Consider the following 72,089-nt stretch of genomic DNA (forward strand, 5'->3'; position numbering starts at 1 on the left):
TAAAACAAACATATTTATTTAAAAAAAAAAGAAAACTGGCAAATCAGAAGCTTAGTGTCTGCACCAGAAAAGAACAAAATTAATAATGGCCCTTCCAAAATAAATTCAAGACCATCCAGCCCCTTCCCCCTTCTGAAGGGACTTTCCAAACTAGTGGTCAAAATGACCAGACTAAGCCTGCAGCTGCCAAAACAAGATTAGCAGTTCCCAGAAAAATTCCCCTACCCCGCTCCACTTTGAATTCTGAGAAAAACCACAAACTGCCCTGACCTTGTCGCAGAATTCCCCGTGATGTTAATAGCTGTGACGTTAATAGCTGACCCATAAGTTCAAAATGTACTGCTGCTTTGCTGACCAATCATAATAACCCACCATAAGGGCAGGCAGAGTGAGTCACTAGACCAAAGGTAGTCACCCTATGCCAACTAACCAATGCCTGAAAGGGTTACTTGCTACACCAATGAGAATAAGCCAGCTAGCCCTGTTGCCTAAATCTGCCCCTTACAAAGTATAAAATGTGTGTTCTTTCTTTGTTCAGGGTCTCTCCTCTTCCTGCATGCTGATGGGGGTCCCATAAGATCAATAAAAAAACTCTTGCGGTTTGCAGTGATGGCGGTCTCTGTGGTCTTTGTGAGTGGAGGTCTTTTGGCAGACTCCAACAACCTTGTGATCACAACACTAATATTTAAAGTAAGATTAATGTTGGATGGATGTAAAAGCTCAGGGCCTGAAATAGTGGGAAGACATATCTTGTCCTGAAGACAAAGTGGGATTATATCATCCATGTTCCTCTCTCCGAAATTTTAAAATCCTACTTGGATGGATTTGTAGTGAGGTTTTGTTTTTGTTTGTTTGTTTCTTTTTTTAGAATATGAATTTCTGCTGAGCAGTGGTGGCACACACCTTTAATTCCAGCACTTGGAGGCAGAGACAGGTGAATCTCTGTGAGTTCTAGACCAGCGTAGTTTATTTACAGAATGAGTTCCAGGACAGCAAGGGTTACATATAGAAACCCTGTCTCAAAAACAAAACAAAAACCACAGCAAAATAAAAATAATGTGAATTTTCTATAAAGAAAATGCAAACTCATTGGTCTCTAAGAGGCTAAAAGGCGTCAGCAGATATTTAGAAAGTCTATGTGCTCACAAGTCAGAGGCAGGCATATCTCTGAGTTCTAGGTCAAATTGGTCTACAGAGTGAGTTCCAGGATAGCCATGACTACACAGGGAAATACTGTCTCAAAAAATAAAAACAAAAACAAAAACAAAACGACAACAGTAACCAAGCTATTTCCAAGGCTATTGGTTTCTCTCCAAAAATGGACAGCAGGGTTCCATCGCTGAAGGCAACACCTAGAAAACTCAGTGGACATGGAGAAGTCAAGCCGGTGGATTCCTGTGTGTATGAGCACATGTGTCTATATGTGGTTCTCGTACTTTTTCTTTGGGTCCCTGTAAGTGGTTTTGTCCTATTCAAGTTTGTTTGGGGGCTGGAGAGATGGATCAGTGGTTAAGAGCACTGACTGTTCTCCGGAAGGTCCTGAGTTCAAATCCCAGCAACCACATGATGGCTCACAACAATCTGTAATGAGATCCAATGCCCTCTTCTGGTATGTCTAAATACAGCTACAGTGTACTTAGATATTTATTATTATAAATAAATCTTTTTTAAAAAAATAGTCTTCAAAAATTTTGTTTTTGCTTTGTCTTATTGTATTTTATTTTTATAAAATTTATTTTTATAAAATTTCTTAAGTGCCTGTTTGTTTTCTAACCGGAGACAGAAAGAATGTGGAGCCGGTTGGGAGTGGATATGAAGAGCAACTGTGAGAAGGAGGAGGAGGAGGAGGAAGAGGAGGGGAAACTGTAATTAGGATATATATACATATATATCTCATATATATCATATATATATGAGAGCGAAAAGGAAAAAAATCAGCTTTTGATAAAACATTACCCAGTGGCAAAAGGGAAAACTTACACTTCCCCTTCCCAAGTTCTAGAACATGAACAAAAGCACACAGGTGAAGAAAAGATGAGAACTCTCACCCTCTGTTTTATGACAGTCCCTCCAGTCAGCTACAGAAACAGCTTTCATAAGAAAGGAAAGGACCTTCCAGAGTGAAGTCAACCTTACTGACATTTTTAGCTCCCTCTCTGTACCTAGGTGAAGTGAGAGCTTTTTCTTTTATGCTAGGTAAAGACAAGGTATTTAGTCCAGAGGCACTACTCTCCTTTTATTACAATGAGTCAAGGTTTTGACACAACTGCTACACAAATGTTTTTTGTTAGTTTCTGGCTAACTTGTGTCTTTGAAAAGCAAAGCCAATGAAGTATACCCACAATTCTATACCTTTAATTTCCCCTCTGTGCTATGCTAAGATTTTTTTCAGGGATATCTTTATGAGCCTATATACCAGGAAGGTGGGTTTAAAGGTGTGTATCCAAGGAAGTCTTACCAATGACCCAGATCTAACAAAGATGAATAATGTATTTTCATCCTCAGTGAAATGCTACAGCCCACTTGGAAGGCACTTTTATCTGCCCCAGTCTACCTGACTTACAACAGATGTAGTTGCAGCTGCTGCTGGCATTGCAGTCTTGCTATTGGATTAGAAAAAGCCCTTTTTCATCATAGGCTAGGAGACAGAGGGATGGAATCTGATTTGGCTTCTCTCTGTGAACATATTCAGGTAAAATGAGCATAGCTTTGTCTTATAGAATTAGATTTTATTCTCGTGGACATTGAGGATATTTTTCAGAGATGACTAGCATGTAGTTCATAGGACAAACACACAGATTTTAGAAGGATATTAACAAAAGCATTTTTATACACTGGTCTTTACTAACACTTGAGGTTTTCTGGTGGATACAACACTATGGAGTATACTAGGCAAGGATGGTCCTACGCTATGGTCTTAGAGCATTGATAAGGAGACAACTCACACAGGTCAGAGAGGATGAGGACCTCAGGGGCACTCTGGGAGCAAATAGCTTTGTGGGTGCTCAGAGCAGTGGAGACAGCTCTTAGAGAAGAGGGAGCTAAATAGAGAGAAGAGGGAGAATGGGAGACCACGTGGGCATTTGTGGAAGCATGTAGGCGAGACTAGACATGCTATAAAAGAGAAAAATGGCAATCAGAATGGAGCAGGATGATCAGTGGCTGAGTCTGTATTGGAATCTAATGCCAAGGGCTTCACAACTTCTTGCCAGGGCAGGTGAGACACAAATCCAGATGAACAGGGTCACATGAGAGGGGAAGCAGCTTTCTGGAGGGAGTGTCCACTCTGGGTACTCTTCTAACTTCTGTTGGGATAATATTTATATACACTGTGTGAAGGTGTGTCTCCGTCCTTCATCACCTGCCTAAGGCATTCTCTGATTGGCTTTATTAAAGAGCTAAGGGCTAGGACAGGGCAGGAGAAAAAGGCAGGACATTTGGGGAGAGATAGAAACTCTGGGAAAGAGTCAGGCTGGTGGGATTCAACAGCAAAGCACAGATGAGGTCAGATATATGGGGACAGAATTAGAGGTAACAGGCACCATGGCAAAGATGGATTAGTGTAAATTGGTTACTAAGTTATATGAGCTAGTTGGGAACAAACTTAAGCTGTGAGGGCCAAGCATTCATAAATAAATATAAGTCTCTCTGTGTGTCATTGTTCGGAAGCCAGGCTGTTGCAGTAAATCTCCACCCAAATATGCCCCAGCAATGAAAACACAACACAGTTAGTATGATTACATGTTGTGCACCTAGATCCGCTACCCTACCATCTTCCACAGCTTATGAGACTCCTTAGAACTTATGGTTTCTCCAGGCCATGTGCTTCTGCTCCACTTTTCTTCTTCTTCCTCCTCCTCTGCATCCTCTCCCTCTTGCATTTTCTCCCTCTCCTTCGGCTCCACCTTCCCTTTAATCTGCCCAGTTATCATCTCTCCTTTATTTTACAAATTAAGGTAGGAAGCAGGTTTACAGGAAATCACCTGAGTGCTGACTCATTCCTTGTTTGCAACCACTCACAGGAGAATGGAATTAACATCAAATATAACTAGACCCAGGGCTATGCACAACACCAGGCAGTCTAGACAGTCCAATGATAAATGTCCTCTGCTTTCTTTTCTACCCGTGTGACATTGCAGAAATTGATAGCTGTTGCTTTATTCTTGTGTATCTTCATAAACTGTGGGAAGGTAGTTGACATGATCTGTTTTATTGTACAGGGAACTCAGAAGACTCGGGGAAGGTGCATGCCCCTCCCTTCTCTGGGAACACTGTGGGCCTGCATGACTTTGTACTTGGACATAGTAGAAGAGGGAAGTTCTTCAGATCAAAACTTTCTCGAAGTCTACAGATGTCTACTTTAGAGGCTTCTATTGTGGACTCTTCCGGTGGGTGGGATGTGGATGGAGACTTAGCTTAGCCTATTCATTAAATCCAAACTTCTGAGGCTGGTTTGATATTGCTGCTTCCCAGTGTGTGTTATAAAGATGAGCTGAAAGCTTTCTAAATGGAATACGCTTGAGGCACAATTAAGTCTGCTCACCACTTTGTTGCAGGATGTCTCAGTGCCTTTTATAAGTCTCTGAGAAGGAACAGTAGATGTTTTTATCCATAAACCTCATTAATCTAAACTCACTTTTTGTGCATCATAAAAGACTCGAGTGTCCTTAAAAAGTATCTGCTTAAATCTCACAGTGGCCTAGGAGCCCCATGGCAGGATGACCTAAAAGATATGCTTGAATCTGGATTTACAAACCCAGGACCAGAATAAACCACACTTCTAACTCAAGGGCTAAGGGGCCATCACAAAACACCCTGTGTACCAGTTCTATGTCTGTCCTTGTGGGCTCTCTCTACCTTCTGATACCTCAGACACCCATTCATAACTTTCTACATATGACGCAAACACAGATATGGGGTATAACAGTTCCTCAGTGCAGGGTGTTTGAATAGGCCATAGCCACCAGCCTGGCTTCTGTGTGGAATAACGAATGAGCCCTTCACAATTTGTTTGCAGGCCACAGTAATTGTACACAGTGAAAAACATTTCAGGCAGATTTGGGCCTCAGATGAATAGTCTGGCTGCAGCACTGTGAGACTCTAAAGGCAGAAATTGGCCCTTTTATCCCATCAATAAAAATGATGAATCAAGGCTACTCTCCAGTTTCTCTTAACATGTCTAGCATCAAAATAGCTGTCTGCCAAAGCTGAAGCCCCATGGAAGGGCTGAAGTGGTGAGATAAAGGAGGGTCTTTTCAAGGGTCTGGATCTACGCTTTCCAAAGAATGAAAGGTCCAGGAAGTGAGAAGAGTCGCTGAGAGGAATATCTCCCAGATGAAACAGCAGGGCTGTTGAGAGAGGGGACTCGGTGCTAAGGCCAGCACACTAGGCAATTTCAGAATCACTTCTTAAGCCACGTGTCTAGCTTACAAAACTCACAGTCTATACATCTAACATCGTTGACTGAACCCCTCATTGAATGCATCCCCTGTTGGGGAAACTGAGACTCAGAGAGAGACAGACAGACAGACAGACAATGGAACTTACCCAAGGATGCATGCTGTATGAATAGTGTGCTGTGATTTGAATAAGAGTAGTTCCCATTGACACACATATCTGAATGCTTAGTCACCAGGAAGTGGCACTGCTTGAGAAGGATTATGGGGTGTGGCCTTGGAAGAAGTGGGTCACTGGGGGTAGGCTTTGAGGTTTCAAAAAGCCCATTCCAGACCTCTCTCTCTTCCTCTCTCTCCCGCCCTCCCTCCCTCTCTCTCTCTCTCCCTCCCTCCTTCTCTCTCCCTCCCTCCCTCTCTCTCCCTCTCTCTCTCTCTCTCTCTCTCTCTCTCTTTTCTTCCCTTCTCCCCTCCCTTCCCCCCTCCCCTCTTACCTGTGGATCAGGATGCAGCTCTCAGCTGTTGCCACAGTGCCATGTGTGCTGGCATGATAATGTGCTACTCTTTCCGGTCGAGTCAGCTGGACAAGCCGAAAGGCTTAAAAGTCACTCATGAGGCAAAAGAGTTTCAAGGAAGCTCTCCTCCTGGAGTCTAGCGTTCTCTACCCATACATTAATTTTTCATTCCTGCATTCCATTACCGCGTTAGTCTAGTGTATGGATCCACGTGCTCTCTTTCAGTATTTTCCTATTATAAGTGCTTTTTAAAATTGAACTCTGACATGGCTAAAGCCTTCCGCCAGTGTTCCAACAGTTCTAGAACGTCCTTGACCAAGATCAAGGGCTTGGAATTCAGTAAGATTGTAAAAGCTAAGTCACTCCCTTACACAGGAATTTACCATCACTAAGGAAGAAGGAAGTTTCAGACCAAAGGAGAAACCAGAATAGATACTTATAACTATAGCAGAGTTACACCCATACACACGTATTTACAATGGCCTAAGGGGAAGGTGGACTATACAAGAAACTAAAATAGGAACTATGGCAAGGGCACAAAGCCCTTGACCCTGGCTTCTAAGATTAGTGAATCTTAGGTGGAGCCCTTGTTGATCCCAGCTGTTATCAATGTATTCTATCCCAGGTGGTTCCCGTTAGACCTTTTGTGTTTGCATTCCTGTTTTATGTAAGATTCCGGCTTGTGAACAGATCTGGGGGCAAGAAGGAAGAGTGAGTTGGGATAGAGAAAGTGAAAAGAACAACCAATCGAGAAGTACCTGAGGTGACAGAAGAATAGATCAGAGCATCTAGGAGTTTCTGGTGTTCTACCCTCCATGCTGCAGAAGAGCCTTGTTCTTGAACATCACAGAGTGCAGAAAACTTTGCTATCTATATCTAATGTGGAGAAGCATGTAGAGAAATTTTTAATTCAGAGCATAGTTGTTCTGGCAAGAGATCCCATCCAAAGAACTTCTAGGTCTACATAATTCAGTTGGAATACAGACATGCCTTTAATCCCAGGGAACAGACACAAGCAGAACTCTGAGCTCAAGGCCAGCCTGGTATAGAGCAAGTTTCAGGTAAAGTAGAGCTTAGGTCTAGGCATGGTAGTATATGCCTTTAATCCCAGTACTCTAGAGACAGAGGCAAGATCTCTGAGTTCTAGTCAGTTCTTAGGAAGATCTGTTGAGTCCATGAGTTGAGAGTCAGTGCAGTGGAGATGAATTTATGGCAGTTCAATTCATGGAACTCAGAGACAGTTTTACCAGGAATGTTTTACAGAGACAGGTTAAAGAGAGAACAAGCCTTGTAAGGCCAAGAAAAGACAGGAAAAACCAGAGAATAGGAAGGATCCAGAAAATTTGAACAGATTGCTAGAATTGGTTTGAGGCTGAGCAGAACAATTCAGTCAGAAGCTGAGAGATGCCAGTTTGAATTAGTCAGCTAGGAGAGGAGTTTGAGCCAGAACAGCTGAGTTGAACTAGCCAGCCAGACTTCAGAAAGAACTAGAAAGGGTAAGCTTATTCAGCAGTAAGTCCCAGAGGCTGAAAAAATTCTAGGCATAGATCAGACTGTATAGAGGCGAGAATCTTCCAGGACTAGGTCTAGATTAGCAGAGAGAGGTAGTAAGACTCTGAGATGACAATTACATCTAGCGAGTAAAACTTACTTTTTCAGAAGCAGTGGTCCACTTTCTGTTATGTCTCCGTGGTCCAGAGAGGACACATCAGTTTACTCCTAGTTCTGAAGTTCATCTCCATCTGACCTTTCAGACCACCAAGGAAGTAGAACCCTGAGTTCTCTCTGATGATCAGGCCAGGGCTGACCATTAACACCCATCACTGACTGGCTTTGAGTTTATGAATCACATGTTCCAATTTCACCAAAGCTCTGCCCTTCTTCAGATTCTGACAGCTTTGTCTTGCCTTCTAGTTTTATCATCTCAGGGACCAAGGGTATGCTTGTGCTTGGGCATAGAACTATAGAAAAAAAATGTTCTCTCATTCTTTCTTCCTCTGAGAATGAGGAGGCTGCCATGTTTTCAATTATTGGTGTTTGTGAGCTTCCTCTCAAGCTTCTTAGAAAGACCACAGAGCAGCCTTCTTTTCTCTACTGGAAATTTTCTACCATTTTCTTTCTCTTCTTCACATGTTCACTTGGAAGTGGGGCATGTCATACAAACACTTAATCTCAGAACTCAGGAGGGAGAGGCAAGAGTATCTCTCTGGTTTGAAGGCCAGTCTAGTGTACATAGTGAAGTCCAAGACAGCCAGAATTACTACATAGAGAGATCCTGTCTTAAATAAAACAAATTTTCCTCTTGGTCTGTCTCTCTATAACTCACCTCCGCCAACCCTGGACATTCTGTGAGTTCTTTCAAATTAGAGTTTGATTTCTCCTGCCTCTCTACCCATCAGGCAGGGACATTTAGTCCTTACAAAGGACTTATGTGGGGAGTGTGTTATCCTATTTTCTATTGCTCTGACATATACCCAAGACAAACACCTTATACAGAGAAAAGGGTTAGTTGGCTCATTCTTTAGGAGGTTTTGGTCCATGCCTGTGTCTAAGCAAAGAGGGCAGGGATGGAAAGGGCCTTAAATTCCTCATAGATGGGACCTCTAGTGACCTGAAACCTGTCACTAAGCCCAACCTCCTCAAGTTTCCCTTACTTCTCAATAAAGCTATACACTGGAGGTGAAGTTGTTGAGACGTGCCTCTGAGGGCCAAAACACAGCAGAGAGATCCAGGTAGAGGCTGCACTGCTCTCTGGGGACCTGCACACCTTCATTGCCAGTAGTCTAATGTCAGCTGAAAGTCAACTGAGGGATGTCTTCCCTGCTTACAGAATTAGCTATTGAACAGGAGCCTCCTGCACACTGTCTCAGATATTCTTCTATTACTGTGATAAGACACCAGGACTGAGACAACTTATAAAAGAAAGCCTTTAATCTGGGCCTTACAGTTTCAAAGGATTAGAGTTCATGATAGCAGAGCAAAGAAACAGCTAAGAGCTTACATACCGATCTAAAAGTAGGAGGCAGAAAGAGACACTTTGAAACTTCAAAGCCTACCTCTAATGACACACCTTGTATCACTCCATACTTTCTAATCCTTTCCAAACAGTTCTTCTAACTGGGGAACAAATATCCAAATGCACACATCTATGGGGGTCATTCTCACTCAAATCACCACACAGCTATACCTTCCATCCTAAACCTTCTGGCTGGAAAAGCAGATCTTTTAAGGTCTCTGCAAACTGGAAGCCAAATGACTTTGTGTCCAGATGAGGTAGGAGGTATCTCTTGCTCCTTTCCTCGGGTCTGGTAACCATTTGTCTCCCACCCTTGTAGATTTCTAGTACCTTCTTCTTCCTTCCCTTGCAGAGAAAGACAAAGCCTGGGTTTAGGCTGGTACCTTGAGGGTTACAATTTCTTTCATTCTCCACACTTTACCACATAAAACTCTGTTTTACACACACACACACACACACACACACACACACACACACACACACACTCACACACTCACACCCACACATTGTAGGTTTTGGGCGCTGATGTTGATGCCTGTTAATTGAAATACTTCCCCTGGAATCTCTCAGGCAGACTGGAACTGAGCAAGATGTTCATGAATCTGGAGATACTATGGTCACAAACTATGAGTGGGAGGGGCTTAAGTACCTTTTAGCAACCAGGCTCAGGAAGTTTGTAGGAGAGGATTTAATTGTGTGGGTCCAAAGTAAGTGAACAGTGGTGTCCCACGCCCCACCATAGAAATAGAAAAGGTACCCTTATTACAGAGCATGACTTTTGACTTCCAGATGAGCCATGTCAGAGTCCCAGAATGCCAGTAAAAGAATGCTTTATTTTTCTGAGGTCCCTTTGTTATTTTGGTAGAGGTAGATGGTTGCTCTCCTTTGATGTGTTTTCTCACAACGTGTCTCACAGGCTCAGGCAGGTCTTAGGAATCCTCAGAGGGGCCTGTCTGTCATATCCATAGCAACTGTATCTGTCCTCAGTGGCCTCCCTGAAGGCAATCTTATTGACAGCTCCTGAAAGGCCTGTAAGCTGATTCTTAGAAGGTTGATGCCCTCCCAGCTCTTTTCTCTCTCTAAGCCACTGTCAGCAGCTCTCACATCCTGCCAGGGTATCACCAATCTCTTACTCCTGTCTGCCAGATGTGGGGAGCATGACAAACTTGCCCTACCCTAGTTACGCCCCCACTGGTAGTTGTCCAAACATGGCCTTAATGAGCTTTGCATGAGCCAGCCAAGAGAGTGACCAGTCTGGTCTCAGTTTTTTGGATAGAAATGCTATGTCTCTGTCACATGTCCCTCCTTCGGGAAAGAATCCATGTCACAACTTGGGCGAGCTACCATCCAGCACCTCCCCACTGAAGCTTGCTCAGTGACAAGACTGTCTTGGGAAAAAGAAACTTGTTTTGTCTCTTACACTGTGGGTTACCAGATGATAGATTTGGGGTACAGTTGGATTCTGAAAATTCTTAGCTAATCAATGTAGTAATCCCTTAACAGATTCCTGATGTGGGCATTATTGAGTGCCAATGAATGGTAGTAACTGAGGCCTTGTTGGAGGAAGCAAGAGCCTGGCACCTGAGCCCCAGACACACTGGGGTTCAAACCATAATAATGGCTGATTTAGCAGAGAGATAGATCTCTCCAGTATTTGGTGCTCTTGGCCCTCAGGATTCTAGACTTGGACTTTGATCTACTCAGTTGCTTCTCCAGCTCCTAAGCCCTCAAAGAATTCCTTTGGGGTTTCCTTGGCCTTTAGTTTGTAGAGCATAGATCCTGGCCATTTCCTTAGAATAAGTCTTTTGTCTGATTATCTATCTATCTATCAATCGATCAATCTATCTACCTATCTATGACCTACTGGTTCTCTTTCTCTACACATGCCTGACTAATTTCTGAATGCTTCATTGCTCATGATGTGCTCTATCTGAGGTTACTTATAGACCTCAGTGTGTATCTATTAGTTAGTTTTCTTATTGTTGTGACAAAATATAAGACAAGAAGCAACTCAAGGGAGAAAGGGTTTTTTGTTTTTTGTTTTTTTTTTTTGCCTCACAGTTGAAGAAAATACAGTTTATCATTGGTAGAGGGAAGTCATGGTGAAGACTATGGTAGCAGAAATGTATGGCTAGGAGTCTTTGTATTCCAGCAGCCTAGAATGAAGGAGGAGTCGGAGGAGGAGGAGTCGGAGGCGGAGACGGGGAGGCGGAGACAGGGAGGCGGAGTGAGAGAGAGGCAGAGAGAGGAAGACACACACATATACACTGAGGCAGAGACAGACAGACAGACCATGAAATATCAGTCTTGAGTCAGGAAGGCTCTGAACCCTAAGTCCTGACCCCTAGCAGTCCACGTACTGCAGAGCTCGCTCACCTTTTGAAAGTTCCATGGTCTCTAAAAAACTGTGCCATCAGGAGCCAGTGAGAACTTTCCCCACTCAGACACGCATGTCTCCACTTCAAAGGAACCTACAGGTATATTTGAGTTTCTGCCAGGAAAAAAAATTCAGAAGGACTGCACGATACAATCCCTTATTACATGGACCCTACCCTAGAGAGGCTGATTTCACTCACCCCAGATCTGCGTCAGCACCAGGGACTCTGCGCTCCTATGGCTTCTGATGCAAAGGCCGAAAGGAGCCTGGTGCTTCAGGCAGGGCTGCATTGGAACCTCAGCTGTAGAATCTTGGTAAAGTCACTGAACTTCTCTAAGCTCCCAGATTCCCCATTGTCAGGACACAGTCAAAAGAATGGCCCATGGTGAACAATGACTTGGGGAACTGTCAGAGCGGCTCCAGGAAAAATAAAAAGGTAGAGAGCCTTTTACCTCAGGTACACTTTGCCCCCTGGATTGTTTTTGAACATGATTTCATGCCTCCTGTGTTAAAAATTTACATTCAATTAATAAGTCACATTTATTCTTGTTAGATGTCAGACTATAGCTATAGAACCCAGTCTGGTTAGTGGACCCTGGATATGGCCTCTGCCTTGCTTTCATGCTTTCCCAGATATAATCTATACTACGTGCCAGGCAATCCTGTTAAAACTGGTCTGTCCTGAGAAAGTTCCAGGAAAGGGCTGCTCTGTTAATATTTAGTATGTGGTTAGTGGCATTTATCTATATGTTTTTGCTGATTATGTTTTTCTGAACTCAAACAGCCTTCCTTGGACCATTGCTTTCTCTGTCACAGTTGTGTAAAAAAGTACACTGAAGTAAGACTGTCTAGAGCGTCAGACTGTAGTTCACCCCATGCTTCCAAGTCTTCAGATCTCAGGTCCGGCAGACAAGATCTGCACAGGTTAGCTGAAAAGTCGACACCCTATCTGTAAAAGCATGGATGTAACATGGACCTCAGATTTTGCCATGAAAATTGCATGGGGCAGAGTGTGTGAAGTGCCTAGGTACTTTTCAAAGGAGATGTGTGTGCAGAGAGTTAAAGACTTCCTCTGACACCTCAACAGGTCGGTAACAGGAACCTGTGAACAACATTAGTCTTTAGGAGAGTTCCTATATTAGTCTTGCTCACCATAAAGTAGCCATATAAGAACACTAGAAGGGACCCAACTTTGGTTAAGAGTTTGTCCCGGTGTGACTGGGACCTGGGCTCCCTACCACAATAGCAATTCTCTGTGGGAGTATTACATTGTCTTTAGTACTATAAAGACCCCCTCAGAGTCAGGGACACATGCTCTGTTCAACATGATGTCACCAGCATCTGACACCGGTTAGTAATCCATATTTGTGGGTAAGTAAATAACTTTAAGAATGAAAAAAGCATTATTCACTTAATTAAAGTTTTTCAATACAACATTCATTCAAAACTTTGAATTTCTATTGGAAATATTGATTGATCATTCATAGACTAAGATATCATCTGCTCTCTAGCCCAGGTGAACCCTGAATTCACTACTGTGTTATACTGTCTTCTGATGCTGGTATTACACGTGTGAGCCACCATGTTGTAAGTATTCAAATCTGCAATTAATTTAGCTTCATTTCACCTTTCTTTCCCCTGGCTCCTAGTGTCTTTGGTTCGTAGTGAGACTGTGAGTCTCAGAAGGCTGTGCCTGGAGACAAGCACCTGCCAGTTCTGATGCCAGAGACTCAAGCAGCCATGCCAGGCATGAGTGAAATATTTTGAAACACTGTTGTTCCTCGGGGAATTCTAAATACTGTCATTGGGCTGGTGCCTTGTGCAGGCCAGCTTGCCTCTGCACTCTGATGAGGTGCTTCCATTAATATTCATTCTCCAACCTTAGAATAAATGCCATGCCCCTGTGGAATATGTACCCAAAACACTCAGCAGCAGATACAAAGAGTCCCAAATACGTGGGAGTGTCTCCATTCAAAGGAAGACAGGGTGGGGCTGGGGAAAACCAGAAGAGCTGGAGATGATGCCGGGGTCTGTACAGTATTGCACGGGGGTGGTAAGAGAAGCTTAAAAGTTAAAAGTTAAGGCAAAATAGTGGTTTGCAGAGGTCTGTGAGCCCTAAATGTCTTCCTGTCACCTCAGACGCTTGCAGAATTGATTTCTGCCCATTGCAGAAACTGTTTGCTGTGAGTGACCTACTTTCTCACATGAAAGCTATGCTCACTGAGTGTTCTCCCATTACTGGAGGCTTGAAGCTAAGTCCTTAACTCTCGAACAGCTCTACCATGGGATAGGACATATCTGCTGAAACAGAAAGGTCTCTCCCAGCATCATGACACGGAATGTTCAGGAATGACGAAGCACTGCGTACCTCTTGTCAGTTGATAGCCCTAAGTGCATGGGTGCAACTGAGTACTTGAAACACGGCTCTTAGCCTGGCTGGAGAGCTGAATTTTGAACCGTACTAAATTACAATTAATTTAGACTCAGCATATGTGGCTAGTGGCTCCAGACACATATGAATATCAGTTCCTACTCACACCATTAAAGAGAAAAGGAAAGGCAAAATTGCTGTGTAGGTATTTAATGTAATCTTTCTGGAAACACACCCGAAGAAAAACAGTACATTTACATGTGTGGGTATAAATGCTGTTGCACGCATCGAAAGTGAGCTAAGATTAGACCCAGTAGACCAATAGAGTAATTACTTCTGTGGAAGGGAAGGGAAGGGAACATCTCCAGGGAGGCCTTTTGCTTTATTGGCTTTCTTTGAATTTTTCAATGGAGCTGTATACTTGCATCATTTGCATAATGCACTGCATTAAAAAGAATCAAAATTAAACGTTTTCCTAGCTAAATCATCTGGAGCCATTTTTTTTTCTTCTGGTTTAATTATTGGGGTAAGACTACTTGATCCTAGTGTTCTGAGAAGAGGCAGACACACTGTGAGGTGCTCTTTCTAAAGAGATCAGAGCTCCTTTGGGACAGTTGAGAGATACATCAAAAAGCATGCCTGCACTGGGCGTGGTGGCGCACGCCTTTAATCCCAGCACTGGGGAGGCAGAGGCAGGTGGATTTCTGAGTTCGAGGCCAGCCTGGTCTACAAAGTGAGTTCCAGGACAGCCAAGGCTATACAGAGAAACCCTGTCTCGAAAAACCAAAAAAAAAAAAAAGCCTGCATTCATACCAGATAGCATGGGAAAGGCTGTTCTCCACCCCCTATCTATCTCTATTACCTCATAGAAGTATCTCAGTTCTGGAAACCACAACAGTTGGCTTCCAATGGGCCTGGTGGTGTTATGAGGGCCCCAAGGATCTGAGCTTCAAGAAAACTGCAGCAACAGGGCATCTCAAATTGGTTAAGGAAGACCCGTTGGCCCTTCAGTCACTGTGTGAGGAGAATTTGGAAGAGTTGGGTTGGCACTGCAAGGAGAAGACTAACATCCAAACATCTGGCTCCTCATCTGTCTTCCCCTGGTTTCTGAGGAAAACCATACCCTTCATGGTTTTGAATGATTAACACTTTCTCTACTCAGTGACTGGAAACCTTCTGCCATACTGTCTTCCAAATGCCTGCATGGCATCCTAATTCTAACATGCCCATTCCTGTGCCTCTAGAGCAGCTGGCCCAGCACTGCCATTCCCCACCCACTGAGGTAGCCTGGAGCTCCTTCTGTCAGGCTACTTTCTCTCCTATGAGATTTATACTTGATGTTAGGTAAGGAGGCTTGGAGGTTGAAGACCTCCAAGGTCTTTCTGAGCATCTCTAAGGGATGCTTTATCCATCAGCACACAGGCTAGGCAGTTATGCCAGCACACAAAGGCATAGATACACATGTACACAAGCACACAGGCTATAGACCACAAATACCTACAGACATGCACACATAGGCAAACTGGTGAAGGAAAGGACCCAGGCCTCTTACCCCAAGGCCATTTTAAGACAGAGTCACAAAAAAGTGACATTCGGCCAGAAATGGTTTTTCCTTTTCTCTCCTTATCTTTTTAAAAATTAGATATTTCCTTTATTTACATTTCAAATGTTATCCCCTTTCCTGGTTTCCCGGATGAAAACCCACATCCCCTCCCCCATTCCCCTGCTTATCAACCCACCCACTCCTGCTTCCTGGTCCTAGCATTCCCCTACTCTAGAGCATCAACCTGCCAGCAATAGTTACAGAGCAGATTACATAATCATTTACTTTTGGGGGGTTGTCTCTGGGCCTCCATTTTGGGCCATTTGGTGATGAATCATAGACCCTTGGGCATTCCGTATCAGCCATGTTTTAGCTGATGCAGATCAGACATCTATATCAGTTCTGTGTTATCTAAACATACTCTGGCCTTTATGCTGTTCAATCTCCTACACCGACTACCTCTCTCACCCTTGGGTCCTGTTGTCTCAACATTTATGAAATGCACCACGGTGCTGTTTCTTCCCTACCTCATTGTTCCGTGTTGGCCTGTGTTACTTCATCCTTTCTGAACACCACACTGAGCTGCTTGCTCTCTAGCTCTCTTTCTCCTTCCTTACAATGGAGCCTCCAAGGAACATCAGGAAGAAGTTAGCTATTGCCAAGCTCTGATCCAATGGCTTTATGCCTGAATCCTTCTCAAGATTCCTGTAACCACAGAAGAACACCTAATCACACACTGAGGCTCTCCCCCAGAATCTCTTCTCCACTTGCCCTGTTCATCAGGACCTAATCAGGCTCAAGGAGTCCCTGATTTCCCCACAGCCTTAGTTCCAGATCTCCCTTCCTTCTACCACGGAACTCACCCTGGTCTCTTCAAACTGTGTTTTCTGAAAGCTGTGTGATGATGTCCTTCCTGGTTTTCTAGTTTCCGTAAAGGGACTCATCTCTCTCCTTCCTGATCCTTCTGCCATGTCGTTCCTACCTTTGTTCTCTATATGGTACCACAATATCCCAAGCTATTGATTTTTTTTCTGTCCACCTCCAATGTTCTCCACTAGAATAAAGGTGGATCTGTGGAATACAGGTGGATGCAGGGCTAGGACTATCATCCAGCTGTGCTGTGGCTCCTGGAGCAGGGCTGGCCTGCCTCACAACACAGTAGGTATTCTGGGTACTTGTTGGATGAGTGAGTCTCTACTATCAGCAGTTGCTTTAACACAACGGTGTGTCTGCTGATTCAAAGCCCTGTTTCCACCATGGCAAGTTACACAGGGCATTTAGTTTACAGTTTCATCCCTTCCCAGGCTTACAGTTCAGTGATGTCAGGTGCATTCACACCATTTGCCCCAGGAACTTTTCGTTACCGGGAACCCTAATTCTGTCCTATTAAATGCCAGCTCCCGATTCACCCTCCCCCCAGTCCCTGGTAACCACTATTCTCATTTCTGTGAATATATCTCCGTCAAGCCCCTGTAACTAGAATATACAGTATTTTTCTTTGTATGCCTGGTTTATTTCACTTAACACATCACTCTCCAGGTTCATCTGTGTAACAGGTACCACCTTCCTCCTCTTTTAAGGCTGAATATTGATTGGTCCATGTCACGTTTAGTTCTTTCATATATCCACCCATCCATGGGTTGGGTTCATCCAGCTTTATGAGAGAATTTGGGATCAAGAAAGCTTGCAAAAATGTGAGATAAGGAGAAAGAACATATGCTGTTGGATGCCGTGTTGTTGATAGCTCTGGTTATCTAAGTGGCCAGCCTAGCAGGCTACTCCCAGAAGTCCTGAGTAGTGCCTTAAAGCAGAATTGGGCAGCCTGGGGGTGGCCTTGCAAGAACAGTGTTAACTGTTAGCTCTCCCTAGCTACTGCTGGGAAGGGCTGTCTGAAAAGGAAGGGAAACATTTGCTCCTGTGCTCTGGCTTGGGGCTGAGCATCCATAGTGGTACTGAAGACCTATCCTGTATGCTTCCTTCTTCTCTTCTCCCTCCCAAGCAGGGGCTCTCTCCTCCCCTCTCCACTTCTTTCCAAAGCTCCATGTCCCACCAAATCCAAGCTTGAAAGAACAGACAAGTTTTATTCTATTTTATTCGAACATGGAGGCCCCAGGAAGCAAAGCAAGGGCTGGTTATAGCTGGTATTTCCCGGGTGGCAAAAGGCAAGGTGGCACATTGCAGGTGTGACCTGAAGATGCTTAGGGAAGGTTCACTGGTGGAGACAGGGAGCTACATCGGAGATTTGGTGAAGGAGGAGGGAGCAGATGACAGTGCTGGAGGAACAGCTTAGGCAGAGTGGATTTTTTACAGAAGAGGTTGATTCAGGGCAGTGGCTGGAAATTATGGATGTGAACTTTCTGTTCAGACTAGTTAGTTCCTTTCTAACATCTCACCTAGACCATGCTTCTCAAAGCTAGGTCTGGGGGCTTGCCTGGCTTTGAACTATTACTGTGATAGCTCCTTTGGCTAAATGTGTGTAGACATGGTTCATCAGAACTGTCTACAAGGAGCCTTGTGTCTTAGACTACATGGCTACAACACCATCCACTGTTCCATGAAGGAAGGAGAGTGGTTCTGCAGCATATGCCCTGGAAGTACCTTAGGATCCAGACTCAGCATGGAACTGTAAGAACACCCGTACTTTAAAAACCACAAGCAGTAAGGGGTGGGAGTGTAACTCAGTGGTAGAGTGCTTGCCTAGTATGCACAAGACTCTGGATTCAAAAATTGCATAAACCAAGGATGGTGACGCATGCCTGTAATAGCAGGACTCATCCTACATCATCCTGACAGTGAAAGCCAGAGATTCAAAAGCTCAAGGGCATGCTCAACCATCTACTGAGGCCAATTGGGATCGATGAGACTTATGCTAACAACAACAACAACACAACAGGAAAATACACAAATTGGCCTCAGTAGTAAGGACATGTGCTATATCACATAACTGCCATCAGAGAGAGCTTAGCAAGACCACAGCTTAAAGATAGCCTCAGTGGCAGCGGTCCTTATAATTAAGAGCTAAGATACTTCCCCCAGCAGGTCAAGGTGAGTTTGCAGCCAGCTGAGTCAGAGGTGTACTGTGGCTCTATTTCTGGGACTAGTAACTGTGATGAGGGTTGTCTTAGTCTGGTTTTCTATTCCTGCACAAACATCATGACCAAGAAGCAAGTTGGGGGAGCAAAGGATTTATTCAGTTTACACTTCCATGTTGCTGTTCATCACCAAAGGAAGTCAGGACTGGGACTCAAGCAGGTCAGGAAGCAGGAGCTGATGCTGAGACCATGGAGGGATTTTCTTTACTGGCTTGCTTTCGCCTGGCTTGCTCAGCTTGCTATTTTAATAGACTACCAGCCCAGGGATGGCACCAACCACATTAGGCCCTCCTACCCTTGATCACTAATTGATAAAAATGCCTTACAGCCAGATCTCATGGAGGCATTTCCTCAAGGGAGTCTCCTTTCTCTGTGATAACTCCAGCTTGTGTCACAAGACCAGTCAGAACAGGGGTTTTGACAAAGAAACAGTCATGCTATTCAATGGGAGTGAAAGTGGAGAGGTGGTTGAGAGATTCAGGGAAGCCACAAGAAAGTAGATTTCTTTATCAATGGCAGAACCCCTTTCTACCACTAGAGGTCATGGAGCAGTAAGACTAGGAATAAGACGATTCTGCTGACAGAAGATTCTGTGGAACAGACAAAGACTGTGACTGTGTCGATAAATTGCAGACATAGATTAACAAGTTAATCAGCTTCTTAAGTCCGCTGATGATGTCATAGACATGCCATCCAAAGGGTTCAAGCTCCACTCTAATTTTACGTAGCTTTGACATCTATGTGCTCAAGTGCCCCTGACTCCAAACACTCTTTACTGGATGTAAAAGCCTCTCTGTTCTCTCACACACACACTTCATTGCCATAGTCTCACACTCAAGGGGGCTGTAGGCATTTGTTGAACTATTGAAGTAAGAAGATGACAAGGGGGTGAGCTGTATGGTGGATGATTCTAGATGGACATATGGCAAGGTATCAGTTAGCCACACCCTGATTTCCATAAACAAGTCACGAGAGAGCTCTTGGGCTCAAGGTGTAAGGTCAGGGCTATGTAAGGAGCAGAGGACAGGGAGGAAGAGAAACCATACAAGTGAGGGTGAGGGCCAAGGTTATGGGCACTTAGTCTTCTGGACAATAGGTTTTTGGTAGAGACGTTGGCATCCTAATGACTATGGTCTCTGACCTGGGGACAAGGATGAGAGACCACCGCTAAGAAGAGACTGTTCCAATAGAAAAGGACCTAGAATAGAGAATAGAAAAGTCTAAGGGCACTCCAAACTAAAACTGTTTCAGGTAAGAAGCTGAGGCCTCCTGGAAGTCATGTGGGGTATTCAGAGGCTGGACTAGGATGAGAGTGATTTCCTGGTGTAAGACTCAGAGTCTGGTCTGAGTGAGGATGCTGTAAGTGTGGTGAACTATTGGAACCAGGAGTAAGGATGCTGTAAGCATGGTGAACTACTGGAATCAGGGATGAGGATGCTGTAGGCATGGTGAACTACTGGAATCAGGGATGAGGATGCTGTAAGCATTAAGGACAAGCACAAGCCTAATGGCTACTCTCCAGTGGCTTCCAAACCCTTCTGGGTGTCCAAGTCTCCTGCTTTGTCTAAGCCTTCCTTCTCCTCTCAACAGATCACAACTGACACCTCCTCTTCCTGGCCTTGGCCTACTTTTTTTTTCCCAATGACATTTGAAGCCAGGTTTAATGCTAAGCAGTGCCCAAGTAAAAACACAGATAAGGGCAGGTGGCCTTCTTCCCTCAGAGACCCACAACTGCCTGTCGCTTCCTGTGGGGGAGGAGCTGAATGGTTGCAACTCCTTCAAGGATCACGCTTCTGGAACCCCACTGTATGACACTGTATGACGTCTATGGGCCGTGTCCCTCTCTGCTCAGGTATGGGCAGTTCAGGGGATCCCTTTGCTGTGCTTGAGCCCATCCTCATATCCATATGGTACCCTATGAAGGCTGCATTGGGGGCCAAACATACACGTTCTCACAAGGTGGGATTTGAATATAATCACCTTGATTATGTACAGGGAGTTCCTTTGGCAGATTTTGAGATTTACCTGTTGATGGGGGATACCTAAAATCTAGTCAGGAGAATTAAGTTTTGAGAAAGCGTATTCATATTTGAGGAGAGCTGTTTGGTCCATTGGTGAAAAGCCATCAAAGTATGTATAAATAGTCCACGCAAGCATCCACTGGGCAGCATAAAGGGGCCTACGGTGAATCCTGGGAAGCTCAGAGGTGATCGGGGTTAATGCACATCCCCCAGAAAACAGAAATTTTGTTTCCAGGATGAGCTGGCTAGAAGATGGAGCAAAGCTGGGAACAGAAATTGTACCTGTCTCTTGGGATGTCAGGCCCATGCCGGGCAGGATCTGATACCTTCAAACCCCTCATTATAACTGAACGGAAGAATATGGACGCGCTTTCTTGCTACCCAAGTTTTTCCTTCTGTTGCTGCAGTTGGCATTCTGTTAAGTCTCCATTGGAAGGCTCTCGGTGTAGTGATGAGAGTGTTTTCCAACGCTGTGATTTGCCTGGAAATGGAAAGAGGAAAAGCCTGGTAGAAAAGAAGTCCTGTGGGATCGCTCAGGATTTGCTTGTTCCTCTACTATGCTGCCTTTCAGTGATTGCCGAAGACTTCATTTTTACTTCCTACAAGTGGCAACTTTATCCACAAGTATGAAACATTGCACTCTTCCATCAAGAACATCCATCGCTTTTGTACACACACACACACACACACACACACACTCACACATATGCATGCATGAATACCCTACGCATGCATGCATACGTCCATCAGTCTCCCGAGAAAGATCAGCAGACAAGCAGCAGGCCCCCTCCAAGTGTGAGGACAGGGTTAAACCTGTCTGCAGATTTCTCAGCTCACTTTTACTTAGGGGCAAAGTCAGGCTCCAGCCCCAGAAATCATCCTCCCCCTCCTTTCCACCTCTTTCTTTCCCTAGGGTATAGTGGAGCCTGGAAGCCCAAGCCTGCCTCCTTGTGATTGGAGCATCAAACAGACAAAAAATGCTGAAGCTGATTGCTGCAGCCCAGTTGTGTCCACCAAGGAGATGGTACCTCGGAGAAGGAAAGGAGTCCTGAGAAATCTGTCCTCCTGGATGGGCAATGCCAGTATCTCTGGGTGGGCATAAGTAGATTTTTAATTAATAAAAAATGAAAGTGTGAGTTTGGCTGCTTCACTTCTCTCTCTGCCTCCCACCTCACATCGCTCGGTATTATATTACATCATGCAATAAGCAAGCACAGAGACTGTCTCTAGATAAAGCCCCACCTCTACCCCCACACCAGACTTCCCACTTCCTGAACTACGAGCAGTAATTGTTTTCCTTTATTAATTACTAAGCTAGTAGGAGTCTGTTTCAGCAACACAGAGCAGACTAAAATGGTGATGTAATCTCAGCAAAAGGTCTGCTCTTCCCTGGAGTAAGCGGGTAGAGGGTGATGGTCTAGGAAAGCACAGAGACCCTGCCACGTTTCACTGAATGAGTCCGAGGAATCACGATGGCCAGGCAAAGGTCTTGCTCTTATAGTTCATACTTGACTTCAGACTCCCTCTAAACACTCCCATTTGCACTCACCAAGACCACCAAAGGGGATCATGCAGTGCTAGACAGGCCAGTGTTTCCCAAAAGGCTAACAGAAACACAGATGCTGGCTCAGCTGGAGTGTTCCACTCAGTAAGTCTAAGGCATGGCCTCACGGTGTACCTCTAACATCCTCTATAACATCGATGCTTGACGTTCAGGAGCTCTACTTGGAGGCTGAAGGGGGTGAGCAGGCGGTGACAAGAGTAGGCAAGCCAAGGTCGTCCTCCTGGGCCATGCTAACTCGTTCAATGACAGAGACTCACTGGAGTCTCTCTTCCACTTAGCCAACTTCCTGCTTGACTCATCTATGACACAGATTCTATGCCAAGACCTGTCCACGGTTTGAGATTCACTATGCTTGAAAACTAACCAGTGTTCCCTCACTTTCAGTTTCCAAGGTCTCAAGTCCCACAGGGCATCGCAAGGGGACTAGCTGACATCCACCCCACCAGTGGGTCATTTTGTTACGATCAGAGGAGTGGTTTCTGGTGATAGTAGATCACTTGGGCTTTGCCCCCAGAGAGGCAACTCTTTATTTCACTGAGAGTAACTACAACAAAATTCAAATTAAAACAAAAAAACCTCTTTCATTCCAGGGTAGATATTATCTCCATACATGAAAGCTATTTGCCATATAAGCCATATTTAAAAATAAAGACTGGAGCAAATGCATAGAATTCCTCTACTGTCCTGTCAAGATAACAGCCACTATGGTTATAAAGTTATACATGTTTAAAGACATATTCACATCTTGGAAGCTGGCACCATTACCTCAAATAGCTTATCCACCCCCTAGTACTGCTATAAGAAGGCACCACAAGCTTAGACTCTTAAACAAACAAACAAACAAACAAACAAACAAGCTTGTCATCTTGCAGTTCTAAAGGCTCTCTGTCTGACCTCAAAGTGTTGATGGACTATGCTTCTGTCAGAGTACCTACAGGGGTAAGGGGTTCCTTTCTTTCTTTTTCTGATGTCTTATAGTTCCTAAGTTCTCTGGCTTTTTAGAGGCATTGCTCCAGTCTGTTTCTGTCTTCATATGGCATGCACCCAGGTGCCTGCACCTTCCCATGGCAGTGTGTTGACGACACCAGCCTGATTGATTCAGGAGTCATTTGCTCCAGTATGAGCCTCTTCTTGTCAAACAGACAAACCAACAAACAAAACAGCAACAAGATCCCCATGAAATGATTCTCTTTCCAAACAAGGCTGCATTCTGAGGTGCTGGGGGTTTGAAGGCCAACTCATTTTCAAGGGACCTGCAATAGAATACCTGACAAAACGCCATGACAGCTGCTAATCAATAGGTCTTCAAATGAGAGGATTATGAGGGATTACCTCGCTTGCCATCACAAGGTCCTTAAAAGTTAGAAGACGGAAGCCGGGCAGTGGTGGTGCACACCTTTAATCCCAGCACTTGGGAGGCAGAGTCAGTGGAATTCTGAGTTTGCGGCCAGCCTGGTCTACAAAGTGAGTTCCAGGACAGCCAAGGCTACACAGAGAAACCCTGTCTCGGGGGGGGGGGGGAGTAGAAAAGGGAAACTGGGAGTGAGTCAGAGTGAGACAATGTCAGGATACTACCCAACATTGCTGGTTTTGAAGAGGAGGAAGATCCATAAGCCAAGGACCATGGGCAGTCCCCAGGAAAAATAGACAACAGATTCTTCTCTCTCCTCTGAAAGGGACACACTTTTACCTGGACCTTGGCTTTAGCCCCATGATACCTCTGTGGAACTTCTAACCCACAGACACACAGGCACATTTGTGTTATCTTAAGCCACTGTGTTTATTACTTTTCTCAAGGTTGTGACAAAATTCCAGGCAGCAGTGGCTTCAGCAGGCTAAGTTTGTTATTCCAGCTCATGGTTTCAAGTGACATCAAGGCTCTAATGGTGGGAGAGCCTAGTGGCAAGAGCAGGGCCTGTCCATGGCAGTGGGGGCTTGTAGTACAGCTTGCTCCCTCCTTGGCAGATCAGAAGCAAGATCTGGGGCTAAAACTGGAATCAGATATCAACACAAAGCTCACTGTCAATGACTCAATTCTGCTGCCTAGGCTACAGAATGGAAGGCTCCACAGCCTCCCAAAACAGTGCCACCAGCTGGAGACCAAATATTCAAACACCCGAGCCTATGTGGGAGATCTCACATTGAAACCATAATTACTACTTGATGGTAATTTGTCACAGCAGCCCTGGAAACGCTAACAGAACCACAGGGCTCAGCCTAGTTCAGGGAACACCATTTCATTGACACATTACCCTTTTATTTCCCCTCAATACATAGATTAGTGTATTTCACACGGGCATCCTTTGCTGGCCCTAAGTCCAAGATCCTGTTTGTAACTGTTTCTGAATTTCAGAAAAAGAAAAAAGAACTCAGGAGGCCAACTTCTCTTCATCATCTTTGTTCTATCTCCAAGTGACTGAGCAGGACACCCACTCTGTATTAGGTCTGCTTTGTGTTTCTCTCTCTCTCACTCTCTCTCTCTCTCTCTCTCTCTCTCTCTCTCTCTCTCTCTCTCTCTCTCTCTCTCTCTGTGTGTGTGTCTGTGTGTGTGTGTGTGTAGAGACAAGAAGAGGTTAGCTCCCTGGATCTACAGTCATAGGTGGCTGTGTCACTTGAAGCTGGGAGCTTGGCCCAGATCGTCTACAAGAACAGCAAGTGCTCTTAACTGCTGAGCCATCTCTCTAGCCCTGTTTGCTTTGTTTTTCAATTAAAGGTTTTTGTTGATAGAAGGAGAAGGAGTACTTTCTTGCTTACAGCCTGTTTATCTAGCTTGGTGATGCCATGTTTACACAGCAGGAGCCCTGGAAATTAATCAATATTTCTGATGAAGCAACACTGAGCTCCACCTCAGCACACACAGTGGCTGGAAAATTTCGAGCTGCCTACACAGGCCCACCATTAAGCTGGTGCCAACTTGGGTGCAGACCAAGACACAAACATGGCAGTGAAGTCTCAGGATACTGTTAGTTTCCTGGTGTATGGAAAAGTTATATTTGCAAGGGGCTAGGGGCAGAATTCAGTTCTAGCAATGCCAGGAAATAGAAGTAATATTTCCATCACCTACAGCCTACTGAGTGTAGAGAAGACATGACAAGAGGCCATTATGGGACAGAGTAGCACGTGTAAAATAATGAGTCAGGTTTGCTCCTGCAGGGTTTCCTCAAACCCTCAACTGGTAAAAGATGCACTGTCTGCAACGTTCACTAAAGCCACTGCAATAAAGAGGTGTGTAAAGAAACAAGGTGCAGCGGTGTGTTACCCTACCACTGAATACTAGAAAGAGTTCCACCCCAAGATTGGGATCTCTCTTGCCTTTGAGTTCTCGGCAATGTGGGAACCTGGAGGGTTTTGCTCTCTCAGCAGTCACTGATTAACAGAAGAAAGGCAGTCATGTTCTCCTCGTTTTCTGCATTTCTGGACGTTTCAGGTCTCCTGGCGTCTTTCCAGTTGTCATTTTGTAATGCTGCTTCCTGAAGGAGGGCAAAGTGCTCCAGGTGTGGTCTCGTTTCCCTCTGAGCTCTGAGGTAATGCTTTCCCTCACAATGAGGCTTTGTTCTCACCTTTCTCTGACTCTCTCTGGCTCTGGCTCTCTCTGTTTCTTTCTCTCTTCTCTCTCTCTCTCTCTCTCTCTCTCTCTCTCTCTCTCTCTCTCTCTCTCTCTCTCTCACACACACACACACACACACACACACACACACACACACTTCATTCCAAGACCTGAGCAAAAGTAGGTTACTGATCCCTTCACGAAACACAGAATGGCCAATCATAGGCTCTCACATTTTTTTTCCTGTGGACTAAGTGTACTGCACCTGTTTCCGAGGAAGCCTCATATTACCCTGAAATTTTAGAGAGCCTCTCCTCATCCATCTCAAAGCACAGGTGGAAATCCAAGCTTATCTTACAACATCCCCATGGGAACAACACCCCTGCCTGCAGTGAATGTGACCTAGTTAGAACTCGAGGCAAGAAGCTTTGGGGAAAATTCCCCTCTAAGCCCCGGAAGGTCGACTTTCAAAACAGTATTCAGGGTGCCATCAGCCAAATAGTGTCCTGGAATGTGGCTGCCATAAAGAATGGCTAGAATACAGCTTATTCCCAGGAGAACGCAATTTCTAGAGGAATAAGGTATTTACTAGAAACAGTTAGGTGAGAGGTGATATTCTGACCGGTTCTGATATTGGAAGCCATGGAATCACTTGAAGGCTCCTGCTTAAGACCATGCAGAAATAGGCAATCGCGTAGCTTTGAGGTTAGGTAAAGGAGAGGCAGAATCAGTATGGCAGTTTTCAAACAAATGCTAAAGTCTGGGTTCTGCCTCAAGTGGGCTACCCTAAACAGCTAAGGTTGGGACACTCAAAGGAATTTCTAGCAGAAATCCAATTAGGAAACAAATTAGTATTGTCTTTCATCTAAGGCAGAGGACACTTTGATGGGGGTTAATCCCCTTTATACAATGCACATGTTTCTGTCTACTTAAAAAACGGTAATACCAGGCATTCCTTTGCCTAGTCAATGCACGCACATTTGGTTGAATGCACTCATCTCTCAGAAAGGTGCTTATCATGAGGCAAGAAATGCCAGTCACAGGACACAGCTATGGTTGTCAGTACTGGGAAGTGTCACTTAAGCTATGTTCAGCTCTCTGGTCAGACTACAGTGAGTTCTCACTTCTTAGATATCCAGGTAATTTGCATGATAGGAGAGAAGATAGTTTTGAACACTTTGACTTTTACAGTCTGATGAGGTCATGAAAATCCTAAGATCATCAGAAATTCTGGCTGAAGATAATGGATGAGGCCAGCTTAACAGTGAGCCATCCAGAACAGGAGGTAGGAGAAAATGCAGTCACTCAGATTTAAATTTATTTAAAATTGTGACATTTCGGTTCATTATGGAATTTCTTGTCCGGATTTTCCTCTAATAAAATGTTACAATGATATATTATTTGTCGTGATGACTGAATTTTTACTGTCCTACCCAAATCTGCAGCCATAGAAAGTGAGGCAGCCTCGTCTTATCACTGGACTGGATAAACACATTTAGCTCTATTCTTTCTAGAAACCCACTCCATTAAAAAAAAAAAAAACTAATAATAACTGTAAAGATATGTGTTTTGTAAAGACAAGCAAAAGAGGAAAGGCTAGATTTGGCAGCATCAGGCTGGAAGTATGTTTTCTGAGAGAGTGATCTGAACTCAGAGCACAAAGCCCAGCTGCCAGCTGAGGGAGGGTATGGAAGGGGGAGTGTAAGAGGTGGTCACGGGTGAACCTGTGGGAGGAAGTGATTTGAGCATGACATCCTGCCATGGGACGGAGCCTTTAGGGGTTGGAACCCAGAAAAGGCAATAAGTTCACCAGGACCATTGGATGCTACCAGAGTTCTCATATGACCCCAGTTAGTTACCTCAAAAGCGGGTTGTTCTGGAACTCTATGCCAGCCCCCCAAACCCCTCTCTGGCCCCCCTTTCCTGCTGTATGCTCTCCTCTTTTCATGGGAGCGCCCACTCACATGCAACACAGGAAGGTGGCACAGGATGATGGGCACAATGTAACAGTTTGCTTTTTTGGTTTTTTGGTTTTTTTTTTTTTTAATGCAACTTGTGGAAACAGAAGCATCTAACTCTGAAGACTAGAATAGCAGTAACTCAGAAATGTGAGAGAAGACCCTGTATCCAGGATGTAAGAGGGGTGTCCTGCTGGCCACAGTTTGAAATGAGCAGTAATTCCCAAAGGGGGTGGTCCCTTGGGTGGTGCTGTTGTAAGATGCTATGGACCTTTAAGAGCTGGGGCAAGGACTGGATAGATGGCTTAGTGGTTAAGGCATTGATTGGTCTTCCAGAGGACCTGGGTTCAATTCCCAGCACCCACAGAGTGGCTCATAACCATCTGTAACTCTAGCTCCAAGGGATCTGGCTTCCTTAGCTTCAGGCATGTGCAGACACACATGTACACAAGTAATGCATACACATACAATAATAGAGCTTTAAAAGGAGGTAGAGTGAGTACAAGGAAATTCATGTGATGTTGCTGTAAGATTTGTGCTGGCCCTGAAGGAATTCAAGTGCTCAGAACACTTACTTACACCACTACCTTAAAATGGGTTGTGAGCTCAGTCTGTCTGCTCCTGGTTTAAGAATGGGGCTGCTTGATCCCAGACTTGACTCTCCAGACCTTGAGCCAAAATACACCTCCTTATAAACATCCTGGCCAGGACTTTCGTTATAGTGACACACAGCTGACTAATGGAGATGTTTAAGGACAGAAATAGAGAGGGAAGAAATCGCTTTATAAATAAAGGAGCACTGCTCAGAACTAAGGGATGCTGTTTTCTTTGTCTTTTCTTTTTTTTTTCTTTAATTTTTATTTTTATTCATTTTACATCCCCATCTCTCTCTCTCTCTCTCTCTCTCTCTCTCTCTCTCTCACACACACACACACACACACACACACACACACACCTCTATCCTCTCTTCCCAGTCCCACCCTTACAAATCTCTCTCCCATTGCTTCCCTTTTCCTCAGAAAAGAGGACCCCAATTTGGGTATCTAGCCTCAGCTGGTTTAGGCACATCCTTCTCCCACTGAGGCCAAACCAGGTAGTCCAAGTAGGAGGGAAGGGGATCCAATGACAGGGAGCAAAGCCAGAAACAACCCCCACTCCACTTGTTAGAGGACCCATACAAGGCCAAGCTGAACATTTGCTACAAATGTGTAGGGGATCTAGGTCCAGCTCCTGCATGATATCTGGTTGGTGACCCAGGCTCTGTGAGCCCCCACGGTCCATACTTAGTTGACTCTGTGGGTCTTCTTGTGGTGTCCTTGACACCTCTGACTTGCTTACTTCTATCCCGCACTCTTCCACAAGACTCCCCTGATTCCACCTGATGTTTGGCTGTGGGTCTCGGCACCTACCTCCATCTGCTGCTGGATGAAGCCTCTCAGGAGACAGTTATGCTCGGTTCTTGTCTGCAAGCATGATGCTGTTTTATTAATTTGATAGGTTTATTCTACCCTCTGCCCCTGAAAACAGTTTATGATCATTACAGCATTTTACAACTCTGGAGAAAAAAGATGATGCAAACCCCTTCAGAGGTAAGCACAACCATGGATCATAAGCATCTAGAAATGTCAGGCCACCACTAGAGATCAGAGATAATAACAGAAGTGATTTTTCCTCTAGAATTCTGAGCCCAAATAAGTGTGAGGGCAGAATACAGACATGTCAGGATATGCAGGATTTTAAGAGCTTTTCATCAAGAAGAGATGGCTTAGTTACTGTTCTATTGCTGTGAACAGACAGCATGACCAAGGTAACGCTTAAAAAGAGAGCATTTAATTGAGGCTGGCTCACAGTTTCAGAGGGTTAGACCATTATCATCTTGGCAGGAAGCATGGCAGCAGACAGGCAGGGAGCAGTAGCTGAGAGTTTTACATTCTGATCTGCAGACAGCAGACAAGGGAAGGGGGCCTTGGTGGCAACCACACATTGCTGGGAAAACAAAATGTTTTGCAGGGAAGAAAAGAAAAATGTATCTTGTGTGAAATAAAAAGTGAGCAAGGCACTTAGTGATTTGTCTGTGAACAGCACTTACAATCATATTCATGTATCAAGCCAGACATGTGTTTGTATTCCTATGTGTACAGTAACAGAATTAAGTATCAACTATCTTGCTTTGGGGAGGATGAGAAGTTGGGGGGTGGATCTGAATAAAGTAGGGGTGATGTGGACAGCAGGGCAGATGGAACCAAAGCTTTTTCTCCTCCCTAAAGGGAAGTCATTTCTCAGTGCTACACACGGAAGACTGAAGGTAGGCAAGTGGGTTCAGGCTGCCTACTGATGTGAGCAGTGAGCAGAGACGAAGTACCCTGTTGCCCTTGGGGCTTGTGAGTTGTCTGTGAGGAGTGGAAAAGGCTACAGAAGTGCTTCTGTGTTTCCTAAGAAGCCCCTTGGAACAATCTGACTTTAAGATATGTGCATGTATAATTTGATAGGAAAAATAAAAGAGTTAGAAAATGGATTCTGGGAGCAGAGCTCACAAGGCAGTGAGCCCATGTACAGTGGGGAAGGACATTCAGAGAAGAACAGTGGAGGTATACCTGCAGTGACTGAAGGACGTGCAGACACACCTCTTCTCCCAGTGGTGTTCAGACTTCATCACTTCGGCAAGACCCTCTCCAGCCTTCCTGTGCAGTGTTGCTTTAAGAATGAGAGAGAAGCACAGTAAGGGTGTATTTCTAGTGTAGGCAATAAGGGCAGTGATTAGAATGAACGAGATCCGGAGACCAGCCCACGTAGATGAGAACTAATTACACATTTGATTAAAGAGAGGAGAGAGTTCATTCAAAGCCGAGCTATTTTATTCCCCTGGTTTTGATCTCAGGTTCTTAAATGAGGTTCACTGTTGTTGCGGGCATCCTGCTCCTGCTCTGAGGAGCGGTACGGTTGGTTCTTCCTCTCCTTCTCCAGCCTGACTGAGAAGCTGTGCGCAATTCCACACACGCACATGCCTGGGGGAGTCTCTGCAATCCTCACCACTTTCCCCCTGGGCTTGCTGCACACACAGAATGCTGTGTGCTTTTAATTAACTCAGAACTGATGTATGTTCAGCTCCATATTTGTGAGGATTCGGATGACTCTTTCTGCTCCTGTGTGTCTAAAAAAACAGCTTGAAAGAAGGCTGTCTAAAAAGTGAGAAACGCCGAGACTGCTCACTTAAAACTGAAACAGTTATTATAGCTAGTATTGACTGGAAGAAGAGCTACAAAAACAAACCAATTGTTTCTGGCCTGCTTTCTCCTTCAGTTCCTAAACCACGCCCCCATTTCCTGCTTTCCTGCCTTGGGCCTGAGGACTCAAAACCTCCTTGACTACTTCATTCTGGTCTAGGGCTTAAATTCAGAGGGGAAAGGAAGGCATAAGGCAGTGGTTGAGTTCTCCAGTGTTGCTCTTTTTGCTGTTGTTGTTGTCATTGTCGTTGTTTGTTTGTTCTGTTTTGTTTTTTGTCTCCTTCCAAGCTTGCTCTGGGCTACAGCAACAACGTTCCTTCCCTCTACACCTTTACAACCAAGGGTGATGCTTTAGTCATTTTCCAAATAGAACAAAATGCCTAAGGTAAGGTAACAAAGAAAGGAAACTCATCTTACTTATGCTCTGTAGACTAAAGACCGAACAGCACAGTACTGGTTCTGGGAAGGGGCCCCTGGCAGCCTTGTGTCATGATGATGTCATGAAAGAAGGCAGGATCCTATCACAAAGGTGACAGAGAGTCAGACACATTCAAGGATAGGTTCATACTATTATAACAAGGAGAATTATGAGAATTAATTGAAGCCTCATGGGAACTACCTTAATTCCACCTGAAAGCACACCAGACTTCCAACAGAGGGGACATAGAAACCACACCCAAATCAGATGGTGAGAGATTCTCATGGATACTCGACACCACACTTATTTTTTCCCGTTAAGTGCATCCAACATCCCCTGGACTTAAGGAAACTTTCTTCAGTTAAACATCGTGTGCCTTGTGTATTATGCCAGGACCCTAATGGAGCCCATGTGTGTAGGTGTAGAGTCTAGATCACTTCCCACCTTATGATTTGTGACAGGATCTTTCACTGAACATAGAGTTCATCCTAGACCAGCCATCCAGTGAGTCTCCAGGATTAAGCTGTCTCTACCCGCTCCACCACCACCACCACCACCACCACCACCACCACCACCACCACCACTGGGGCCACAGGCAAGTTCCACCATGACAGGTGTTTTAGGTCTTCATGCTGTGCAGCAAGCTCTTCACTCAATGAGAGTGTCCCAGGCCCCAGCGTCTGTTTTCTAGCTATGTCCTCTATTGTCACCTGAGCTCTACTTTGAGGGCATTGCTGACTTATTCATCCCTGCCTCCAGTGTTTAGAGCACAGCCTCGAGTATTATTGGCATTTTCTGTAGACTCGATAAAAGAAATAATGGGTCAATTAGTGGATTTCTATGTAGTCCTTTGCTTTAGGGGAAAACTGAAGGGTTTTTGTTTGTTTGTTATTTTGTTTTTTAAGGCATAAGATCAACATGAATGAACAGTTTTTACGATATGGAATAAGAACCTTTACCACTGCTTATTGTTTGTAGTCCAACCATTATTTAGAAAAATGTCCTACCCTACAGGAAGCCAAGATAGAGGGCGCTAAGCCAGCTCCTTCAGAAGTTGTCTCGTCAGTAGGTACCGGAAGAAACCCGAGATGGGTTTGGACACCAAGTCTAACATTTTATATGATTTTTGTCATTAAGAGTGTGTTCATTTGCATAAGGGTGTGCCTCACAGTTGGTAGTGTTATTTGGGAGCACTGGGTGCTCTTCCAGAGGACCAATGTTCAATTTCCAGCACCTACATGGCCACTCACGACTAACTGCAACTCCAGTCCTAGAGGATCTGATGTCCTCTTCTGGTCTTCTTGGGCACCAGTCATGCTTGTGTGCACAGATACACATTCATGCAATCCAACTGTACACATTAAAGATAGTAACAACTTTAATGATCGCCAGGGTCCTAGATGATGAGGACCCTGATAAACTCACATAACAAAAATCATCATGATACCCAGAGACTTTTTTTTTGTCCTTTTCACCCTTCCTTCCCCTGACCCAAGGCAACAAGATGACAGCCTTTGCTCCAGGCAATAGCTTCATAGAAATCCACCAGAAAACAATAAAAAAGGCTATTTTTCTAGGGTTTTGTTGTTCTTTATTTTTCTTTCTTTTTTCTTCTCTCTCTCTCTCTCTCTCTCTCTCTCTCTCTCTCTCTCTCTCTCTCTCTCTTTCATGCCCACAGCTTAGCTACAAAATTGTCTGGGGAAGTGACCAGCTAGTGTTCATAGCCTCTACAATGCAAGTCAATATTTACTTGTGTTGTAGACTCTGTTTCCACTGAAGCTCTGTGTACAAATTATGACATAAGGGTTGGGGCACTGGGGAGATCATTTAATCATGGGGGTGGAATCTATACCCTTATGGGACACAATGAGCCTATTCTGCCTCTGTGGTCTTTACCATGCAAATATATAACAAGTTACTCTCACCAAACTTTTAATCTGTCAGGACCTTCAGATTGTGCGTTTGTAAGTATGAGCTATGTTTGACGTTTAAGTCAGCCTGTCTATGGTATTTTGTTATAGGAGCCCAAAGTAACAAAGATAACCAATAAAGATGGAAGAATGAAAGATAAGCTGTTGAATGATCAGCAACAGAGTCAGCAACACAAAGAGAAAGAGGGGAGAAGAAAAGATGTTAGCAGCCCCCAGAGTTCCACAAATTCTCAGCTGAGAAAGACTTGCTGGTGTGTTGAAGAGCATTTTCTTGGGGCCTGATTTATCTCAGCAGAAAATCTCTAGGGGCAGGAGCTAGGGTGACTTCTGACAGCCAATTCTATAAGAGGAGCATAATGATACTGACAGCTGTCTTAGAGAGAAATACAGATAATACGTGAATATTTATGAGACTCACAGATGAAAGCTGTCACTAGCGCTAAAAATAAACACATACCTTTGTGCTTGACATCACTCTTGCCTTATTCTCAATGGAATTTTCATGGTGTACTAAATTCACTTTCATCTTATAATCATGACATTTGACATGACAGCAAAGTTAGTGTCAGCAGTTCTGCTGTAAGTCTCCTCATGGCAAAGCAGTGCTTAAGTAATGAAGTCATCTTCAGGTTAAATCTTATGGTAGGGTCTCACTTCATGTGCCCATGTGTAATTCTATGACATAATATATATCTTCAGGTAAAGAACTAGCCTTCTTTGATGAAAGGAAGAACATTGTTTTAACTTATTTGGAAAAAGGAATGAAACAAGTCAACACTTCACATCTGGCTTGTCACATGTTGGTGTTTACTGTGCACAACCATGTAACTTCATGGGTCCTCAGAACATCCTTGAACTCCCCTCCTTTCTCACCTTTCTAAATTAGAATGACAGACACGTGCCAGTATGCTTGGCTGTGGTGTACGCTTCAAACACACATGACAAATGCTTGTGACAAAGCTGGGACATGGACTCAGACCACCCTTTTGAGGTTTGTCTCCCATTTGGATGCTGATACCATTGCATCCTGGTAGGAAAGAGACAAAGTAACTCAGACACTGAGGATGTGAAGACCCTGAGGAGGCAGAGGTGCAGACATTAAATATAAGCACAAATCCCATTGATTAAGGCTTTCAGCATATGTGTGTCCAGGCTCCCTCACAGAGTGGTTGGGTCCTAGGAATCTACCTGCACACATGTGTGAACACACCCAATGATATACATACACAGAGGATTAGCATGCAACTATAAAATGGCTGGAGCTGGAGAGACAGTTCAGGGGGAGGCAGCACTTACAACTTGAGTTTCATCTCTGCAGTCACAAGGTGGCCTGAGAAATCCTCCTGAGAACTGTCCATGAACACTGGGGCTCACATACCTGTCCATACAATATACTATAAACAAATAGATGATAGATAGATAGATAGATAGATAGATAGATAGATAGATAGATAGATAGATAGATAGACAGACAGATAGTAGAGGTAAAATTTTAAATGGCAGAATTTTGATGCACTAAGATAAAATTCTCTCTAAAACCCAAGGTAAGAGGAGTTTGTGCAGAGCTTTTGCTACATTCATTGGCCCTTCAGAGTACTCGTGAAATAGAAAATATTATTTGCCCCAAGATAGGGGATGTGGAACATATTCTGCAATATCTTTTTGTGAGTTCGGTTTTTGAACTATGCGAATATATTTTCTATTTTTTAAGATTTCATTTTATTTTACATCATGTCTATGTAAGCATGTGTGGGTGTGTCTGTGAGTGTACATGTACATGTGTGTATGCGTGAGAATGGATACTCATACTCATGAGAGGGAACTTGGAGTTGGAGCTATAGGCAGTTTTGAGCTTGAGCTGCCACACAGGGGTGATGAGAACTGAACTTGAATCCTCTGCACAGGCTGTATGATGGCTGAACTATTTCTCCGTTTCATTTCCTATTTTTAATAATTAACTAAAATTCTGGATAGATATAAGAAAAGGTGGGGCAAAGTAGTCTGGGCTGACCTCAGGTGGAGGTCTCATGGCCAAGTCAATGTCCTACATTATACTCTGTCAGAGAATATCACTAGGCTTGCTGAATTGTGACCAACATCTTTATTCTCTAAGCTTTGAGGGTCAATAACTGAGACCATTCACATCCCTTCCTGACAATCAGAGATATTCTTAAGAGTTATCCTTCACCTTAATTTCTTGGGACCCTTCATGGGGATTCTGCCTTATCAAACGGACATAAGAATATACAAGCTTGCTTGCTTGTACCAAGTGTGAGTCCAAAAGTGGGCAGGTCAAATAAGATAAAAGGCTTAAAAAAGATCTTTTGACTACGTGCCTCTCTCGACTTCAAAAGCACATATTTGTTGTTAAAAGAAATCTTGAGAAATAAATACAACTCCCTATTGTTTCAGGTAGAGAATCACTTTATCTATCACAGACACCAGTGCCCACTGCCACTGAAAGAAAATAAAACTTGAGACCTGTGATTCATGTAATTTATGTCAAATAGCCCAAAGAGTTGTTTGTGAGCTTTGAAACCTGGGGTTGAGAACATAGCAGAACAGGCCAGGACATGCCTGGGCAGGCCCGTCGTTAAGACATTCCTGAGGCTGCTTGGCCATGAAGATAAAGAGAATGACATGTCCGGACTGGCCTGGCACCTCCCTATCTCCCGCCCTTCTGACCTAAGTTAAATGTTATCTGCATGTACAGTCTGCTGATGTTTAAATGGGCCAATCATGTGAAACCTCGCCAATTCCTCCCTGCTGATGTTTAAATGAACCAATCATGTGAAACCGTGCCAATTCCTCCCCCAGTCCCAGCCCCTTTTCTATAAAAACCCCTAGCTTCCAAGCCTCGTGGTCGAATCCACTGTCTCCTGCGTGAGATACGTTTTGACCTGGAGCTCCGCCATTAAACTACCTCGTGTTTTTACATCAAGACAGTCTGTTTGTTTGTGATTCTTGGGTGCATGCCGAATCGGGACTTGAGTGGGGGTTTCCCCACTAGGTTCTTTCACCACAACCTCACTGCTATTTCTCTAGGATGCCATTCTTCTGGATTAGTTATCGATTCCTTCAAAAGACCGTGAGTTTTCGGTTGGTGATGTGGCTCAGTCACAGAGCACTTGTCTAGTCCAGGCAAGGCCCTAGGTGAAAAGAAATGGGGGGTTGATAACTTTAAATCTCACATCTAAAAGGAACCTTCTAGAGAAATGTCTGAGCCCAACTGGTGGCTTGGATACATCTATTCCTCAAGAAATAGTCAGCAGAGGACTTACTGCCTTTGAGGAGCTAGCTGGTACAGGGACTGGGGAGCCAGTCAAGGACCACAAGCAGGGTGGCCTCCCTGTTGACCTGTTCAACCCTCCCCACACAGAACAAGAGCAGAGAGTAGGTACAAAAGGGACTCAATTATGAACAGAGACAAAGAAAGGAGAAATCACCATGGTGAGGAGCCAGCCAAAAATTCTGGCAGATGATGAAGTCTCAGAAGAAATGTCCCCAGCACCATGTGGCATTCTGGCTTGGCATGGCAACTGACACAGCAGCTCCCAAGCAGAAATGTGGACATCATTGCCAAAGGGCTGTGCTGCCTTTGTCAGAACAAAGTGAGGAGGCGTGGGGTGTCTCCATGGAGTCCCTTCCTACCTCAACAGACTCTCAAGCTGGGTCAGACATTATACTGGGCTCATAAATCTAGGGAGGATGCAGGTGATTAGAACCTCTGGGTCCATCTGTATGAGGATTCAAGTGTGTTTGCTCAGACTGGATGACGAGACAGAGGGAGAGATGGCTCTTAAAGCTGATGATTTGTTCCCCAGTGTGAAGAGATGACTTGTCTTCATTAATGGCTGCTTCTGCTGGACAGACTTTGGGTGGGCAGGTTGCCAGCCTGGCATGGATGGGAGCCAATCCTGTTCTCTGTCAGTTTCCCTTCAAGCTGCTGTCTTTACCCTTCCTCTGGTGTGTGTGTCCTTGCCTGTCTCTCCCAGACAGAGAAGACGCTTTATCTTTTTCATTATCTGGTCCTTCCCTCCCCTCCCCTCCCCTCCCCTCCCCTCCCCTCCCCTCCCCTCCCCTCCCCTCCCCTCCCCTCCCCTTCCCTTCCCTTCCTTTTTCTTTCCTTTCCTTCCCTTCTCTCTCTCCCTTCCTTCCTTTTTCTCTTCTAAACAAAAGACAGAAGTCGAGAGCTACATAACAACCTCTCCCTACTGAATAAATGCACAGAAAATCCTATGCTAATGACTTGCCATAGGCTGTTTTCTGCTACAGACAGAGAGATTTATAAAGAATAGATTATTTGGCAGATAGTATGGAAGCTACAAAGTCCATGGACATATCCACGACAACTGGCAAGGCCCTCTGTGCTGTGTCGCAAGATGACAGAAGGCAAGTGAATATTAAGAGACAGAGAGCAAAAGCAAGCAAGAAGACCAAGGGGGCTGGAAGGACAAGAATCCATCCATCTGTGAACAACCCACTGAGGATAATGGCATCGAACCACGTATGATCAGACCCTCACTCTTTCAGAGACCCACCTCCCAGTACTGTCATTACAATAATTAAATGTCAATATGTGTTTTAAGAGGACATTCAATCTGTACTTCTTATGAAGCCATAGAATGGGGTATAAGATGTGAGCCCTACACTTTAGAACATTGGTTAATATAGTTCCTCATGTTGTGGTGACCCCAACCATGAAACTTTTTTGTTGTTACTTAATAACTGTAATTTTACTACTGTTATGAATTATAATATAAATATCTAATATGCAGGATATCTGATATATGACTCCTGTGAAAGGGTCATTTAACTCCCAAAGGGATCATGTTCCACAGGTTAAAAATCAATGCTTTAGAAGCTTGTGAGGTAAAATTTACCATGCTTTATGTAATTATGTAAGGGGTCAGGACTGAGCATCACAGGGATAGTGGAGTGGCCTTGCCTGCTGGCCCCAGAACCACTTTGCATGAAGACTCTATGAATTGTCTCTCAAAGCCTGGAGCCAGGTTGGAAGGTCTGCCACTAATGATGTCAGAGTGGTCATGTGACCATGGAAGTATCCATCACCCACCAATCATGTAGAGTAGAGCCTTTCCAGAGTCAGATGGCAGGAATCTTACTGTTTGGCATTGTCAAAACTAGTTTCAGCTGTCATCTGAACATAAATCTAGAATTACCTGAAGAGGGAACCTCAATCAATTGCCTTGATCAGATTGGCCTGTGGGAAAGTCTGTGCAGCAGTTCCTTAATTGCTAATCGATTAAGAATGCCGCTTCAGCTTGGATGGTATTGCCATCTCTAAGCAGGTCAGCCTGGGTTGTATAGCAATGAAAGCTGAGCAACCCATGGGAGAAAGCCAGTGAGTAGTATTCTTTCTCAGCCTCTGCTCTAATCCCTGCCTCTAAGTTCCTGACAAATCAGGGAATCACCCTAATTTCCCATATAGTAAGCCAAATATTCCCTTTCCTCCCCTAAGCTGGTTTTGGTCAGTGTTTTTATCACAACAACAAAAGCAAACTAGAATATAAATCTTTTTTTTAAGGAGGAAAAAGACTTTAATTTAGTATTCTTACTGTATTATATTTTTATTTTTTTAGGAATTTCATATATATAATATATAGTATACAGTGTATAGTATACATTATATCATATATTGCATATCGTATATCATATATAGTATATAATAAAGACGTTGATCATGTATCCTTTCTAACTTAATGTCTTTTTTGCTTTTTTTTATACTTAAAAGTAAATTCAAGGTATAATTAAGTGTCTAAACATTATTTTACAAACAGGACAAGTAACTATGTTTTTGTTTTTTAACACATGTTAATTTGTTTGAGACTTGAAATGGTGCTTTTATTATACCAGAGTTAAATCAGAAAAAAAGCAAGGTTGTTTTCTAACAAAAGTCTTGAAGGAAACAATGTTACCCTCGGTTTCAGATTTTCTTTTCAAGTAAACTCTTTTTACCCCAGTGTAGGAGACATCCCAACAAGCTGTTGATCAACTCTGTAAGTACCCACCCACTAAAGGGATGCCTTTAAGTCAATTTGATATTATTAAACAGTGTAAGTCTAATTTGAAAATTGTGAGGCATCCCAGCACTTGGGAGGCAGAGGCAGGCGAATTTCTGAGTTCAAGGCCAGCCTGGTCTACAAAGTGAGTTCCAGGACAACCAGGGCTACACAGAGAAACCCTGTCTCAAAAAACCAAACAAACAAACAAAAAAATTGTGAGGCAAGAGTAAATAAAATCAACTGGGAGTTTAATTGTTTAAACTGATGAGCATAATATCCTTTAAAAACAAACCCACTACATCTAGTTAGTGTTGCCTGGATGTCTATGGGTATGGAGCCATCCACCCAAGCATGGAACTTACAAGGAGCTATAGCACTAAAGAAAAATTCTGTTCCCTCTCCCAATGAGCTGTCACCTACCAATAGCTCCTCAGTGGAGTTAGGGCCTCAAGAGCACCTCTTGTCTCTAAGCTTAGCATGTTGACTGGCTGGATCTTGTGTAGGTCTTGTGTGGGCAACCATGGCTACTTTGAAATCATGGTGGCAGCAGTCATGTGTGGAAGACACAGACTCACAGCTATCTTTCCCAGCCTCTGGGTTTTAAAGTCTTCAAAGATGTTCCCTTAGGTGGGAGCAGGTAGTAGTAGTGGTGACACAGATGTCTATTTAGAATTGAGACTTCAGCCATCTTTCTTGATCAGACACCACAGTGTCGTCTCACATGCTTGCTCAATCTTTTGGCCTGTAACATTAAGGTGTAGTGGCTTTGAAGACTTTCTAGCCCCACAGTCTAGGATTCAGAAGCTTTGAACTATTACACATCTGTGAGATGTGGCTGTCTTATTACTGCCAGTAGCAATAAAGGTTTCAGCAAGACAGTGAATCTGAACTTGAACTTGAAGGAAGAGGAGGGCTTGAGCTGATGGGGTAGTACATACGGGACACACACAGAGAAATATGAGACCAAGTGGCTTCGGGTTCTGATTAGAGCCAACCTGATAAGATTGGCCCTGCTTAGAGCTCACCTGTGACATCTTCCAAGGCTCAGGAGAATCCTAGCCTCCTCCAAACATCTTGGGGACCTTGTAAATAGAACAAGTTTGTCTGTCTGTGGAGCTAATGCGTGGGCTGAGCAAAGATAACCCCTCTACAAAGCAGTCTGAGATAACAAACACTAGGAGCCTTGGTTTCTGGTGCTTGTGATTTACTCTCACACTGATCACTCATCTGACTACCCCAGGGGCTCTTCTTTCTAGAGGTAGGAAGCCCCAGAGAGTGGTTTATGGCATAAATGAACACTTGACAAAATTCAATTTTCAAGTTCTTGGCACGTGCTATTTCAAGTTCTTTCACACCCTGAAAATTTCACAGACCTCCTTGGTGTTGCAGAAGTCATAGAGTGCATAGCCAACATTGTACCAGGAGCTTCCTCTCCGAGGAGAAGCTGTCCTTGGCAAGGGAGTTAGCCACTTTAATTACTACCCACAGATACTCCTTTGAATGGTTGCTGAATGCTCCAGCTATTATTATTCTGGTTGCTTCTAAAATAAAGACTACAGAAGACTCCTATCTTATTTTCGAGAAGTCAGTTTTTCTAAAGAAAATTACAGAGCTCAGAAGGAGAGGAATACTATTTTCCAGATGAGCTCAGAGTATACTTGATGGTCAGGAGCAGGGGCTGTGTTTGGATGAGCCAGGTATAATTTATGGGGTTACCAGCCAGCTTATATCAACATCCATGGAGTACACTGTCATCTCTGTAGAGGAAGTGGCCCAATTGTCATTGTTCCCAATATATCTTAACTGACCTCCTGAACTTGGGATGTTCTGAGTTGCCACTAGTATTGTTTTTCTATGTTGTTCTGCTTTCTGTTGCTAAAACAAAATATTGGAGGCTGCACAATGTGTTAAGAAAATGAAGAAGTCTAGGGCAGATGAGTTGACTCAATGAGTAAAGGTCTTTGTTGTATAAGCACGTAGCCTGAGTTTGAACCCTGGGGCTTAAATCACAATGGAAGGAGGGGGAAAACTTCTGAAACATTGTTCTCTGACCTCCACATACTTACTATGGGACATGCAAGCTCTTACAACATGCATTATGCACCAATAATAATGATAATAATACAAACAGTTCGTTTAGATAATAGTTTTGAAGGCTGCAAGGCTGGACTTAGATGGCCTCATCTGTTCAACCTCTGGTGATGGGCCCCTGGGCTTGGTTACATTTTGACAGATGGTACTGTGGTATAAATATATTTTAGAAGGAAACAAAGAGACAGAAATTCAGAAGTAGGGCTTTCTCGTTCATAACTTTTTCCATTTAAGGGAACCAAGTTCCATGAGAACATGTTTATCCCTTCTAAGAGCTGTGCCCTCCCCTTTCACTAGGATTCACTTCTTTTTTGTTATTACATATTTTCTTCATTTACATTTCAAATGTGATCCCAAAAGTCCCCTATATGCTCCCCCATGCCCTGCTCCCCAACCCACCCACTTCTGCTTTCTGACCCTGGCATTCCCCTGTACTAGGGCCTATAATCTTCACAAGACCAAAGGCCTCTTCTCCCATTGATGACCGACTAGGCCATCTTCTGCTACATATGCAACTAGAGACACAAGCTCTGGCGGCGGGGGGGGGGGGGGAACTGGTTAGTTCATATTGTTGTTCCTCCTATAGGGTTACAGACCCCTTTAGCTCCTTGGGTACTTTCTCTAGCTCCTTCATTGAGGGCCCTGTTTTCCACCCAATAGATGACTGTGAGCATCCACTTCTGTATTTACCAGGCACTGGCATAGCCTCACAAGAGACAGCTATATCAGGGTCCTGTCAGCAAAATCTGCTGGCATATGGGATAGTGCCTGGGTTTGGTGGTTGTTTATGGGATGGATCCCCGGGTGGGGCAGTGTCTGGATGGTCCTTCCTTCTGTCTCAGCTCCAAACTTTGTCTCTGTAACTCCTTCCATGGGTATTTTATTCCCCATTTTAAGAAGGAATGAATTATCCACACTTTGGTCTTCCTTCTTCTTAAGTTTCATGTGTTTTTCAAATTGTATCTTGGGTATTCTAAGTTTCTGGGCTAATATCCACTTATCAGTGAGTGCATATCTAATGACTTCTTCTGTGATTGGGTTACCTCACTCAGGATGATATCCTCCAGATACATCCATTTGCCTAAGAATTTCATAAATTCATTGTTTTTAACAGCTGAGTTGTACTCCATTGTGCAAGTGTACCACATTTTCTGTATCCATTCTTCTGTTGAGAGGACATCTTGGTTCTTTCTAGCTTCTGGCTATTATAAATAAGGCTGCTATGAACATAGTGGAGCATGTGTCCTTATTACAAGTTGGTGTCCTTATTACAAGTTGGAACATCTTCTGGGTATATGCCCAGGAGAGGTATTGCTGGATCATCTGGTAGTACTATGTCCAATTTTCTGAGGAACTGCCAAACTGATTTCCAAAGTGGTTGTACCAGCTTGAAATCCCACCAGCAATGGAGGAGTGTTCCTCTTTCTCCACATCCTCTCCAGCATCTGCTGTCATCTGAATTTTTGATCTTAGCCATTCTGACTGGTGTGAGGTGGAATCTCAGGGTTGGCCACACCGCCTCCCAAGCCACTAGCATGCAAAACTCTGGGGATACTTGACATCCAGACCATTGCATTTGGCTGTTACTCTCTAGTACACATGGGTTCTACCAGCTGGGGAGGAGAGAGGCAAGACTTGATTAGACTTGGTTCACTTAGAATACTTTGTTTGATCTCAGCCTCCAACTGAGACTGGCTATGAGCAAAGGTGGCCACCAACCAGGTGACCATGCAGCAGAGCAGGTTGAAGGTCAACTTGTATTTAGGAGTGCCATGTATGGAAGGGCACATTTCTAGGACATCTGGCTAGGCCAGGACGAAAGGCCTATCCGGAGAAGCTTCTGGGTGAGGCCAGTAGGGTCAGAGGAAGAATGACCACCAGCTGCAAGGTCCCTTCTCCTAGGGATATTAGCTGTGTCACGAGTCCTTATGTCATCCTCATTCAGCAGCCTAAAAAAATGATTGTTTGTTTTTTTAAGTTGGTGACACTTAAAAGAAAACATGACAGTGAAGAAAGAATCTAAATCTCAGGAACTCTAAAACCAGGGCAAAGCAAAGCAAGGGTAAAAGGGGTGTGGCCTCCATAAAACCCCTCTAGATCAGTGTCCTACAGCTGGCCATGTGGAGCGCTTGTTCTCTGAGCTCCCCTATAATTCCCAGGCCACGTTCCAGGGTGTCTCATGTGAACAGCCATGGAGGATGGTGGTGGCTGTGAGGCTCCCTGGGATAGTCAGCCTTGGTCAGTTCATTGCTAGCATTTATTTGTGCTTCTGGGAATATAACTAAAACAAATCTGTGGAGAGTGAGAACTCTTTTAAGATGTCACATCTATCTTTTAGGACCTCCGTCAGAGCCAGGGTGAGTGATAAATGCTGGGCTGCCACCCAGGTCAAAGCTAGCATCTAAATAATCCAGTGGCTTTAGTTAGGCATCACAGAAGTGTAAGTACCCCAATGGGGAAGTCACTGGCTGCAACCAAGGACTCAGCTCAGTCAGTATTGGGAGAGTTGTGCTAGGAATGTAGAAGGACAGGGCTGCTCTGGGGCAGCAGGTCCCAGAACTAAGAAGGAAACTGCTAATAAGACAAGGAATACGGGGTCAGGGGTGTCTGGAATCTGGTGACAGCCAAAACTGAATGCTGATAGTGTGGAAGAAGAGAATGCTCTGGAACCAGACTCACCTAGCCTACAATTTTGCCCTAAGCCAGCTCTGTGTTAAGTTTCAAATAGGAACCTGTCAGCAGACCAGAGAAGGGCTGTGTGATATTTGCTGGCCTTGCAGAGGCCCGGGTAGATGGAACCTGAACCTTTGCCCTGCCTGTCACTTGCCATCAACTGAGAACATGATTGGTTCCCATGCCCTCGTGGATGGTGTGGGAAGCTAAGGCAGAGTTATAAGTAGGGAAAGACAGATTCAGATGCAAAAAACTTCAGTAGTTAAAAAACTCAATTCTTCTCTTTTGAGCCAGATTTTGCAGTGCAAACTTGGGAGATTAATGAGGGAGAATGAAAAGCTCTAGACTTCTCTGCTTGACTAAATGAGTACAAGTATTGAGATAAAGACTAAAAGGAGAGATAGGTGTGAGGCTCAATGGTCGACTACCTGCTTGGCATGTATAAGACACTGGGTTCCATCTTTAATACTACACACACACCTTTTCTTTTTACTTCTTGAATATACACAATATATTGTGCTTACCTACTGGCGCCCTATGGTGTAATAGAGTACTAGGATTTGTTTCTTCCATTCAATTACAACTCCATAGCCACTCGTCAGTCTTTCCTATCCTTCCCTCCCTGCTACTGGCCCCAGCCTTGGGAACCACTGTTTGAGTCTCAGCTTATAGAAGACCAGTGATGTCTGTAGACTCCACATGGAAGGAAACTTGTGTTGAATTATCTTTCTTACTTCACTTAAGAGAATAAAGTTTGATTTTGCTATTCCAAATTCTTTAGAATCCAACTGTTGGAGATTACTAACCATCACGAACCCTTTACAAATGGTTGATGATTCCAGTCTCAGACAGATCTGTCCTGAAATCACCATTGAGATCTACTGGAACCAGGTTTTTCCTTCTGTTCAAGGTAAGATGACCCCTTGAATATTTCAAACAGTATACAGTTAGTCCACTGTGAAATCCTAAACTATGGCAGTGGACCCCTTTAAACTCCAGCACTTAGGATGCAGAGGCAGGAAGATCTCTGTGAGTTCCAGGTCAATCTGGTGAACTTTCTCTGAAATACACTTGCAAAGCTGAAATGTAAAGCATTGCCACATCTTTTTTAAAAAATTGCTTTTTAAAAAAATGTATATGTTTGCCTGTATAATGTATGTATGTAGGTAGGTAGGTAGGTAGGTAGGTATGTAGGTATGTAGGTATGCATGCATGCATTTAGTATGTATGTGGGCACACACATGCCAAGACTCACAAGCAGGGGGTCAGACAGATAACCCTCCAATATTATACTAACCCCCCTGCATCACACAGTGAAATGTATAGTATCATATTGGACGCTTATCTTTTTTTTTCAGGCAGCCTGTACATATACACTTCTTAGCTAGTCATAGAACAGGAATAAATTCTGAGAGAGGCATCATTAGGCAATCACATCACTGTGAGAGTATCCCTATTGGGGACCACAAATGTTTAGCCATGACTTTGAATGTAAATTTTTATTATAAAGGATTCATCAAAATCTGTTTTCCTTCCAGGAAGACCTGATTAAGTCAGAGAAAACCAAAAGTGGATCTAACTTCTTTCACAATTTCACAGATAAAGTGGAAGTTCTGGGGATGATTCTAAATGGTTCCATATGCAACTGTAGCAAAACAAATAGCTCCGTTGTCTTTGTGATAATTGGGTTTGCTTATCATCATCCCTGGACATGGCCAACTCAGAGGCATTTTCTCTCTAAACTCATTTCATATCTTGCAAGTGACTTTATTAAGTTCCAGTTGTGTGACCGATGACTTGAGGAGCAGAGTGTGTGGCCTCATCTCATTCGTTCCTTAATATTTTGGATTTAGAAGTTGGCTATGATTTAAAAGTCTGTACAATCAGGGAAATTCTTCAGATGAAGTCCAATTCATCAAACAGAAAAGCATAGAACGTGTGTGTGAAGGGGACTAAAGGGGTAACGGGTGCTGAACTCCCTGGACCACTACTATAGCTCCAAAAGTGTACACAAGTTTGGCAAGTGATGACTAGAGGAGTCTTGCCATGATGCTTTGGAGGGAGCAAACAGGTGACCTGGGGATGGTTTGCCTTTGTAAAAAAGCTGTCACAAAGGCAACTTGCTGTCTATTTTTATTCGATGGTCTTACACAAATATGTGTACAGACATACAAAGGCAACATTTAAAAAGACAATACCAGTACTTTTAAAGACTCTGTAGATACCCCAAAGGCAGAGATGCAGTTTCCATTGCCATTGGAAGGAACGATTTCAATATAGCAGTGTGACAAGCCTCCTTACAGTGGCTGGTGAGAGCTGTCGTTAAACTTCTAGGAATTTTCCAAGAACATTCTTAACCACAGGGTAAATTAAATCACACACTTTACTATTCCTTCAAAGTACGTTAAAACTTATGCCCGCACAAAAGCCTGCGCACGGCTGTTTATAGCAGCCTTGTTCACAGGAGCCAAACATTGGAAGCCATGAAAATGGCCTTGCAAGAGCAGCTAATGGATAGATAATGGAATTTAATACATCCAAAAATCAAGATATTATACAGCAGCAATGAGGAGGGAGTTATCAAGCCATTAAAAAACCCTGAAGAAAGCTTAGCCATATCACTAAGTGAAAGAAGCCAATCAGAAAAGGCTATAACTCACATTTATATAGCATTTTGAAAAAAAAAAAAAAAGGAAAATACGAGTAGTGTAATCAGTGGTTGCCAGGGACAGGGAAGGGGAAGTGGGGGAATAGTCAGAGCACAGGTGACTTTGAGGAAGTAAACATACTCTGACATTCAGGTGGTACAAACATCACTACATCTTTACAAGACCTGTGTAAATCCTAACATAAGCTGTGCAGTGCATGGTCTGGGTGCCTCGTCCAAAGCTCCTCTCTAAGAACTGCTTTTCCTCAATGCAGTGTGTTGGAAGTGGAGGTCTACTGCATGTTTTTGGGTCATAAAGTTGCGTCCACATGAATAGTGGAATGGGAAGCTATCATGGGAGTGCAGCAACCTAATTTCTGGCAGCCTAGTGCCCTCTTCCATTTTAATTGTCCCAGCACAAGGCAACTGGACACCCTCATCAGAAGCTGAGAGATATCCAACTCTCTGACCAGAGTTGGAGAATTTCATTTTCCAGATACGTGAGTCAAAATAAACCTATGATTAGGCATTACCTGGGATCTGGGACTCTGTTTCAAGGATAGAAAAGAGACAATGACACACATCCATTTTAACAGATGTACCACACGATGTAGGGTGGTCAGGTGGCTGTGTAATGAGTGGCAAAAGGAACTCAAGTGTGGGAACTCTGTGTCTGCAGCCAAAGGCAACTCAAATATGGGAACTCTGTGTCTGCAGCCAAAGGGAACTCAACACTGTTCTTCAAAGTGAGGCTTTGTATAACTCAAAGATAAATAATCATATTAAAAGCAGAGATTATTCATAGGCAAAATTACAATCTCCTCTTATTTCATGACTACCTGTAGTCTACACATTCATAAAGAGGAATACAAGGAGTTGTGTTGTGGACCTCAGTTTTCTAGCTGAAGTCACACTATCTATGGAGGGAATGTTGACATTCGGTGAGAACCATGGCCCAGGACTTTTTTCTCACAAGGAAATGATTATCAGACATCTACAGACACTTCGATGGTAGGTGGCTTTTTCTGCTCTGATCGATATATCTGAGATTAAACAGCTCACCAGATAAAAGGATTGTTTTGGTTCATAAAGGTTTCAGGGCAAAGTTGCAGTTCTCCATCATTTACAAGATTTGTATGGTACAGTATATCATGAGAGCCACATGTGGCAGAGGGGAATGTTTACTTCACGTTGATCCAGAAATAAAAGAGAGTGTAGAGGTAAGCTTCCAACATCCCCTTCAAGGGCAGCCTCAGGAATCTGACTTCCTTCCACTAGGCCCCATCTCTCAAAGATTTCACCACCTTCTGATAGTGCCACAACACTGGGACCAAGCCTTTAGCTTAATAGTCTTTAGGAGACACTAAATCCCATGGAGACCACCAACAGTGGATATAGCTACTAAGTTCATAGTTTAGGATGCAACCAAGGTACAGAGTAAAGTATAACTTCTGGGAAAAGAATACAGAATCATGAATATTCATATGTAATTAACTAATTCACCCAAACTCATCTCAAGACCTCATTACAATGGCTCCACGCATTCTCTCTTCTGGAAGCCAGGAACCTTCAACCAATCTAAAGAGTTAAGTTGTTTAATTTTTGAAGAGGAAAAGTTTGCTTCTAAAACACCTCTCCTGTCATCCGATTTGCACACACCATGTATTTGGTGATGGATTTTTTTGTCAAACAGTTGTAATTAAATCTATCACCACAGTTTTCTCCTGGTACACATGAAGTTTAGTGTATTACATCATTGCAAAAGGATGATTCTCATCTCTCTAAAACTGTGAGAGTTGTAGAATAAGAGTTCTCCTTAGAATGTACCTTCACTCTCAGAGATATAAAGGAACATAATAAATCAATAGTCCCACCAAGACAGAGCTGGCTGTTGAGCCTCATGTCACTCAGACACTATTGTGTCCTGCTATGTCTCATCAAGTTAGTGTAGGCGTATCAGAAGAAGGTCCACTTCTCACCAACATTTACTTCCAGCAGTAAACTTCATAGGTTCCAGGGAGTCTGTGACTCTTTCCAGTCAGTATTCTGGTCTTATTGTGTGATCTAGAGCTGGAGGGAGAGGTTGACATGGAGGCAATCTCACTTCTACTTGGGGGCAGCTCATTCTGTTAGCCTACATTGTCCTGAAACTCTTTTTGTTCCTTACCAGGAAGATTTCTGTTTCCTCCAAAAAAATGAAAGACACTGGTAATAATGATTTGCTTTCGCTAACATTTTGGATCGTATGAACAACAGCAACAACAATAAAATTCAAGAAGAAAATGTTGGATGGCACTCTGCAAAAACAATGGTATTTTCAGGTAGAGGAAGACAGCAAAGGACATTGGCTCATGACTATAGTAATCTTCTGGGAGAGCAGCCACTCTCTGAGGGCATGCTGTCCAAAGGCACTGGAATTTCAGTGGCAACCAAAGAATGACAATTTTAGAAGGGTAACAATGTTCTCATGAGTGTTCCTGTTGCTGTGATAAATTGCTCTGACAAAGACAGCTTGGGGAGGAAAGGGTTCATTTTATCTTACAGACTGTACAGTGCATCACTGAAGGAAGTCAATTAAGATAGTCAACACAATGGCTCTGAACAGACTCCGTGGAGAAATGTCGCTCACTGGCTTGCTCCCAGCTTCACATTCTTATATATCTTTCTTATATAGCCCAAGAGCCCTTACCTCAGTGAAGTGCACAAACTCATGAAGATTGATATATATATCATTGAATAAAGAAATCAGGAGGAAATTTTTTAAAATGTAGGATCAAATAAAAATGAAAACACAAGACACGAAGTCCTGCAGGCTATAATGAAAAGGATTACAAGAAGAAAGTTTATAGCTACAAATGTCTATGTTTAAAAAATCAGAGAGAACATAAATAAATAATGATGCACCTCAAGGTCTTAGATAAACAAGAGTAAGCCAAACCAAAAAAATCAATGGATGAAAATAAATAATATAGATCAGGGCAGAAGGTAATTAAACAGAATGAAAAGAAGAGAAGAATCAATGAAAGAAAAGGGTTTGGTCTTTATGACAATAAATGAGGTTAACAAACCTTTAACCAAAAGAAGATCAGAGTAGACCAGAATTAACAAAAATTGGAGATGAAAAAGAAGATATTACAATAGCTATCAATAAAACTCTGAGAATCATTACTGCATACTTTGAAAAATATCTATGTTCTAACAAATTTTTTAAAAACTTGAAAGAAATGGGTAGATTTCTGCACATGAAAATGAACAGATCTATTACAAGCAGTGATATTGGAACAATAATAAACTGTATCTCATGTGTAAAAAGCTCAGGGTCAGAGTGGGTTCCCTGCTAAATTTTCCAAGACTGTTAAAGAAAAATAATACAACTATCCTCAAACTACTCCTCCAGTGGAAATTGAAGAAAAGCTGGGGCACCTAATCTTGATTGACATTTTAGGATTTAGAATCTCCATGAAACAAACCTTTGGGCATATCTCTGAGGGAGTTTCTAGATTTGGTCACTTGAGCTGAAAGGACCCACCCTAAGCGTGGGTGGCAAGTTCCGTGGCCAGAGTTCTAGCATATATTAATAGTTGAGCACCATTGTTCATTACTCTCTGATCTGACTATAGAGACAATGTGAACAACTGTCTCAATTTTCTCTCCATGAGGGACTTTACTTTACATTGTTTTTTCAGATATTTGGTCATAGCAGTGAGACAAGTTAGTAATATACCTATGAAACTCATTTTACAAAACCAGAATTTACTCCAATACAAAATCAGGACAAGGTTACAACAAAGAAACAAAATTATAGGATAATCTCCCTGATGAACATAATGCAAAAATGCACAATAAATGATTATCTCAATAGATAAAGAAATGACCTTTAACAAAATTAATAATAAAAACCCTGAAAAATCTAGGACCAGAGCTAATTTTCATTAACATAATAAAGGGTATGCATGACAAACTTATCGCCAATATTGTCCCAAGTGGGGAAAAACTTAAAAGTATTTTTCCTAAATTAGTAAAGAGACAAACATGTCCACTTTCTTCACTATTATTCAATATAGCTATTGATGCTTTAGCCAGAGTAATAAGAAAAGAGATAAAAAAGTGGAAGGGAATTTAAATAGAAAAGGAATAAGCCAATTTATCCCTATGTACAGATGATGTGACCCTATACTTAAGAGACTCTAAAGACTGACAGAAAATTCTTAGAAGTGATAAAAGTTTCAGCAACTATAGGATATAAAATCAACACACACACACACACACACACACACACACACACACACCCGTAGTGAGAATTCTGGAATTTTGGTTTCTTTTTGAAACACAGAGACATTATAAGGATGTGCTGTCATGGTAATCCCAGATGCGGGATGTGGAGCTGCTTCAGATCATCCCAGCAGCCGACTAGGATTTGCCTTATGCTCTGGCAGAAGCATGGTTTAGTCAGTTGCAGGTAATTTTTGTGATGGTGTGACATTTGAAATTCTGGGAACTTGCATAAATTCTAGGTGTGAGTGGTTGTTGATCATTTGGGGAGATTGGTTGCAGTTTGTTAGTAGCAGTGGTCAAAGAAGAAACAAAAAGAAAGAAATTAGATTCAGGGATTTTTTTTTCCTAATTTCCCTCTTCCCTCTATCCTTATTTCTCTCTTATCTACTGTTAGAGAGTAAAATTGGAAGGATAAAGGGTGGGAAAAAGAAGAATCCACAAGCAGCAAAGACCAACTACAACTGCTGATCTAGATGTAGATTTTCATAAAGGAAAATGGACAATTTGATTCCAAATGTTATGGAGAAAATGGCAGAAAAAGAAGGAATGGATAATTTTTTTTTCAAGAGGCCACAAAAATTTATTTTGGCTACTATTGCTGGGATATCCCTTGATTTTTTCCTTGAGGGGATTTTCTGGTTTTATTTTATTTTATTTTATTTTATTTTATTTTATTTTTCCTCTTCATATATTTTGTTTCAAAAATGTTTGAAGGAACGGCTGAGTAGTTGGAAAGATTGTGGGTGGAAATGAAGAGATCTGATAAACAACAACAACAAAAATTGGCTGAAATGGCAAAATAAAAGATGTCACTCTACTCTCTCATTTCTGACATGGTGGCAGAGTTGGTGATGTAACTAGAGAAGTTTCAGGTGGAGATGGAAACTCCTGGGAGACAAGGAGCACCAGAAAGGAAAGTTCAAAATGACTGAGCAAGAAAGTGTGAGTTTCCCACAGGAGGAAAGAGGGAACAAAAACGTGCTAGAAGGTGGTCGGGTCAAAGAAAAGCTGAAAAAACAGGAGGACAATCTGATGAAACAGCCTGGTTTGAAAAAAAGGGGTTAATCTTGAACCAAACTGGCAGCCCATGGATTATGAGATCGCTACCATCTTTCCCAGTAGTCATACAGTGTATGCATGAGGCCAAAACCAGTGCTAGAATAACTAGCCTTTTCTCCTCCACTCATTCTGTTAGCCAGCTAATGTGTGACTCTCTTTGGCTTGCAGACCTTGTTGCCTCCTCTGTCTGTCTCTTCTGGATTCAGTTATTCAGTTCAGTATCTGCCAGCTCATGTTTATGCAATCTGTGGATACTCCCTCTCTGTTCTGCTAATCTGCAGTTGTTTCTGAGCCTTTTTCTTCCTCTCCCTCTCCTGTCTACCAGCTTTATGAACACCCTTTATGTCCTTGAACTACTGTTGTGAGTGATAAGGCTGTTTACATGTAACACTGTCTCATCCCCATCAGATGCCCACAGGCCAGCAGTTACCAAGAGAAGTCCTTGGGTCCACTTACCCAGCTTTTAGTGTCACAGCTATGTGTTAGCACTGACACAGAGGGTTGTGGTAAAGTCCCCTGAGAACACTGGGCTCCATGCATATTCATATCTTACATTCATACATTCCTATGGTATATATATACATCACACATTTATATGGTATATAAGGTGTGATCTCAGCATGAGACCTACGCACATCTTCCTGTGTATGTACAGCATTGCCGTACTGTTTGTGTCAAACACACTCTGTGATAGCAGTGGCTGCTTTGCTCTACTGTACAGGGAATGACAATAAATGTGTTCATGTTTGGGTCAGACAACATGTTGGAAGAAAATTAAAATTCAAGGTCCATGACTCATGGGGTTTGCTAGCTAGGAGGGCCTTTTGGGTCTAGAGCAAAGAACAAAGGCTGTAAAGTCATCCCAGGAATCAACTAGCCATAAAGATAGGGAAGACATACAAGAATGTCCGGACTGGACTGGCGCCTCCCTATCTCCCGCCCTTCTGACATGGGTTAAATGTTAACCAGATGCTCTGCTGTTACCTCGATCTGCATGTACAGTCTGCTGATGTTTAAACTGTCCAATTGTGTGAAGCCATGCCAATTCTTCCCCTACCCCTACTCTTTTCCTATATAAACCCCTAGCTTCTGAGCCTCGTGGTCGACACCCTGTCTCCTGCGTGAGATATGTGTTGGCCTGGAGCTCCGTCATTAAACTGTCTCGTGTGTTTGCATCAAGATGGTCTCTCGTGATTCTTTGGGTGCACGCTATCTCGTGACTCGGGTGGGGGGGTATCCCTACAGAGGTCTTTCAATGTCTTTTTTCCTAATGTTTTGATCTGTGGATGGTAGAGCCTATGGATGAAGAGCTCATGAATATGACCCCACTGTGCTGCTGTGTTTAGGTCTTTACTGTTTACATTTCTGCATCTATTTTAGCATGACACTCCAGCAGCAAGAAAAATGCTAATTATTGGGAGGATATGTAGACAGTAGAAGTAACGATAATAATGGGAAAAACCAGGGCCACAGATTTTTGCTACTCACATTTCATGATTTTCCATATATATATATAAGCCAAAACCAGGTTGCACTGTTTGTGGTATTTCAAAACCCATTGTTTTTGTTTTTGTTTTGTTTTGTTTTTAAATTTATTCCAGCCATATTTTTGAGGTCAGTGAGCCCGACCTGCTAAGAGCCTAGCAGCTCTTGTGAACCTTAGACAACAGTGTTCTAAAGGTGTTTTTCTTATATCTGCCTACTATTTCCTCTGGGCATCGCAGCTGTTCCTTTCCCCAAGTACTTCTGTCTGGTCTGAGGCAGCCATGGCGTGTAGCCACAAAGCATTTCCATGGAGCACTGTCAAGATGTCCATCTGGTCTATGTGGATAGAGTATGGCTTCAGTTCCTATCCCATATGGAATCCCAGGCAAATACAGTAGGCCAGCGCTCATGGTCTCTCTTGTACAGACAACTACATAATATCTTCATTTTTGCTTATTGGCCCACAAAAATACTTCCTATCTCACCTTTTACAGAAATTGTTTGCCTAATGTTAGAATAGCTTTTGAAAGACAGTATAAGAAGAAAATGAGCTATTTTTTTAACCTTCTATAGGGCTCATCTATAAAATGTCTTGGCCTGGACTCTTCTTTATAATGATATTAACTAATAATCTATTCTTAAAATGTTACATTATTAAACTATTCATAAATACAAATAGTTATATGTTGGGAACTGATGTTTGGATATATATATATATATATATATATATACACACATACACACACACACACACACACACACACACATATATATATATATATATATATATATACAGTTCTGTAAGAGCCTTCTACCTATTGAGAACCATGTGTCAGCAGTGTAAGTATAGTTTGTAATGAAGCTATTTCTTTGCCATAGAAAATACCATGTCCTTCCAGAACACCTTGACTCATTTTGTGTTGTTATAGCAAAGTGCCTGTGTCTGGATATTTTATTAAAAGAAGAAAAACAGGTTTATACAACTTAGTGTTCTGAATTCAAGAGCAAAGTCACCAACACTTGTCCATACGTGGTGAAAGCCTCACAGACACAGAATCACAAAGATCAGAGCCACATGCAAACCATAAGGGAAGATTGAGAGGAGGGTCCAGGATTACTTAAAGCAACCAGCACTTCCAGGAAGTAAGCTGCAATGCTCTTTCTTGAGAGAAGCACCAATCCTTCCTAGTGATTAGCCACTTCCCACAAAACCCTACCACTTAAAGATACCACTACCACTGGGGAGGGAGAGAGGGACTTGGGAGAGAAAGTGGATGGGGTGGGGGCCAGTGGGAGGTAGAGGGGAACCTGATCTGGTATTGGGTGAGGGAAAAGGACTGAAGCTCCGAGGGTCAGAAGAAAGAATGTAAACAGGCAACCTTAGGAAATAGGAAGTTGGGAGGACCCCCAGAATGCACCAGAGGCCTAGGAGATGAGAGACTCCCAGGACTCATAAGGAGGGATCTTAGATGAAACGCCCTTCAGTAGGGAGAGGGAACTTTTAGAGCCCACCTCCAACAGGAAGAGAGGGCATCAAGTGAGGGATGGGGTTGCCATCTCACAGTCACACCTCTGACCCATAATTGTTTCTGTCTGAAAGAATTACAGGGATGGAAATGGAGAGGAGCCTGAGGAAAAGTGGGACTCAGCTCAAGGGAGGTCCCAAGGCCTGACACTATTACTGAGGCTATGGAGCACTCACAAAAAGGGACCTAGCATGACTGCCCTCCGAAAGACCCAACAAGCACCTGAAAGAGTCAGATGCAGATATTTACACCCAACCAGAAGCAGTGGACCCCTGTTGTTGAATTAGGGAAGGCTGAAAGAAGCTGAGGAGAAGAGCAACCTTGTAGGAGGACCAGCAGTCTCAATTAATCCCAGAGTTCTTTCAAACACTGGGCCACCAAACAGAAAGCATACACCCAACACACATACAGTAGAGGACTGCCAGGTCTGTGTTCATTCAGAGATGATGCACCTAACCCTCAAGAGACTGGAGGCCCAGGGAGTTTAGAGGTCAGGTGGAGTGAGAAGTGAAGACATCCATGTGGAGACAGGGTCGGGTGGGGAGGAGGTGTGGGATGTGGAAGGGTCAGAGGGTGGATGGGGAGGGGTGGGGAATAGAATATGGACTGTAAAAAATGAATTACAAATAAAATTATATTTTAAAAAATGTACTACTACCGCACTGAGGATCAAGCTTCCAGTACAGCAACCTTTGAGGGACAAACATACCAAAATACAACAGAGTCATTCTCCCATTAACTTCCTCCTGGATCTACAGAGATATCTGGGTCTCACCAGGGAATAGCTTAGTCTGGAAATGGTGTGAAGTAGGGTGAGCACATTTAGCTCTCTATCTGTCTCACATTAGCTTCTGTCTCCATTTAGAATGGACATGCAATTGTGTCTCACTTTGAAATTTAGAGACCTAATGGGCTATTTACTCACACAGAGGCAAGGCTCTTGCACTGACCTGCGTTATCCTGGGATCAATCCCAAAGCCTTTTTACCTGCCTTCAGCTCATGTCTACCTTATTTGACCTAACCTGTGTTTAGACTTGTCTGAATAGTGCTCACTGTTTTCCTGCAGACGCCATCATTGAACCATCCTTGCCTACTAGCACCTACATCTCATCCATGCATGCCCATAGCAGACCAAGCTTATAGGTCTCCAGTCAGGAAGGCTCCCCTTTACCTTTGGATCCTAGAAACCATTGTTTTAGACAGCGGATGTTTAATGTATATACATTGGGCCAGCCAGCTAACCAGCCATTCCTTTGCTTGTTACTTACTGGATGCTCTGGACAAGTTGATCACAGTAAATCAGGCAAATAGAATTATAATCCTGAACTTCAAGGAAGTAAATCCAGAAAGAAGACTGGGGAGCCAGTTAATAATTGCTCTAAGTTTAATAATCATCATAAGTCAGTTTTGGAAGTATGAAAGGGATGCTCTCAGCTCCACCAATGAGGAAAACGAAAGAACGTACAAAAGCCAGACACACACCCAAGGGTGGCCAGAGGGTCATATGTGTCCTCGTGGTCTTTGCCATAATCGATGGGGCAGCTGTTAACACCCCTCATTGCTGATGAGCTACAGGGAAATCATCCCTCTGCCATAAATAGTCCCAAGAAATGTTCCAGAACAGTAGCTGCCCCGCATGGTATGGTTTGAAGACACTCTTCCTCTCAGTGGGCATCCTACAAAGACTTGGCAGGAACAGGATGGCGGCACAGCTTTTACAAGCAAGGCTAAGTATGGAAGACCCTCTGAGGCAGGGACCTCTCTTTGAGAAGTACAGTCTCCTCCCACAGGGACAAGGCTATGCTGCCCCAGTCATTCCACCCTGTTCTATCCCCTTTCGTGCCCCATCATCAACTCTTACAAACAACTGCTTCTGCAAGTGCTTTTCTAAGAAGCCTGGAAAGAGGATGTTGGAAACATGCAGGGGTGAAGTTCAGGAGAGAAGAGGTCTGGACTGTGGCCAGGGTTCTGTGTGAGTGAACACTGCTGGCTGCTGAGCCACTTGACCTGTGACCTGAGGCCTGGGAAAGCTTGCTTCCTCTCTTTCATTTTATTTATGGATTCATGCAAGCTTCCTATTTATACAACCATTCTGACAGATGCAGGCTTTCATTTGGCCACATCTCAAGGCTGGATGACTTTTCCCTCTGCCTGACTAGCTTCCTCTAGCCAGGGCCCACTACTTGGTCTCTATAACAATAAGGCTTCCATGTCCTTCCAATGTGAGCCTATTTGTGTGCTGGGATGCTCCATACCTAAAAGCTTCTGTGATGTAGTCTCGGAATAGTCTAGTTGTGTCACATCCATTTGGCTGTTGATAGCTGGGACATTGTTAATTTCCAACTGTTAGATGGAAACGTTTGTCCATCCGCACTAATGGATATTTGCTTTCTGTTTGGAGACTGTATAAAACAATAAGACTTTGGTAGCACATTTGACTGACTAAACCTTTTCACTTGTGTGTAGATTTTCTGAATAAGGGAAGCAGAACAAGTCACCAGTCAACATGTGGATCAGTGTCTCTCATGACACATTATGGCAGCAAGAGACAAAATTCACACATCGAGGGTCATAGGGCCCTCACTTTGCAAGCTAATGAACTTAGCCCAACCTCTCTTCTGTGTTCCTTTGGACAAGAAGACATTGTGTGGAGCAACCCTGAGCCTTCCGGAAGCATGAGGACCAATGAGATCCAGGCTTTGCTTGCAAGCCCACATAACACAGGGAAACTTTGTGATACTATCCTCTGCTGAAAGCCCAGGGCAACAAACCAGAGATGTCCATTTTTAATTAGGAAAATGGAATAACAATTAAGCTCTCAGTAGCAGGAATTTGCTAATGCAAGACCAGTCATTGTAAAAAGAGCTGAAATCAGCCCCGGAGACAGAAGACACCAAAAATAACTTTTGGGTCAGAAAGAAAAGACACTCCAACACCACAGCAGCCAGCCTCCCTCAAGCTGCCTCTTTGCTTGCCAAATATCAGAGGGATGGTTTATTATTCAGAGAAGAAAAAAGTTTTCTGAGTTGGTCTCATTTGTTTGCCTTAAATTCATACGGCCCTCTGCATAGGCTGTTGGGGAATTTCTCATTATTCGTTCCTGCATCTTTAAGGCCAGTGAGTCCACTTTTCAGGGGAAGCTCTGACCAAGAATAAAGGACCCTGCCCAAGCATGAGTCACCTGGAATAGTAATTAGAACTAAGCCACAATAGCCAGCACAGGAGATCAGTAGGAGGAAGGAGTTGTGACTTCACTGTCCCCTTGGCTGGGCTTGACCTCCAAGCTCTTCCCAGATCCTCAATCAATCGTGTCTCTCTCCCTCTCCCTCTCCCTCTCCCTCTCCCTCTCCCTCTCCCTCTCCCTCTCCCTCTCCCTCTCCCTCTCCCTCTCCCTCCTTTTCTCTCCCTCTCCCTCTCCCTCTCCCTCTCCCTCTCCCTCTCCCTCTCCCTCTCCCTCCCTTTCTCTCCCTCTCTCCTTCCCTGCACCCCTTTCTCTCTGGCATTTCCTCTGTGTGTTGGTCACAAAACTGCTGTTTGGAATCAGTCTGGGAATCAAGAAAAGGTTTAGGTCAGAATCAACCACCAGTTCATTGTCTCACTTAATATCTCCCAAGTAAAAAGATCCTAGATAAGAAAGAGAGATGGAAGTTCAAAGTGAAGGTGATGAAAGATGAGGAAATATTTTTATTTTAAAGATAATTTAAAATATTTTTAAAGATGACAATGAGGTTCAATCTAGTTATTCAGTCGAAAGAAGGCAGTGTGTCAAAATATTAGAGAAAAATCCTATTATTGTAGCCAAGTGAGTGGTATACACAGACAGCAGAGAAGGGTAAGCTTATAAGTTATCAAAGACCCAAGATATTTGAATGTTTTCAAAATATTCCTTGTTTAAGAATAGTTCAAGTTTTTAAAAGATTTTTTTAGCTCACTAGTGAAAGATATTCACATTTCCCTCCCAGTTGATATGAAATGAAGAATATTTAAGCAGTCCTTTCCAAAGCAAGAGAATGCCTTTCATACTTGACTTGTAGAATTTCAGTAGATTTTAGTAATAATATAATACCTAATCGCTGGAAAGTTTCAAGGCAAACACATCATTCAGTTTTAGGTAAATATGGGTTTGGGTTTTTGTTTTGTTTTTTTTTTGTTTTGTTTTTGGTTTTGTTGTTGTTGTTGTTATTTATATGAGTTCATGTGAGCCCATGTGTGGAAGTCAAATGCGAAACCTCAAATATCAATCTGGTCTTCCATCTTGTCTGAGTCTGGTTTTGTTCAGGTGCACAGCAGGCTCACTGACCTATGAGCATCCTGATCTTCACGTCCTCTCTAACTATAGGATATCTGGATTTACAGATACATGCTATGATGCCTGGCTTTTATGTGGGTTGTGGGGACTTGAACTCAGGTCTTCATGCTTGCACAACAAACCACTTTATCCACTGTACAGAGTAATTTCCCCAGCCTTATAACTAACTGTACATTTTTGAAAACTATATTTTGGTTCACTTTCTATTTCTACGAGTAACTGTCAGCCATAAAGAAGAGCTCCTCTGCCTGACATGTATTTTATGTCTGTAGGAACTTCCTGGAGGGGAGTTCTCGCTTTTCTGACCCCAGCCCCACCCCAACCCTGATCTCAAATTCTGATAAAGGCAAGAGCCTTCAAACATCATTCGGATATACTTTGGCATTTGTACAAATGATTTCAGGCATTAAACTCAAGAGCTGGGGTCCTGTGGGACTACAACTCTAAATGAGACTTTAATAGCTGGGTCTCAGAATGGGGCACATTGCTAACTTGTCTGTGTGGCTTTGCTTGCTGGGAAACTTCCCCTCACAGAAGCAAGAAAGGAAAGAAGGGATGAGCATTTATTTTTAAACTGGCCAAAGTCCCCTAATTCTAGAATTCATGGTGGAACAGCCATGGGGAGACAGAATGACGATCTTCTAATGATGCAGCTACCCTGTGTAATGCTGTCCCAGTTAGAATTACTATTGCAGAGGTGAAACGCCATGACCAAAAGCAACTTGGCACAGAAAGGGTTATTTTTTTTCCTATTCTTTTATATCACCATCATCATCACTAAAGGAAACCAGGGCAGGAATTCAAATTGGCTTGTCTCATATGGATCACTCAACCTGCTTCCTTATCGTCCTGGTTTTGTTTAGTAAGACTATATCTGGGCCCAGGCCTGTTTCCTAACAGAATACATATTTCAAAAGTCTATGAACCCCAAACCATGGAAACCACTCCTTTTGCCTGCTTACCTTCACTCATGCCTTTTTCAAGTTCATCTATTCTGTTGCTGCTACATTCCTTTCTGGAATTAGAACCAAATTTTTAAAGGTTCCCATGTAGACTGAAAGCCAGGGGCTCCCCAGGAATCCTCCAGAACTCCAGCACCAAATTGGGACTGCTGAGACATCCAGCCTTGTTGACTGCACTGCAACTGGATTCTCAACATTTCAGGTTGAGAATGCCATGGTCCCACATCCCAGACAGCAGTCTGCAAGCTAATCTAAGAAATTCCTTTTAAGTCATAATAAAGCTAACACCAGAGGCTCAGACTGGTGGTAAGGCCTCCAAGGGCCTTCTTCCTCCAGATATGCCTGCTTTAGACCTGTTTTATTTGTGAGTGGGCTCATGTATTCATTTCTCTGGGTTTAGATGGTGGTAATCCGTTCTCCTGGGTGCTCCTCCCATTCCCTGCTTAGTTGCGAGACTATTTTCATCCCTGTTTGCCAGTGCAGTAGAACTCCTGAGCAGCAGGATCCGTGACCCAAAGCAAAGACTATATAAACAAGGTGGGACCGGGCAGTTGCATCCCAGAAGCGTTGTGTGCTGTTCAGTTTGAGCAGCCAGCCTACCAGGCTGAAGCTCTCAGGTTAGTCTACAAGGCTTTCTTCTTCGTGTCTCCTTTTCTTTATGACCCATCACCATCTATAGCAGCACATGGAGCAGCACATGATCCCATTTGAGTTGTTCTGGACCACACAAGTCTCCACCACAGTAAACTTTCTCTTCTGCCTTCCTGGACAGTCAGTACATATTGATTTTTCTCCTTGGAGCCACAGCTCTTTGCCGTGACATATCATCCCATGTTGGAATGGCTCGTGTTGTCTTAGCGGTTTTCAACTACAGGTGCTAAGCCTCACTTATAAATCTGTCCACTCACAGTATTCAGGGTGAGATGGCTTCTTGGAGGAGGCATTTCTTCACTTAATGTTGTGCATGGTATCTGCAGACACTCAGCTGTGCTCACAGGATAAGGGTGTCTGTTCTCTGTGTCCTCATCACTTCTACTGTGTGCCTGGATAGCATTCCAGAATCGTTTTGGCAACAGAAACTTCTATACAAATGAAAATGAAATATATTAAGAATAAACATACAACTGATGACTACAGGAAGAAACATTCTCCAGGTCCCAGGGCTCATAATACAAAGCCTGGCCACTCACTGGCTCCAGCATCACCATTGCAACCACCCTTGGAGAACTCAAGTATGTACACCCTGCTGCCAGGAGCGTTCCCAAATGGGTCTGTGCACTGATCAAGCAGGATTATAAAAGAAGAGGATGTTTCTCTGCAAAGGGTATCCTCTCATTCTGGCTTTTGCTGGGGTTCGGGGGGTGGGACCTGTTCTGAGTGCTTCATTCAGTTTTCAAACATAGTAGGATCTGACAATGGGCCCTATGCCCTGTGATACATGCAAATGTTTCTGCCCACAACCTTCCCTGCTCAGGTATCACCCCAAGGTTCAGTCAACAACTCTTTGTAAAAAGTTATCAAATTCAAAAAGCATAACTGACTTCATGTCCTTCTCTAATCCGGAGACCCCCTCCTGCTTCAAAGGATAGCTTTCTCATCAATGACCAAGCATGACCAAGAAAAAGAAATAGTTCACATATTGACTGAGACACCAAGAGGCCCAATAAGCCAAATCAAAGCCAGCTGTAGAATTGAAATTAGCTATATCTCTTTCTAGAAAACTCCATTTCATGTTGGTCCTGGGAGGGTAGTGTGAACTTGGCATCTTGATACAACACAGGGGCATGGGTTAGCTGATGTACATCTCATCTGGCTAAGACCAAGGCATTGGCAGTTCTTCCTGGAGATTAGCAGGGAAACACCAGTCCTGTCTTTTTTTTTTTTTTCCTTCTAACTCCCAGAGGCCACTACCAGTCCTTGACTTGGGCCTTTCCATTGTCTTCAAAGCCAGCAACATCTGTGTAACTCTTCAAAGTACAATTTATCTGGCTCTGTCATGATGATAATGGACAAACACTCTGAAACTGTGATCATTCCCACACTTGTCTCTAACTTCCAGCCTCATTCCCACTAAAGCATAATGACCTTCCCTCCAATGACCTTACTCAGTCACACCTGTGGTCTGTGTGTTCTGCAGACTGCTGTTCAAAAGTCCCGGGTTGCCAACATGCAGATGTCTTTAGCATAAAGATCTAGAGGCGTGTTCTGTCAACCACCACAGGCCAGGCTTGAAGCTTAAGTCTGTGCTTTCCTTGGGGTACACAGAGAGATGTAAGCCAGCTCCTGGGAATTCCTGCCTGGTGTCATTGAAATATGGGGACAGCTGCTCTACAGTGGTGGCTCACTCTAGTTCCTGAGTAGTAATAGAAGGTGGGTCACCAACACTGTGATAAAATTTGTCATTTTAGCTTCTGACAACAGGGCAAGTGACCTTGCTCTTTGAATTCATAAGCCTGAGTCCTTAGATTCAGACTAGATCAAATACCACAAGGATTGGAACTCAGGGCAAATCATGACCCATACCAGATGTCTCATCTCTTTTCTATTCCTGTGAGGAGACACCATAACCAGGAAAACTCTTATAAAAGAACACATTTAATTGGGGCTTGCTTACACTTTCAGAGGGTGTGTCCATTATCACCATGGTAGGAAGCAGACAGACAGACATTGCACTGTAGCAGTATCTAAGAGCTTTCCATCCCATGCCCAGGCAATAAGCTTGGGAGGGTGAGGCTAGCATGGGATTTTGAAACCTCAAAGCCCATCCCAATGACACACCTTCTCCGATTCAACCACAGCTCCTAATCTTTCCCAAACAGTTTCACTAACTGTGGACAAAGCTCTCAAACATATGAGCTTATCTAGGCCACTCCTATTCAAACCACCACACCAGACTTGTAGGTTCATTTGTGAAAACAGTTGAAAACAGTGACAAATGTCTCAGAGCTTGGAAATGGCTTGATAATATTGTCGGTGGGGACCTACATCTACAATAACCCTAAGCCAGAAGGCGGTATAAATAGCTATTTCAGTTAGAAGCCCTTAGGGCGAGTGAGAAGAAATGGATTTTGGTTTTCTTTTTCTTTTTTTTTTTTTTATTATGTATTTTCCTCAATTACATTTCCAATGCTATCCCAAAAGTCCCCCCCCCCCACACTCCCCTATCCACCCATTGCCATTTTTGGGGGAATTTGGTTTTCAAGTTGTTAGTTTTTCATTCTTCTGCAATGTGATGTCTCCTAATTTGTCTCACGTCACTCTGACCTTACCTCATGCAAATCACTCCCCAAAGGCCGCTCCCCTAGACTCCATAGTTGATTATGTTTCCACCCTCTCAGGGCTTTACAATGGGGTTTAATTAGAGCAGGTGAAACTCAGGGCACTGTCAAACAGCATCCAACCACAGCTCCCAGGAGGATGGTGTCACGGGAATGCATGAGATCCTCCTGAGAGAATGCTGGACTGTGTTCAGCACGGCTTAGGTCCAAAATGTTAAAATCAAATACTGTGTCAGGAGAGGAAGGACTGGAGAGAGCGGCAGCAATATTAAAATCTGGGCCCTGGGGGATGGCTCAGTGGGTGCTCACCACCAAACCTGACTACCTGAGTTCAATCCCTGGGACCCACATAATGGAAGGAGAAAACTGACTTCCTCTGGTTGCTGTGTAACCTCCACAGGCATGCATGGCACAAGCGTGCACATATATAAAAGTAAGTAGATAAAGAATGACTTTTGAAATATTAATATATGAAAGAAGTCAGTTGGTAAAACAAACTGGAAACCCTTTCCTGTCTGAGCTACATGTAACAGAGCACACACTCAAAAAGTCCTCATGTAAACGACCTATAAAGGGCCAAAAGGGATCTGGACTCTTGCTGAAAGTCCACTGTGGATGCGCTTTCTTATTCATTAGCCCTTTCAACAGTATGGAATTCTTGGGTGCTACCCCACCCTATATTTTATAGACAAGAAGTCTGAGGCTTATGTGGTCACCATTATGTTATACTTGGTCTACACGGATTGTAAGCCTGAGATTTGGCTTTTCACGGAGATATAGTTCCAGAGCCCATAGGACTTTCCAGTTCTCCTCTGTGGCTCAACTATCTCAGTGCCTGGACAGAGATCTTCAGAGCAGAGGGGTTCTGAGGTTCACGGCATCGCCCTGAGTAAGTTGTCTCGCTTTGGAACCAAAGGAAATCCTTTAGTAAGGAAGAGGAGATAAGCCTGGTTCACAAGTACCCTGTGTGGTGAAGTCCTTCTGCTCCTTGTACATTAGTCAAATATAGGATTACAACTTCCAAATACAAAAGAAAAACCTGACCCAGTGTTATAACAAAGGATTTGTTATTTGACCATTTTTTAAAAATAAAATCCTTTTTAATTCAAAGTAATGAAAACTCCGGTTTGGAAAGCATTGGAGAGAACATTCGAGACTGATTCTCTTTCTTTGTTCCTCTCACCCACACAAAAGCACAAATCCCTTCCCAGATATCTCTGACAAGTGACCATGAACTCCTTCAGTGATGGGAACAGCCCCCTCCCTCTCAGAAACATTGGCCCTCCTTTGGTTTAGTAGTTGAACCCAGTCTTTTGTGATAGATTGGATGTCTTTGCTCTTCCATTCTGCCCTCTCCAGCAAAAAACACCTTTATGAATCTCTTGTTGCTATTGTAACAAATGAGCACACATTTGACTTTAAAGCAATCGTATACCCCAGGTCAGAAGTCTGAAACAGGTGTCACCTGGCTGAAACTGAGGCATCAACACAGCCATGGAGCCTTGAGGATGCCTAAGGGAGAATGTTTCCTGTCTGTTTCTATACTACCTGATTTCTTTGGTTCACAGCCACTAAGCTTCAATGCCAACAACACAGCATCCTGGTGTCCCTGCTTGCATATTTTAAAGGACCTGTGTGACTGTAGAGAGCCCATTCCGTTAACCCAAGATTACTGATTTCAATGGTCTCCATTTGTGATCCTTAGTCACATCTGCAAAGTCCTTTTTCTCAGTGGTGTGGAGAGAATCTCTTGTGTATTGCATGGAATCATCACCTGTCAATTAAAAGCTGATGGCCTAATATCTGGGGTGGGAAACAGAAGATGGAAGTTCGGGCAAGGAGAGGGGAACTCTGGAATAGAGTTAGGCAACAGGAAGAGATTTGCCCCAAACTTGGAGGAGAAAGACACATGAAACTGAGGAGAAGTAACCAGACGTGTGGCACTCTAGAATAGAATAGAATAGAATAGAAGGGTTAATTAAGTTGGGAGCTATTCAGGGAACAAGCCTTTGCTTATGGCCTAGGCATTTATTCATAAATAGTAAGTCTCAGAGTCATTATTTCAGGAACTCGGTCATGGGTGTGAAAGCCCATGGTTACACAGAAGTTTAAGGCATCAGGAAGAGCAGTCACCTTTGGGGACCATTAATGTTCTTGCACAGGTCTCCAAATGTTGATTTTCACACTATTGTATAAGAGTTTTTTCCAAGATTGAAACATTTCATCTTGTAGGGAAGATCCTTCAGCAGGAAGGTCAACAACTCAAACTAGCTGCAGGAAGTCCCTGAAACTGACCAACTTCACTAGGCTCCTGCCTTCCAGAGTAAACAATAAAAGATGAGAGCCTTCCTTAGACTGACAAGACTGAGCTACAAAGAAGACTCTTGGTACCAGGCCGGCTACCTGGAAGAAACAAAACCAGCCAAGCTGTGGAAAATGGTCCTCTTTACTAAATCAGTCTTTCCACTGTACCTTTAGGTATTGATCTCACCGTTTTAAGTAACCTCAAAACAAAGTGCTGAAAGTTCTGTCTCTTTACACAAGAAGGTGCCATGTACCTTACAAAGAAACTGTATGTTAGATAAACCCTTTATAGGCATGAGTTATGGCATTCTTGGTTGTGAATCAGGTGTTAGTGAACCAATGATATGTATTAAATCTTTCAGGTCACTTTGGGAAGAAACATATATTACATGTAGTTATAGAGTGATCAATTGGCAAAGCTATGATCAGGATTTATAAGAACCTCTTCCTGTATTTCCTGAAGGAGCAGTATTCAGTATTTGCTAATACAGTGTTGATGGTGGTTTTATAGAATATAAGTATTATGAATTATGAAAACCAAAATAATCTAAATGTGTTTAGATTATTGGACTTTTGGTCTCTTGATTTCTATACAGCTTTTTTTTTTTTAAATTCTGAAATATTTCACTTTAAGCCAGTCATTTATCATAATTCTTGGACATTTGCAAATTTGTTGCTCTTTTATTAAATGTCATGTCAATATCCTGAATCTTCTCACTGCAGTGTGCAGAGGGGAAAGGTCGATTCTGAGCCAGGCATGGTCTTCCTGCGAGACTAGAAGCCTTCCTATCAGACCCAGAAGATGACAATCTTTTTCCCACTTAAGGAAAGCAATCAACTCAGCCTGCAGAGACACTGTATTTTCCTTGCAAATGAGCTTCATTAACAGCTTGTATTATGACTCTTCTCATAGCTAGAATGAGTGGCTTACGGCTCTACATCATAGTGGAAATTGTCTCAGCCCTGAATTATGTGCTCATCTATAACCACATTTAATTATGAACATCACCACGAGGTTGTATTGTGAATACCCGTGTGAGTGATTTGGAAGCAGCTCTTGGGTACAGTGGGATTTGTCTCTGCTAAAGACTTATCCTGGGTTTTTAGAAAATGTTCTTTTTGCAAAATTCTGTTTGACTTCAGCATTAAACTGATTAAAGCCAGTCTTATCATTATTAAGAAACATTATCAAGTAAGTTGGTTCAAACCAAAATCAAAACTGGAGTCTAAAACTTTGAATCCATGTAATTGTCACCTAATGGCACCATGTGACTTGACAATTAACTCTCAACTGTGGCCTAGACCATCATACAAAGACATTTGTTTGCTTGTGGGGAACTTTTCTTACACGTTTGTCGACCGAATAAATAATATTTCCAAGGTTCAAACTGTCTCATTCTATTAACAGCAAAAAACAGACAACCTAGACATGTTAATAATTTGCAAAATAAGAAGTATGAATGATTACTAATCATATGAATGTATTTCTCTTCAATAAAGAAATAACATGCAAATTTAAGCAGTTTATAATTGTCTATTAATTTGGTAGTTTATTAAATAATATTAAATCAATGGAAGCGCAAGCTAGGAGGTTGACTCAGAAGTTGCAGTAAGTAGTCATCTCCACATGAGAGGAAATATATTAACGCATTTTGATCAATATGTATCCTCACTCATTTATCCTATAGGAGAGTAATTAGCCATTCTGCTAGAGAGTTTTTCTTTTGGAATAGTTAATGAAGTCTTGTTCATATTTTGAAAGTTTGGAAACATGTGTGTGCAACAGTTAAGGGAGAAAATCAATCAGCAACAATCAGTCAGCTGTGGCTTTTCCCTGAGGTATCTACACCTCCATAAAAGTCTGGGCTTATGCATGGTGGGCAAATGGCTAACTAGACCCATAGAGATGCACCATTGACATCCACCAGACTGGTAAGAGTTTCAAACTCCAGCAGGTGCCTGAGTTAATAAAGACTCTAAGCAATGTGAATTCCAGGCAATGCTTGTGGGAATAAAACTGTAAAGTTTAGCACCATGCAGGAGTTGGAAGATGTTGCTGCTCAACAATGCCTCTGCAGATTTATTCCCTAGAGAAATCTCATGCATGAAAAACAGAAGACATATTCAAGAATGCTAGTAGCAATGGTGTTTGCTAGGGGAAAAATTTAGAAAAAATAAATATGGCTAATTCAGGACTGTATGCATATGCAGTACATTCACATAGTGGTGTCTAATGTGCCAATGGAGATAGCTGTTGGAGGCTAACCTGGGTCCACAGAATCACTCTCCCAAACCAAAGAGGTGATGAGGAAGCCAGGCGTGGTGGCGCACACCTTTAATCCCAGCACTCAGGAGGCAGAGGCAGGCAGATTTGAGTTCGAGGCCAGCCTGGTCTACAAAGTGAGTTCCAGGACAGCCAGGGCTATACAGAGAAACCCTACCTTGAAAAAACAAAAAACAAAAACAAAAAAAGAGGTAATGAGGAGACTAAAAGCAAAATAAGGGTAGATATGTGGCAACAATACTTAAGGTTCTACTTTGTTTTGAGAATGAAGTTCACTATATAGTTCATGATAGTTTGTAATTCATGATAATCCTGACTCAGCCTCCCCAATAATGAATTACATGTTGGCACCACCATAACTAACATATTATTTCAGTTAACTTTAGAGGGGCCAGTGAGGTGGCTCAGTGGATAAAGATCATCCTGCCAATGAGGCTAATGACCTGAATCTGATCCTCAGCATCCACATAGTGGTAGGACAGACCAACTTCCGTAGGTTATCCTCTGACCTCCACAGCATACACAGATGCACAAAAACAAGTGTGTGCATGTGTGTGTGTGTCTAATGGCAACATGAGATAAACGTATAAAGAAGTGGTTTAGGAAAGTCACCCAAGTCCTAAAGGAAGTTGGGGGCTTGAATGTATGCATGGTATTCAGGTACTAGGATACTTTATTTCCTTCCTGGGGGCAGGTATAAGGAAGTTGTTCTTGTCATCTCTTCAATTGTGTGTGCACAGGCATATATTTATGCTTGCGTGAGTGTATGCATCAATGTGAAAGTGTATATGCAGAGGTCAGATGACAATCTTGGGTGTGAGTTCTCAGGTCTTTGGGATAGAGTTTATCGTTGGCCTGAACTATCACCATGTAGGCCAGAATAGTTGATCTCTATGTGTCCAAGAATCCACCTATTTCTGCTTCCTATCTTACTGCAAGTGTGTGCCAACATCATGTGCTTCTGAGGATCCAAATTCAGTCATCATGTCTGCAAAGCAATGAGGCCAGTCTAACAATGAGACCACCTCCCATACCTTTCTCCTGTCTCTCCTACGTTTTAGTAATACATGATATTGTTAAAGGAATAGATAACCATTTGAAAAGACACAATATAGAACCCACTGAAGCCAACATACAACCATACATGGAGTAGAACTTCACAGCACTTTCACTAGCTCTTAGCACCTCCTTTTCACATAACTGTTACACAAGGCATATGGGCTGAAGACAGAAAACAAGGAATCTGGGTTCCTTGGTGCTCAACAGAATAGGTCTAATCTGCACTCTGACCTTATCTTATAGGGGCTGAAGCAACTGGGTAAATTTATATTCAATTCTCTTTGCTTGGCCCAGACCCTTTCTGCAGAATTCTGTTTCAGAATATGTAGGTCACACCACCCAGCAGAATAATAGCATTCAGAAAGCTCTCTGCACACACTATAGAGTATTTCCAGAAGCTGAAAGGATATCATGCATAATTGAGTGAGCTTTACTGTGTTCTCAAACCCAGCCTGGTGACGTCTGAAACTGTGAGTCCTGGATAACCGAGCGTATCTGATTCTCTTTGTCTGGTTTTTTTTTCCCCCCCTTTAGCCTGAGGTTTGCTGTCTGCCAGGTGTACTAGGAACTGGCAGCCACCTGTGAAGGCTCAGCTGGTGCCCTGACTGTGAGGAGTGCCCACGAGCCCCAACCCCAGTGTTCAGGAATGGGGAGAGGATGCTTCTTTGTCCTGCATAGCTTCAAGGTTCTAAATGAAGATCAACCAGAGAGGAATAAATAAGATTTTCACAATCACTGGTGATGTTCTGATTGTGTTCTGATTGCAGTGTGTGCGTCTGTATGTATTTTAAACCATAACAATCGCTAAGACCATACATGCATATCTCAATGTATGGGCTCCAGGTGGCACTAAGGGCTTTCACAACATAATAGCTCACCTCTCCTTTTGTTTTCAGGAGGAAATGCTAACTCCCTAAAACCACTACCATGGAGTTAACATGTCATGGAGCAAAATCAAAATACTGTGTCTGCATCCCAGATGGCCCACCATAGCCCGTTTGAAAAACCTGTAAAACTGCAGTCTTAACCCTGAATTCTGGGACAGCTGAAGCAGCCACTATCCCTGGACAGATGCCTTAACTCCAGTGTGGCAATCCCCTAAAAGCCCCGTGTCTCTGCTGCTTCCTTCTTTGGCTCTGGCTTGGATATCTCTTGGAGATATCAGTGCAGTCAGTGAGGCCACCTGCGTGCTGTGCAGCTGCCTAGGGATGGGGAATGAGAGCTGAGGAACTTTGAGACCGCATGCATTTAGGCCCTCCAGAGTCTGCATGTTATCTATGGCTTCTGCCACCTATGGCTTCCCACAGTCTTCTTCCCTCGCTAATGAAGAGGCTTCTGAGACTATGATGGCAGTTTGGAGGGATATGCATAAAGTGGAAACTGTTTCATTTCTTTTTATTCCTGAACTCAGATGCAGGTGAATAAAAGTGGTAGGAAGATAGGAAGGAGGATTATTATAAAAGAAAGAATACTGAACAAATGGCCTCACTACCTACTAGGTCTCAGGATATTATGGGAAGGGAGTGCCCCCGAGACACGCTCTTCCTCATTATAACTAGCACTATAATGGGTACTGTAAGCGCCCATGCTTACCACTGGAAACCCCTTACCCCAAAGGCTGTCCAGAGGTGAATGCTCGTAGACAATGGCTGACAGCCATGAGTATGGAAGTACAGGAGCTCCTTTGACCCTGATTACAGCATCTCTGGGACTCACTGTCCAGAGTTCCCTGTGGGACTTGTGTGCACTACTTTCCAGTGTTATCTCTTGCCACAGTGGCTTTGTCATCTACCCATGAAAATCTTTTGCTGGCTCATCTCCAAGACCACTTCTGAGAAATTCTAAGACAATAAATACTATTTTACTAAGTAACTAAGACCGTACTATTTTACTAATAGTAAACTAAGGCAATAGTATGTTAACATTTGGAACACTGCCACTATGATTCTTGGAAGTTAGAAAAGGAATCCTTAGGGTACCTGAGAGATGGCTTTGTGGTTAAGAGCACTTGCTACTCTTAAAGAGGACTAGAGTTCAGCTCCCACTATCCACACCTACAGTTATGTATAGCTCCGGTTCCAGGGGATCCAACACCCTCTTCTGCACACTGAGAGCACCCCTATTCACACGCATAAATCCATACACTGACATATATAATTTTAAAGTTATAGAAATAAGTCTTTTTTAAAAAATGATTCTTAAACCAATCCCCATGACAGCCAGGTGATAGTGTTCACCAGCTACAGTAGATAAGGACAAGGTGTGTTTTACTTAATGATTTTCACAAAAAAACCTGCTTTGAAGCCAAGTTAGAAATTGTGGTAAATTCTGAATAGAAGATCTTTCATGCTTGTAACCCTTTTTCATAAACTGTCTTTCTTCCCTCAATCTTTGGTAAGAGATTTAAATTCTCTGGAATGTTCATGCGCTCACTGAGGAGGAATTCCCAAAGACAAACAGGATAAGGTGACCAGCAATGACGCTCCCCTCCACAGTGACCCCTCTCTAGCCTTAGTAACAGCGCAGTGAGTTGCTCTTCTGTCCTGTGCTCCAGTGGGATATACCCATCCTCCTTACTAGATAGAAAGTGAGGACCAGAGGTGACTGTCCCTTCCCGAACACTGCCCAACTCTGTGGTTTTGTTTTGGTTGGGTTTTCTTTTTAATTATTTATTTAATGTATGTGAGTACACTGTAACTGTCTTCAGACACACCAGAAGAGGGCATCAGATCCCATTACAGATGGTTGTGAGCCACCATGTGGCTGCTGGGAATTGAACTCAGGACCTCTGGAAGAGCAGTCAGTGCTCTTAATCACTGAGCCATCAGGTGGTTTGTTTGTTTGTTTTGTTTTGTTTTTGTTTTGTTTTGTTTTAATTTATTTCTTCATCCCTCAGGCCACTTGGGAGTTCACATGGACTGAGAAAACAACTGCTTTTTCATTGGCTGGTGTCTCTTTGGTACAACAGTCCACTCCACTTGTAAGATTTGTAATTTTTTTAAAATCAGGTTTGAATAAAAAAGACTTGACTGAAATCTTTATTGTTTATCAGACATTAATTTCAGTGTGGATAGGGAAGACTAACATAGGCTTTGTGACGATCTCTCGGAGACAGGTGAGTCAGCTTGGGGAAGGTGAGG

The 72,089-nt window shown here is 43.2% G+C and overlaps 1 long non-coding RNA gene across 1 annotated transcript; it reads right to left on the reverse strand.

Annotated features, from left to right (window-relative positions):
* Positions 1-15,781: 15,781 nt before the first annotated feature.
* Positions 15,782-28,838, reverse strand: LOC115487086. The gene is made up of 3 exons (XR_003947810.1): positions 28,807-28,838; positions 20,611-20,809; positions 15,782-15,920 (listed from the first exon to the last, which is right to left on the reverse strand). It is a non-coding gene; the product is annotated as an uncharacterized LOC115487086 (long non-coding RNA).
* Between the last annotated feature and the right edge of the window lie 43,251 nt (positions 28,839-72,089).

Source organism: Mus musculus, chromosome 1, assembly GCF_000001635.26.
Source record: "Mus musculus strain C57BL/6J chromosome 1, GRCm38.p6 C57BL/6J".
NCBI lineage: Eukaryota > Metazoa > Chordata > Mammalia > Rodentia > Muridae > Mus > Mus musculus.